The sequence below is a fragment of the Nelumbo lutea genome, chromosome 6 (assembly GCF_056320005.1).
Source record: "Nelumbo lutea isolate HS-2025 chromosome 6, American lotus-T2T, whole genome shotgun sequence".
NCBI classification, from domain to species: domain Eukaryota; kingdom Viridiplantae; phylum Streptophyta; class Magnoliopsida; order Proteales; family Nelumbonaceae; genus Nelumbo; species Nelumbo lutea.
This window is the reverse complement of record NC_142689.1, coordinates 56,984,751-57,056,839: the sequence shown is the minus strand read 5'-3', so window position 1 is coordinate 57,056,839 and position 72,089 is coordinate 56,984,751. Positions and strand designations below refer to the sequence as shown.

Sequence of the window (72,089 nt, the reverse complement as noted above, 5' to 3'; positions counted from 1 at the left end):
CCCCTCATGAACCTTCTAGAGTGCTCCCTCCTTCTCTTCAAGAAACTCCTAGAAGTTGCCGCCCCTAGCTCCCTTTGGGCTGCTATTTGGGCTACAACTTAGCTTGCTTTTGAGCTCATGTGGGCTACACTCTAGGCTGTTATTTGGGCTAAAAATGGGCCTTCCTTGCTGGGCCGAATTCTCCTCATAGCTAGGCTTCTTCCCTTGGATTTTCCAAAGAGTTTCACTTGCTCTTCTTGGGCCGAATGAAATTCTCTTGCTCTCATGGCTGGGCCGGGCTGAACTTGATAAATTTTTGGGTTTTCTTTTCTTGCTTTTGCCTTCTTTTTGTTGATTTGGCTCCCCCTGAAATCTTTCTTGCAATCAAGCTAAAATACGGCAAAAATTTAATTAAACCATTATAAAATTTCATGCAAAAACCTCATAAAATATAGATAAATTGTAAGTTCATCAAATACCCCCACACTTAAGCTTTTGCTTGTCCTCAAGCAAAGACATCAGCCATAAACTTAACATTCCCCCCTTCTGTTCTCACCATTTACCTGGTGAACTTTTTAAGATAGAAATGCATTGAGTAGTCGGGGAACTTTTGTAAGTGCTTAACTCTTATTCTTGTAAATTACCATTTAAGATATGTATCAGATCCGAGGAAAGGAGAATATGAATTTCATCATAGTCTAGCCTTTACTCCTAATTCATATATAAATCAGCTCTTTAATTGTCAAGGTTAATAATCAAATTTCACTGAGTTTCACATCTGTAACTAAATCTCAATGAGAGTTCAACTTTAGAGTGCCCCTTTGAACCTCGATTGTCACCACAATTACTTATTTCTAAGGGTGAGTGCATTTTATGCTCCATCTCACCTTCTTTTTTTTTTTTTTTTTCTTTTTTTTTCTTTTCGGTGTGAGTGCATTTTATGCTCCATCTCACACTTTTCTCTCTTTTTTTTTTTTTTTTTTTTTTTTTTTTTTTTTTTTTGGTGTGAGTGCATCTTATGCTCCATCTCACACTGGTCACTTGTTTGAGGTAGGTAAATAGGACTCATGTTCTAAGCTGCTAGTTTTACTATTCAGCTCAGAATAGCGGAGTCAATTTGGGCTTTTGTCCTTCTTTGCAATTATTGAACCTCAAGAATTAGCACTTCAGATGTGCACTAGCTCTCTTGACCATTAACAATGAAATCAAGGGCTTCCATACACATGAAGGAAGTTAGGGCTAGTCATGCTGAAAGGCATATTCAGCTCCCCTTTTCTCCTGCATAAATCAAATTGGGTCATTTACAAGAATAAAAACTTAACAAGTACATCAGTCTCCCTCAACTCATTGAATTCCTTCTTAAAAAAAATCATCAAATAAATAGTAATGAACTTGAGGGGTTCTAGTCTTTTTTTTTTTTTTTTTTTTTTTTTTTTTTTTTTTTTGTGATGTCATTGCTTGCATATGTGTGTTGGGGTGCATGAGGTGCATGGTTTCAACCCCCATACCCTAGCCTCGGGCTCACTCCCCCACACTTGAGATGAACATTGTCCTCAATGTTCGTAGTGTTAGGGAGTCACACTTGCTAGAGCAAACTGAAGAAAAGAAAATGATGAACTGAGTCCTTAAAGAATTGGAATTTTGAGAAAAAGATCTTTATTTTACTAACTAATATTCTAAAAAGATAAATGACAAAAAGATTCCTTAACTTGTTCATGAGCAAGCATAAGAGATTATTGGTTATCTAGATAAACAGTGGATGGAGGGGGTACAGTACTGCCCATTAAATATGGTTTCAGGCGCTGACCATTTACTTTAAACGTGCCCTGAACTGGGTGGGTGAGTTCTATAGCCCCATGGGGAAAAACCTGTGAAATGGTAAAGGGTCCAGACCACCTGGATCTCAGCTTACCTGGAAACAAGCGGAGACGGGAATTATATAACAATACCTGTTGGCCCACATAAAAGTCCCGTCTCAGCAAGTTCTTATCATGCCAGTTTTTTATTCTTTCTTTATAAACTTTGGCATTCTCATAGGTGGTAAGTCTGAATTCATCCAATTCATTCAATTGCAACCGCCTTTTAGCCCCTGTGGCCTGAATGTCAAAATTTAAGAATTTAAGAGCCCAATAGGCCTTGTGTTCCAATTCAACTGGTAAATGGCATGCTTTACCAAAGACCAATCTGTAGGGGGACATGCCAATAGGTGTCTTAAATGCAGTTCTGTATGCCCATAATGCATCATCTAATTTGATGGACCAATCTTTTCTGGTGGATGCTACAGTCTTTTCCAGAATTCTTTTGAGTTCCCTGTTAGCCAACTCCACTTGGCCACTGGTTTGAGGGTGATAAGGGGTAGCTAATTTATGTGTAATTCCATATTTCTGCATTAACCTCTCAAATTGGCTATTGCAGAAGTGAGTTCCCCTATCACTAATTATAGCTCGCGGAGTGCCAAATCGGGAGAATAGCTTCTTTAGGAAGTGTACTACCCTTCTTGAGTCATTTGTGGGTAAAGCCATGGCTTCTACCCATTTGGATACATAGTCAACTGCAACGAGGATGTACTTATTCCCAAAAGAATTCGGGAAAGGTCCCATGAAATCTATACCCCAAACATCAAAGATTTCACAGATTAAAATATTGGAAAGGGGCATTTCATTCCGTCGGGAAATGTTTCCCGATCTTTGGCATTTGTCACATGTGGACACATACCGATGGGCATCTTTGAAGAGTGTGGGCCAATAAAAACCTGATTGCAAAACCTTGGCTGCCGTGCGACTAGCTCCAAAATGACCTCCTGCTTCTTTATCATGGCAAAATTGGAGTACCGACTCCATCTCCTCCTCGGGGACACATCTCCTTATGATCTGATCTGCACACAATTTATACAAAAAGGGTTCCTCCCACAGATAGTATTTTACATCAGAAAAGAATTTCTTTTTCTGTTGATATGAAAGGTTAGGAGGAAGGACTTGTGCAGCTAGATAATTAGCAAAATCAGCATACCAAGGATATGAGTATTTCTGTATTGAGTACAACTGCTCATCCGGAAATTCTTCTCGAATGTTGCTGGTTATCTCCTCTTTTGAGCTTACCGTGTCCAACCGGGAGAGATGGTCAGCAGCCAGGTTTGCAGCACCCTTCAGGTCTCTAATCTCAATGTCAAACTCTTGCAATAAAAGGATCCACCTGATCAGTCTTGGTTTTGAGTTTTGCTTGGTAAGCAAGTGCCTTAATGCCGAGTGATCTGTGTGGACAACAACCTTGGATAATATCAGATATGAACGAAACTTATCAAGTGCAAATATTACTGCTAACAGCTCCTTTTCTGTGGTGGTGTAATTGAGTTGGGGTCCAGTCAAGGTTCTGCTAGCATAGTAAATTGGCTGAAAATGTTTGTTCATTCTTTGTCCTAAAACAGCTCCTATAGCAAAATCACTCGCATCACACATCAATTCAAATGGGAGGGTCCAATCTGGTGCTATCATGATAGGTGCATGGATCAATTTGTCTTTCAAGATGTTGAAAGCATGAAGACATTCAGTTGAAAATTCAAAAGGCACTTCTTTCTGAAGCAAGGTAGATAATGGCTTGGAAATTTTTGAGAAATCTTTAATAAACCTTCTATAGAATCCGACATGTCCTAAGAAACTTCTCAAAGAACGAATAGATGTTGGGGTTGGTAATTTTTCAATTGCCTCCACCTTGGCCTTGTCGACTTCTATACCTCTTTGAGAGATCTTGTGTCCAAGCACTATGCCTTCTTGCACCATAAAATGACATTTCTCCCAATTCAACACAAGATGTGTTTCTTTACATCTAGTAAGCACCTGTTCCAGATTATTCAAACATGCATCAAATGAAGAGCCAAAAACTGAAAAATCATCCATGAAGATCTCAATAAATTTTTCAACCATATCAGAAAATATAGACATCATACATCGCTGAAAGGTTGCTGGGGCATTGCATAACCCAAAGGGCATCCTTCGGTATGCAAAGGTTCCATATGGGCAAGTAAAAGTGGTCTTTTCTTGATCTTCTGGTGCAATTGGTATCTGGTTATACCCTGAATATCCATCCAAGAAACAATAATACTCATGCCCGGCTAGCCTCTCCAACATTTGATCCATAAATGGGAGAGGGAAATGGTCCTTCCGGGTGGCTTCATTTAATTTTCTATAGTCAATACACACACGCCATCCGGTAATGGTTCTAGTAGGGATGAGTTCATTTTTCTCATTTGGAACAACAGTCGTACCCCCTTTTTTGGGCACAACTTGCACAGGGCTTACCCAAGAACTATCAGAAATAGGATAAATGATCCCAGCATCTAACAACTTAATTATTTCAGCCTTTACCACTTCTTTCATGTTGGGATTCAGGCGCCTTTGGGGCTGAACGGAAGGCTTGCTGTCCTCTTCCATCAAAATTCTGTGAGTGCAGATTGATGGATTAATGCCTTTGATATCTTCTACCTTCCAAGCTATAGCATTTTTGTGTTCCCGCAGCACTCTTAATAATTTTTCTCTTTGTAAGGGATTCAGTGCTGCGGAAATTATCACGGGGAGATCTGATGGTTCCTCAAGGAAAGCATACTCTAAATGGGATGGTAATTGCTTCAGTTCAAGGGTGGGGGGTTCTTGGGGTGATGGCTTACCTGATGGTCCGGGCAATTTGCCTAAGTTCTCTAATTTAAGAAACCCCTTTCCCTTGAATTGAGGCTTATCATTCAGGTATGCTATCATGAGGTTTATTTTTTTATTTTCTGTTTCTTCAAGTTCTCCCTGCTGGAGGCAGAGTTCAAGAGGATCAGTTATTCTACTTACCTGGAAGCATTCATCAATTGTCAATTCAATGGCATCAATCATAAAACAAGAATCATCACTAGAGGGTGCATGTTTCATAGCATCAGACATTTTAAAAATTATCTCCTCATCTTGTATCCTAAGGCTGAGTTGTCCTTGTTGGACATCAATCATTGCTTTCCCGGTAGCCAGGAAAGGTCTCCCTAGGATAAGCGGGACCTCCACATCTTCTTGCATGTCTAACACAATGAAATCAACTGGAAAAATGAATTTGTCAACTTTAACTAACACATCTTCTATGATCCCCCTAGGATGTCTAATGGATCTATCAGCCAATTGTAATGCCACTCTAGTGGGTTGGGGTTCATTCAACCCCAATTTCTTGAAGATAGAATATGGCATTAAATTGATGCTTGCTCCCAGGTCACATAAAGCTTTTTCAATTTTTAAACTGCCAATGGTACAAGGAATAGTGAAACTCCCTGGATCTTTGAGTTTCTGAGGCAGCTTGTTCAGAAGGATAGCAGAACATTCCTCATTTAATGCAACTGTAGCCACATCTCCCAGTTTCCTTTTGTTTGCCAATAATTCCTTCAAAAACCTTGCATAGTGTGGCATCTGGGCTAAAGCATCAGCAAAAGGAATATTAATATGTAAACTTTTAAATATTTCAAGAAACTTACCAAATTCCTTCTCCAATTTTTGTTGCTTCAGCCTGTTAGGGAATGGAACTTGTGGTTGTTGGTGCATCCCTTGTTGTGCTTCTGGTTGTTCCGTCTTCTGTTGTCTGGTTCCAAGGCTTGTTTCTGCCTTGGGTTCAGCCCAATTCTTCTTTTCTACCTCAGGCAACTCTTTTCCACTTCTTAAGGTAATAGCTTGCACCTGCTCTCGTGGATTCACTTCAGTGTTGCTTGGAAGAGTTCCCGGTAGTCTGGAAGAGATTAATTGTGCCAATTGCCCCACTTGGTTTTCCAGGTTTTTGATTAAGGCTTCCTGGTTCTGGAACCTAGTTTCTGCACCTGCTATAAATTTTGTCATCAGTTCCTCCAAATTGGATTTCGGTTCAGGCTGATGATAAGTCTGGTGGAACGGCTTGGAAATATGCTGATTTGGCCAGGACTGGTTTGAATGTCCCCTCCATCCTGGATGAAAAGTATGGTGACTCTGGTAACCCTGCTGTCTTGACGAATTGCTGACATAGTCAACTTGTTCAGTAGATGGTCTGAACTGATTGCCAACTTGGCAGTCTGTACTGATGTGGCCTCCCCCACACAATTCACAATTAAGAGGCTGCACATGCATGGCAGCTATCTGCATTTCATCTATTTTTTTACTGAGTGCTCCTATTTGTGCAGCTAGTGCTGTATAAGTGTCAACATTATGCAAGCCTTGCTGCTTCCTAGTTTGAGTCCTTTCCGAATGCCATTGATAATTGTTGGCTGCCATTTCCTCAATAAGTGCATGGGCAACCTCAGGAGTTTTATTATTTATGGATCCTCCGGCTGCAGCATCTAATATGGTCTTATTTGAGTCAGTAAGACCATTATAGAAAGTCTGCACTTGCAGCCAAATGGGGAGGCCATGGTGAGGAACTCTCCTTAACAGCTCCTTGTATCATTCCCATGACTCATATAAAGATTCCCCCTCTTGCTGGAAAAAAGTAGTGATGTCATTCCTCATTTTAGCAGTTTTAGAAGGGGGAAAATATTTAGAGAGAAAACGGCTGGCCATTTCGTCCCATGTGGCTATAGATCCTGCCGGTAATGAGTTCAACCAAGCTTTGGCTTTATCCTTCAAAGAAAATGGGAATAACCTCAGCCGGATGGCATCATCACTTACCCCATTGTGTTTGAAGGTGTCACAGATTTCCAAGAAGTTAGCAATATGGGCATTCGGATCCTCATGGGCCATACCACAAAACTGAACCGTATTTTGTATCATTTGGATTATGGCCGGTTTAATTTCGAAGTTATTGGCAGCAATAGTTGGCCTGATAATGCTGGAGACAGTCCCGGTGAGGGTAGGCTTGGCATAATCCATCATAGTTCTTTGTTCAGCCATTTCTTGTGCTTCTTGTCTGACTTGCTTAGCAACTCTCAAACGGACACGGAGAGTCCGTTCAATCTCTGGGTCGTAAAGGATCTCTTCCAGTTCAGGTCTGCTTGTCATAAACTGTTAAAGTCAAAGCAATAAAAATGCCAATATTCACAAAAGAAAATAAATAACTAATCCTATCACACTGAAAATGTAAAGTGAAGTATTGGAATACAAAACCTACATCCTATCATGAATAAATGAAGCCGATTATACTAAAAGCAGATTTAAACCAATCATCTTATTCAAGGTTCCTTTATCTACATCCATCGATTGCAACATCTGAATTCAGACCCAATTTAGATCTGAGTTCAGATCTACAAGTCTTTGGTATTGTTAGTCTAGAGAAATTAATAAATAATAATTCAGATCTGAGCTGGATATCTCATACACACTCATTGGTATACACTACAATATACATCCATTAAGGTTGGAATCAATTCTGTGATGCTTTAGGGCTGAAATCAGATCTGATCTAAAAAAAAAAAAAAAAAAAAATTTAAAAGGATCTGAAATAAACTAAAACCAGTCCTGAGTTAGGCTTGGGTTAAAAACTCTACAATTGAAGCTCAAACCTGTATAGCTGATGCATATCAAACACTTGCTAAGACCTGAAAATTGGGTCTGCAATGTTTGGTATTGCAAGCTATTCGGCCCATACAACTTTTGTAGAAATCTGAAATCAGGTCTGCTAACTGTTGCACTATAGCAGCCCTGCTACAGATCTGAATGCTAAAAGAAATACTTGGAAAGTGCTAATTTTTCTTAAATATCTGAGGCATAACAATTATTCAATCCAAACATACACCTCCTTAGCTAATGTAGCTCGGTTACAAGTGGGTAAAGCCAAGAATTCAGTCCACCCAGAATTCATAGTATGCTCTGTATCAGTTCAGTCCTCACATCATATCAACTGAATTTCAGATTTGAATTTCTCTCATTCCTTGCTATCCATTCACCCTTGAGGCAGGTTGGATGTATCCTAGGGTGGATTGGGGTAGTGATGGCACCCAATTCACCTCAAACTTGCATCGGTTCAGATCTGAGTTCAGAGGAATTCAGATCTGAACTGAGCAGATCTGTAACAGCAGAATTCAGATCTGAACTCAAGTCTGAGTTTGGATCTGAATTCTCAATTGCCTTACCTTCAGTTATTGCTACCAAATTGTTTTTGGGGAATAGCAGAAGTGCCCTAGGGTGAATTGGGGTGGTGATGACACCCAATTCCCCTCAAAATTTCATCAGTTTAGGTCTGAGTTCAGAGGAACTCAGATCTGAACTGTTGCAGATCTGCTGTAGCAGAATTCAGATCTGAACTCAGATCTGAGTTCTGATCCGAATTCTCAATTGCTCCTCTTATTGTTCAAAAGATCTCCCCTTTGTTTTTTTTTAATTTGTTTTTTTCTTTTTGTAATGAAAGAAAGAAAAAAAAAAATAAATAAAGTCTGAAACACAAGCAACTCTTTTCGGCTGAGTGCTGCAGATCTGAAATCTGCTGATCTGAGTGCCGAATGCAACTCAGATCTGCAACACTCATGTTTTTTGTGAAATTTTTTTTTCTTTTTTTTTTTTTTTATTTTTGAAGGGAACAACATCAAGATTGAATAGAAATCAAATATGCCTTTATTAAAATGAAATTGAAACCAGAAAAAGAGAGTAATCTATTTAAGAAAGAAGAAACATAACTACATGAGTACAGCAGTTGCAGTCCAAGCTGAAATGAAAAAGTTAGCAAATTAACCCAACTATGAATGCAATGCTGAATGAGATCAGATTAAGAATGCTCAATGTTTCCTAATATTGCTTCTCTAAATCCCCGGCAACGGCGCCAAAAACTTGATGTGTGGCTCATTGTGACACTAGCAAGTGCACTAGCCGTTCAAGTAATAAAGTAGTGAGTGAAGTATCGTTCCCACGAGGATTTAGGAAACAATTACCAATACTAAATTGAACATTTCTTATCTGATCAACAAATAAATCAAAACTCTAATGAAAGCTAAGAAATCCTAAATTAAAATCTATCTAAATCATTGGTCCAATTGCCTTCAATTCAGGTTAGAAGAGTAAGCAGTAAATGTCAATCTCAGAATTCAGCAATCTATCAATTTGGATCATTCGAATGAATCATGATTGAGCCTTGGTTTGATGAAACCCCAAGGTCATGAACAGCCTCTCTCAAGCGCATGTTCATCCTATGCATGAGTGACGGTTCTTCTATCTCTAGCAAGAATCTAATCCCCATGCATGCATTTCTTCAAACACTTCTAAGGCATCAATTCAAATCTGAATTGATCACCAACTGAATTGTGCAAGTTATCTCTAACCTTGCACTCAATTCAGTTCTTGAATAGTAGATCTGAATTCCTAGAGTCTCTCTCAAGCACTCTAGGAATTCCAAGCTGTAGATTAATTCGCCCAATCTGAAATTTGCAGATCTGAATTCTCTTTCAAGCAATTCAGATCTTGCAATCTCAGATCTGAGAATTCAGATCTGAGTTTTGAAGATTAGTTGGCCGAATTGATCTGCAATCACACCCTTATTCAAGAAACTTCAAGTACAATGCATGATCATTTGAATGAATCAAAAAGAATTAGATTGCTGAACTGAAATTTTACAAGCTGAAATACATCAAGGAAGAATGGAAACAAGGAGAAAGAAGAAAGAACATATAACTAAGAAACTGAATTCAAATCAAAAGAGAATGAAACTACAAATGATTTATTACAAAAAATCTTTGAATCACAATCCCTCAATTCGAACTCACCTTCTTCTTCTAGCTTGCTTGTCTTGAACTTCCTTCAGCCCTTCTTCTTCTTCTTCCTTGCGCCTAGCCTTCTTCTCTTCTCTTCTCTCAAGGTGGCTGAACCTCTAAGAGTGGGAGAGCCTTTCTCTCAAGCAATTGAACAACTTTCTCCCCTCCTAGAGGCCTCCTTATATAGTTTTTCAAGGGGGCTCTTGCCCCTTCTTGAAGCCTCTAGAATGGGGTGTATTACACCCCTCATGAACCTTCTAGAGTGCTCCCTCCTTCTCTTCAAGAAACTCCTAGAAGTTGCCGCCCCTAGCTCCCTTTGGGCTGCTATTTGGGCTACAACTTAGCTTGCTTTTGAGCTCATGTGGGCTACACTCTAGGCTGTTATTTGGGCTAAAAATGGGCCTTCCTTGCTGGGCCGAATTCTCCTCATAGCTAGGCTTCTTCCCTTGGATTTTCCAAAGAGTTTCACTTGCTCTTCTTGGGCCGAATGAAATTCTCTTGCTCTCATGGCTGGGCCGGGCTGAACTTGATAAATTTTTGGGTTTTCTTTTCTTGCTTTTGCCTTCTTTTTGTTGATTTGGCTCCCCCTGAAATCTTTCTTGCAATCAAGCTAAAATACGGCAAAAATTTAATTAAACCATTATAAAATTTCATGCAAAAACCTCATAAAATATAGATAAATTGTAAGTTCATCAGTGGGAAAGGGCCACCCCTTAGGATTATAGACCACAAAGTAGTCCTGCTTCCAGGCGGGAATCTTATTCGGCAGCTCGTATAAGAACTTATAGCCACGACGGGGGGAAAGGTAATAAAAGCGCCTCTCTGGGGAACCCCAGGAGCAGCATTCTTTATAGAAAGGATAGAAGCAAAAATATCAAGATCTAAAGGAAGACAGTACTCGTAACACAAAGATATAGTCCCAACCATGTTTCGAATGGTGCTGAGATGAAGTTGGTCAATGGTGACATTAAAATGATTTAGCGCCTCCACTATCAAGGAGTGCAGGGGGAGACGCAAGCCAGCCTCGAGCTGTTCCTGAAAGATTACTATGTCATTGGAACCATGCTCCCAAGGGAAGTTGCTAGTAGGGAGGCTATAAACCAGGTCCCCAGGGAGACGAAAGTGGCGAATCAGAGACCTGAGTCTCTCCATTATCATTAAGGAAGGGCCAAAGGTATCAGGCTCCCTTCCCCTAGAAGTAGATGCCATATCGCCAGAGGCTTCCCGAGCCTTCGGGATACGCTCCCAGGCTCCCCCCGATCTCAAGGGAGCATCATCATCCTGGCTATCGCCCTTGTGATAGGCATGACGTGGGTACCCAGACATGGCTGACAGCGATTGGGACTCACCAGAGTAAGATGGAACGGAGTAGACTGTGGAACTCGAGTAAGCTAGGTGAAGTATGCGACTTCAGAATCCAATGGATGGCGTGGAAGAAGGTAGGGCCTGAGGGGGGACCCTATTTATAGCCCCCGCCCTTTCAAATTGACAGCCCGGATCAAAGCAGATCCAACGGTCCACAGATTTCCAAACTGCACGCCTTCTGAAAACCAAAGGCGATTAGCGGCACATCTTCCACGATTGAGGTAGACACAGCCACATGACGTTCAGAATCAAAGGCCACCTTAGCATGTTTTCAGAATCTGAAAAGTCAGGGAAGATAAAAGATCTCTTGATTCCCGCGAATGCATTTAATGAGGGTAGTTAATCAAGTTTGAATTTCGGTCAAATCAGCCCATCGCGCTTCAAAAACTCCCCGCGCTAAGGTGATGCCCTTAGCCCGAGGAGTGGGGGCAATTGATGAAGGTGATTTGACCCGATCTATGAAACGGCAACACGTGGACACTGACCTAACGTAAGCGACAGCTCAGCATTGTGGCCCGGTACAGCTAAGTAATGGGTCCCTAAAGCAGCTCACCATGACGTAAGCTCCAGGTTCCCCGAGCTACCCCCAAATAGATATTCCAAGGCAACTTCAGCTCACAAGCTAAGAAAACCAGCTCACCCGAACTCCCAAGCAGACAAGTCATCCCGAGGACTAATTTTACTTAGGGTACTCTTGAAGTATTCCGAGCTCGTTACAAAGTAGCTCGCGAGTGGGTCGCATGAGCATTCCACAGGAAGCTTCTACCTAACAGGCCGTACCAATCAGACTGCACCATATCCCCTACTGATGGCACAATCTCTGTCCTTTCGGCAGTCTGCGCTCACATCTCTCAGTAGGTGGCGGTGTGCCTGTCACTTTGGAGACATGTCACTCGCCCAGGTAAGGAGTACATCACAACGGCCACCTACGCAGCCCTAGCAGGTAACGGCTGTAGTAGGGGGCCCAGTATGAGGCTCAGGAATCCGCCATGTCGGCCTACCTAGCCAAGGTAAGGGAACTCCTACCCAGCTTCTAGTCTTGGTACCTCCAACAAATTTTGAGATCGAAAAACACCAAGGGCAATGCTCTCTCTAGGTTAGCTAGTGCAATTGACTCGCCGATGAGGACGGTCTACATAAAAGACTTACCCAGCTCATCCATAGAAAGGGCAGTGGAAGAGGTTATCCGAGTGATGACAGTAGAACCGAGCTGGATAGACCCGCTCGTTGACTACCTACGAAAGGGATATTGCCAAAGGAGCGCAACGCAGCTCAAGGAATAGAGCGATAGGCAGCTCACTACATGATCGTGGGCGAGTAGCTTTATAGAAGATCTTTTACACTACCCTACTGTGCTGCTCGTGCTTAGTTGAAGCAGACTAGGTACTATGTGAAATTCATGAAGTACTTTGTGGAGGACACTTGGGGGGAAGAGCCCTTGCTCAAAAGGCTTTATGACAAGGATACTACTGGCCTACAATGATGGTAAACGCAATCGAGCTGGTAAAGAAGTGCGACAACTGCTAGTGACATGCCAACATTTTACACCAACTAGCAGCCAACCTGAAATACTTAACCAACCCGTGTCCATTTGCACAGTGGGGGGTCAACATATTAGAACCCTTTTAGCCAGCAACCAAACAAAGGAGACTTTTAGTGGTAGTAGTCAAGTACTTCGCGAAACGGGTAGAGGTCGCGCCAGTAGTGACGATCATAGCTCAGAACGTGCAAAATTTCTTTTCGAAGAGCATCATTTGTAAATTTGGGTTACCTAGGATCTTGATCTCAGACAATAGAAAACAATTTAAGGACATTAAGTTTTAGAACTAGTGCATAGAAATGCGCATAAGGTAAAACTTCACCTCGATCGCCCATCTCCAGTCTAATGGTGAGGCCGCTAACAAAGCAATCCTCCGTGGCCTTAAAGCTCGACTTTCCTGAGCTAAAGGTTTGTGGGTGGACGAGCTGCCCAGTTTGTTATGAGCCTACCGAACAACCATTAAAACGATGATAGGTGAAACACCTTTCAACCTGACGTACGAGCAAAGGCTGTGATACCGATAGAGATAGAAGTGCCAACCTCGAGGTCCGAGACATTCGACAACGAAGCTAACGAGAAAGATCTATGAAATAACCTTGACCAAGTATAAGATGTTAGAGATCTGGCCTACATTTGGACCCTGGCATACCAACACCGAGTGGCTCAGTACTATAACGCCTGAGTCAAGAAATGCCAATTCAGAATTGGCGACTTTGTACTCAGAAAAGTTATGGTACCTGAGTTCAGTGTGGAAAAGAAAGGGTCAAACTGGGAAGGCCCTTACAAAGTCTCCAAGGTGGTAGGTGGAAATGTGTATGAACTTGAAACACTGGAGGGGAAGGTGGTACCCTGTGCGTGGAACATAGACAACTTGAAAAGGTACTACCTTTGAAAAAAAGTGTTCTAAGCCACATTCGTGAACTTGTGAAATTTTGCTAAGGCATCTAGGCCGACCTCTCAACAACTCGGCCAAGAGAAGAAAAAAGATAAGTTCCAAGCTACAACTACAAATTTATGAAAATTATCCAAGGCATTTGGGCCAACCTCTCCATAACCCAGCCAAAAGGAAATCTAAAAGGAAGGTTTTCGCATTAAGGCATCTAACTAACTTAGTGATAATTTGACCGGTCTAAGAAACGGATAAGCAGAAAGAAGCTTCACTCAGACAGCGACCGAGGTACATGTAAAAAGAAAACAACTTAGCATCAATGAGTTCAAATATTTAGGGCACCTAGGCCTAAGAAATCAACTTATAGAAGCACACAAGATCCCGAAGACACTAGAAGAAGAGAAATCATCAGACAAGTTGTCCTACTTCTCATTGCCACCCTACACCATTTGCCTCTTCACCCTCCTCGGGAGTCAAGGGCTCCCTATCGACTTGCACGGCGAGTTCATCAGGCACGTCGTTCACAGAGAGGGTGCCAAAGTTGAAGTTGGGGTGCAACATCTTCAAATAGCGGTGGCAGAGCTTAAAGCCCTTCTTCATCGAAGGGATAGCATTCTCCACCTTTTCTTTTACGTACTAAAGAGATTCACGGAAATGACTAACGATTGCCACCTCAACTCAATGAATGTCCTTGACATATTTGGTCCGCCTCTCTTCCAGTTGGAGCTCCTGGGCGGCGATAGTCTCTCAGGCCTCATCTAGCTCACTCTACATCTTCTCACTCAGCTCACAGGACCGCTGACAGTCCTCCTTGATGCTGAGCTAGATCCCACACATCTAGGACTACAGTGTGTCGATACTAGCCTACTGCTCGCCCCTCTCCTAGCCCGTGGTGACTTGATCCAACAAGACCTGCCCTATGGTGTTCACTTACCAAAAGGAAGAAAGGCATGATCAGAAGTGAATCACAAAAGAAAAAGATAGGAACTTTGGAAGAAAACAAACCAGAATAATGCAGTGAGTCAACCGAGCTCTGGCATCAAATGGTTCAAATTGCGGTGATACCATGTCCTCAGGAAGCAACATGCCCCTCGCCATCCAAAGAGCTATGTAGGGATCAGTCACACGATCAAGCATAGAGACGTCAACATGAGGAATGAAATGAGGAATATCCGAGGTGTACGGACCAGCCTCACATTCCCTTTAGCCGACCTGAGGTTGAGAGATGACAGGACCCATAGAGTATTGATCGGTACTCATGGGGTCGCCACCTACCTCAAGGTTGATGACAAGAGGAGCATATGACTGTGACCTTACCTCGGCATTAGTCGAGGTCCCCTCCAATGATGAGCGGCGATCAGCCCTTCACTTCTTCCTCAAAGCCTTCTTCTTGGAAGCTGCCAAAATCGACTCCATGCTCGCCATGTCTAAAAAGGAGAAAGAAAGGTTAGTCGAGCTAAAAATCAATAGAACAAAAAGCAAGAAACTTGGAGATTGATCTACCTATGTGACTCAAGCCGGCCTGTATAAGCGTGGGCTTGGCCAAAATGGTTTTTACTTTAACCTTCTAGTGGACAAAATCCTGAACCGTAGCATGCATCTCATCGATGAACCCTTCACTAAAATCCCGACAATCACTATGCCAAGCAGTACTCATGCCCCAGCCACCGCTGTTAGAGAGGAAGAAATACCTGCTCTTCTAGTCTTTAATTTTATTCGGAAACTTGTTTAACACCTTGTATTCGCCATGAAAGGGGAGATAAAAATAGAAAGGGATGTGGGGGACTTTCTTCATGGTACACAAACAAAAGAAGATATCCAGATTTAAAGGGAAATTGTGGTGGTGACATAAACAAATCAGCCCTACCATGGTTCGAACTGCATTAGGGTGAAGCTGACCTAAAGAGATGCCATAATACCTCAACACCAAGAGAATGAAAGTTTGTAGGGCAAATTGGAGACCGGCGACCAGCGCCTCCTTAATGACATAGATAGCATATCGGCCATGACTATAGGGGTATTTGTGAGGGCCAAGCTAGATACAATCATATTTAGTAGGGATTTGGTAAATGTTTTACAACTCTACAATGTGCTCCCCATAAAGCGTAGTTGGAACAAAAATAGACTCTACTAGTTGGACTTCTTCCCTCATCCCTACCAGATATTCAGAATAGAACTCCCCCTGAGAATCCTCTCCAGAGGAACTCCCCTCCTTGTCCCACCCATGGTCGGGTGACCTACTTCCTAAGGGATTGGAAGACGGAAAAAGAACAGAGAAGACTGGGATCCACCGACTGACAGTACTTCAATAGACAAACTGAGAATAGCACTTCGACTGCAACCTCCTTAGATTGGACACCACCCAAAAAATCCAAAAACAATGTAAGTGGGGACCCATATTTATAATTCACTAGGCAAAAGAACGAACGACAGAGATACATCGACAGTGGGTCAATAGTTGGAACAAAGGTACTATGTGCAGACAATTTTGAATTCAAAATTTTGCACACCCACTAAGTGCGCACTCTTGCCGAATTTGAAATTTGAGTGTGCTCCGCCTTGATCCCGCCCAATCTCTGACCATATCAATAGAGCGAACTAGTCAGACCAATTACCTTACCAAGAGCTACTCCCTTCACTGAGCTGACGTAGGCTTGGTAGTGGGGGGCAATTGATGAGGGGTAATTTGGTCCTTTGAAATCACATCATGACATGTGGCCTACAAGCGACTCCTCAGTGTTGAGTAAGCAAACTAGCTCGGCAAGTTAGCCTATAGCACCTAGCCTAGGCCGACCTCCACCTCGGTCAGGCCAAGCTGACAGGTCTCCCGGTTTATAGCGGCCTACCTCAAAGATAGGCCAAACTGTAAGAACCTATGGCGATCTGCGAGGTTAGCCCGCTAACTTGTCCCGATGATACATTACCAGCCTGAGATCTCCACAACATTAATGCCTCAACCGTTTGGTTGGCCTACCACACCACATGCCACTGAGTTACTTGGGCAGATCGTAACCCCTACATAGATGTTTTAAAAGAATAATTCCAAGTTTTTTTTGGAAATATATGGTAGATATGGGCAGGATGGTTCAACCTCTACATGCTTCGCCCAATCTGGACTATTCATTTGACCAACATCCACACAACCCAACCCGAATCCGAACCTACCCGATTTAGTTACATTTGCCTGGTTCGAGTCAGCCGGTATGGTCCTGAACCCGTGCACAAACCTTATATGGTCCCCTCCAAGTCAATCCAGCAATGACTAAAACAGTCCGTCCGGTTCAACTAGACTGATCCAGATCTAAACAATTCAACCACCCTTGAACCTAAGTGGTTTAAGTTGGTCTGACCGGTTTGAATCCAAGTGGTTAGGTCAAATCCGAAATTTGAACATAGTCAAATGGATTCACTGCTTGTGTAAAAGTAACAAGCATGTAATGTGATTTGAACCTTCACCACTTATGTAAATAGTAACTATAATAACCACCAAACTACAACTAACTTATTTGTTAAGAGAGAGAGAGTGTTTTTTAAGTCCATAAATATAAGACTAATGGGTTTGGGCGGGTTGGATTGGGTTAAAGCGGGTTTGGGTTGAACCCAACCCATTTAATTTTATATAATTGGGCTATTAATGGGTTGACGGGTTAGATGGGTTGGATTGAAACTCAACCCAACCCAACCCACCCAATTGCCACCCCTACTGTGAAGTGCAGGAGACCCATGTGGTGGTGTTTGTGTATAGACTGGCTACAACCGGATCCCATGGTGATGGGACTTTACGAGATTTGGGCCGGGCAACAGTATCATTGTGCTATAATCTACAAGATAAGAAGCTGCAAATCCAACCATAGGTGAACAATGGCAATAATTAAAAAGAAAATACAGATTTAGATCTAATAACAAATGGAAATGGAAGATTTGCTATTGAATGGTATTTCCAATTTCCGTGGGGAGAAATTCTCCTTGCTCATATACAGAATGTAAATTTACAATGTTGGAATGTCAACAATATACTTTGAAAAAATAGGGAGACTGATTTTAATCTCAATCCCCCTCCTCAACTTCAATTGCAACGTCTTTCGTTTCACCAAAAGCTACAAAATTGGAGAGTTTGGATTTAATGCTGGCCCATCCCCCATTAGTTTTGATTGAAGAATCTTTCTATTGGATCCGAAGCTGCATAGCCCTTTGATCTTATGGGCAGGCTCGTGGCTCGTGGGCTTGTGGCATAGAATGACAACCGAAGGAGCTTCTATGCATTGATTCATTTTTCCATGGCTAACCTTTCTGAAGATGTTGTGTTACTCTTCTAACAAGGCATTCAAAAGATGGATGAAAGTGTCTTCCTTGCAAGGAATCGTTAGCCCACCCATTGGATGATCAAACCCGAATTCTTCCTCGGCCTGACCTAACAATTCTTGGAATGAGGGATGATTCAAGTAGGATACTGGAATAACAAACCTCCTCTTTTCTGCTTCTCCTACATAAACTGCCAAATGACCCTTGGGAACATTGGCTGTTGACCAAAGCGGTTGGTTCCTCCCTCCTGAAAGAGAGCGGCGAAGAATCTCCTTTGTGTGAAACAAACCAGGCAAGCGGAAACCCATGATTTTCAAGGTTACTTGTTGAAAGAAGGATTCACAAGATATTGATCTCGGAAAGAAAGATGCACTTTCCCTTAGCTTGTGTATACTTATATATAGAGAGAAAGGTAGACCAAGGAAATGGTGTGGGCAAGTAGGAGAGCCCACATTATTCATATTAGGCCTTTCTAAGGGACATGCTACATGTGAAATCACATGATTTTGCCTTTTTAACTCGTTTCCAGAGATTTGTTGAGAGTGAAAACACTGGAATTCATGGTTTCTTGCATTAATTGAGAGCAAACCACCCGCGGTTTTTGGCACACAATAGAAAGGCGGAGGCCAAAAAGCTTGTTTGTGTTCCATTCACTCCCATCTCTTCACATGCGCTGCTCCTGCTTATGAGTCTCAAATACAATAAATTGATACTGATACTGATACAATATATAGACAGACATATAGTCTTCATGATGATATCACAGCAGGCGCCCCACATGTACATCTGAACGTGCATTGGGAACATCTCTCATATTTATCATGAAAAATGATCAAAACTAGAAAAAGGGATCATATATCCATATAAATCGTAGAAAGAGCTCATAGTTGTACATAGAAAGAAGTTTGGCCTACAAAGATAAGACAGCACGACCAGCCCACGGTTGCTGATAATTGACTGGGGCGGCAAAGCCATGTGAAACCATAACGTCATGAGCCTTGTCCCTCCTTGTGTCCCATCCCAATGTAATTACTCTGTTTTCAATCTTCACACTTATCATCATCTTTTATTCACAAAGTTATTGTCCATATATATATGTAGAGGCCACACTCAACATCTATCGATCTCATCATTCCACATTTACACAAATCACAATCTCCAATATTCTCAGAATTCTCCTTCTCTCAATCCTTTTGTTGTTTGATTTCTTATTCTTGCAATATAATTGTGCATATAAGCCATGGCTATACGCTTGCCTGGATTTGTTCATGCCAAGATGATTCTTCGACGTTCTTTTCTTACTGCAATTCAATCAACTTCTGCAGCAACAGACGTCCCCAAAGGCCACCTGGCTGTTTATATTGGAGAGACGACCCAGAAGAAACGGTTCGTGGTTCCCATATCCTTTTTGAACCACCCTTCATTCCAATCCTTGCTTACTCGCGCTGAAGAAGAGTTCGGATTTGATCATCCAATGGGTGCTCTGACAATCCCTTGCCAAGAAGAAGCCTTCATTCGTCTCACATCCTGTTTGAACGGTTCTTGAGAACTATTTAAGGATCAAGGAAGACAGCTAAAACTGAAGTCCGGCCAAGAAATGGCCAATTACATGTAAATATATATATATATATTTTTCTTCTTGTAAAAGAGAGTTGAGGAAGAAAAAAAAGGAGATTTCTTCCTCTATATATATGAACAATTTTCAATACAAAATTTTCTTCTCATCAATGATTTGAATTCTACAGGAATAATCTAATTCTAATTTCTCTTACTTCTTTTCTTCTTTTCAATGGTTTAATTAATTCCAGTTTTACATTTTTTAAATTTGATTTGCGGGATCTCACTTCACAATTCCAACTAATGTGATTCATTTCACTCATAATAATCACATCAAGAGAAGATGTACAAAGTAGAATGTATACTAAAAAAAGAGGAAAATGGAGAAAACATCTTCTAAAGCGAAATAAGGATATTACCATATACAGGGGTTGTGAAGAGTGTCTCAGTGTAGTAAACTAGTTATATAACTCCAGCCAGGTTAATCCTCTATGTTGATTCAAGATCCAAAGCTATTAATTAAGCTTAGTAGTTAGTATGAATGATAAGCATCATTAATTGCTATTAAATTTTTATTATAGTTTGATTAGGGTGAGTTCACTCTCTCTCTAGTTCACATCAGTGCCCCACAGGGGTAGGCTCCAGCCAAGCTGAATTAAATATCTAGCTATTAGATTTTTCAATTTGATAGAAAAATACGAGTTTTGAGTTTAGGCTTCAGTTCGATTCGAGCTAGAAATATAAGTTTGAATTCAGTTTGACTCAAATGCTTAGATGTCCAATATTGGCTCAGCTTGATCTTGTATATATATAAGCTCCGTTAAACTCTCAAGCTTCACAAGCCATGTTTTATTGAGCTCGTGTTCGGTTCAATTAATAAATATTGGGTTTGAGCTTAATTTAAAACATGGATTGGCTAGATTTGACCTTGCTTTTTTTGTTTGTGCAAAGTAAATTAAGATGTAAAGTGGTATGTGTCCTACCTTATACACAAGACTAACAAGAGAATGAAGATAAAGGGTTATTTATTTTGGTAACAAGAGAATGAAGATAAAGGGTTATTTGTTTTGGAGTGCAGTAACACTTCGAGGAGTCTTGATTGACTAATCAGCAAATTGCAGAATTATCGGAGTAGATTTTAACTTGCTGATTTTGAACCTGTCATAAATAGATGGAAGCAGATTTATACTGGCCCCAAGATCCAATAGGGCCCACTCGAAGGTGATTCCAGAGATGACACATTTTATGAGAGGAGCATCCAGGTCTTTCAGCTTCTAAGGAAGTTGCACTAACATTTGCCGAGAGCATCACTTTTTGTGGGGCCGATCGTGGCTCCATCATTTGAGTACATAGCTCTTTTAAGAACTTGGCATAGGTTGGGATATGTTGGATCGCGTCAAGGAGAGGGAAGTTAATATGGACTTCCTTGCTCTCCTCGTTGCGAGTCTCCTTGTTCTTTCGCACCGGCTCGACTGTGAGTGCAGTTGGAAAGGGAACTATGGGTTGATTCACTATAGGCTCTAGATTTTCCTTTCCTTTTTCTTTTCCCTCCCCCCTCAACTTATGGTTTTCTTGCTCATTTTCTTCTTCATTAATTATTTTTTCCTCACATGGGTCCTCTAAAATCCTCCCACTTCTTAAGGTTACAATAGCCTTGGTATTTTCAAGATCAGGATTCCTAGGAGGTGGTTCAATCTGCTATAGAGGAAAATCCGATGGCTGATTTCTTGGGTTCGCAACCGGTTGACTCGATAGTTTCCCTACTTCTCTCCTTGCCTTGGCTTTTTCCAGCTATCCTATTTGGCTCTCTAGTCTATTGATGGACTGTTACTGATTTAGGATCAACTGCTGAACCTACATGAATTGTTGATTGATTCCTAGGGTACTCTATTGGAATTGATTTTCTTTTTTTCTTTTTTATGTTTTTTATTTGAAATTTGAAATGTAAATTTTTAAAATTTAAATTCAAATTTGGATTTTGAAACTTAAATTTCTAAAATTTAAATTCAAATTTGAATTTTTAAAATTTTATTATATATTTATTTTTTATTATTTTTGAAATTTGAAATTTAAATTCAAATTCAGATTTTCAAATTTAAATTTTAAATTAAAAAAAAAATGCAACCAAATCAACCACATGACCTAGGGGCTGACCTAGGGTTTTCTAAACTAATGGTTCAACCAATGCGAGTCCTCTTAGGTTCACTTGGAATTACACCACTTCCTTTGGATAGCCAGGTGAGAGGTGGGGATGTGGATGGCTCCCCTTGCTCTCACAATGACCTAATTAAGTAACCACAAATCCGCTTAGGTGTAGCTATTTAACCTCTTTCCTTAGACACCAACCGTCGGTTAAGGAAAGTAATTACAAGCTTTCCTAAAATTGAGCACACCTTTGAATCAAGTGTGAGGCTTCCCTAAAGGATCTTGCTATCCAAATTTTAAATTAGGGTTAGTGTGAACCACACGTGAAGGGTGGTGATTTTTTGGGCCAAGGAAGGGCGATGAAATACCCAACTTATCTTATTTAGGTTGGATGCCCTTAAATGAATTAACGGAAAGACAAAATAAACACAACAAAATGCAACTAACTACAATGCATGAACAATTATTTCTAATATGCATTTTAGCAATTAAACCTAAAAGAATAAAGCAAACAACTAAGCAAAAGGAACAATTAAAATATTAAAAATAACACCTAACACATTCACAACTAACAATAATAATTTAAGCAATTAAATAAACCTATATGATGCATGCTCTAGAATATCATACCCTAAATATTGGAATAAAAATGCAAGAAAAATATTAACCAATTTTTTTTTATATTTCTTTTTATTTTTTATTTTTTTAATTAAAAATTTAAATTTTTGGGAGTTTAAACAATAATAATTTAAGCAATTAAATAAACCTATATGATTCATGCTCTAGAGTATCATACCCTAAATATTGGAATGAAAATGCAAGAAAAATATTAACCAATTTTTTTTATATTTCTTTTTATTTTTTATTTTTTTAATTAAAAATTTAAATTTTTGGGAGTTTAAATTCAAATTCAGATTTTAAAATTTAAATTCCTAAATTTTAAAATTGATTTTTTTATTTTTAATTTCTTTTTCAATTTTTTAAATTCAAAAATTTAAAATTTAAATTTCAAAATTTGAAATTCAAATTCAAATTCAAATTTATATTCGAATTAAAATTAAAATTAAAATTCAGATTTTAAATTTAAACTCAAATTCGAAAATTTCAACAATTTCTTATTTAGCAATTAATTATTCAATTAAACAAATAAAAGAAAAGAAATTAAATAAAGCTACAAATAATAATTGCAAATAGAAAATAAAAAAAACAATTAATTGTGCTAAATAGAATTAACAACTACCAAAAATAAATTCTAAAAAACTAATTGCTAACCTAAAAATTAAATTGAAAATAAAATGATCAAAAAGAAAATTATGCAAGAAATAGATAAAATAAAAGAAAAAAATAAACCGAAAATAAAATAAACAGAAGAAAAAAATATGCTGAATTATTTATTTATATTTTTTTCGTTTTTTTATATAAAAGAAAAACAGAAGTCTAAAAATTAATACGAAAATAAAATTAACAAAAGAAAAATACGCTGCAAAAATAAATAAAAGAGAATAAACGAATTTTTTTTATTTTATCTTTTTGTTTTCTATTGCTTTTTTATCTAAAATAAAAGAAAAAAACAAATCTGAATTTAAACCGGAAATAAAATAAAATAAAATAAACAAAAGAAAATTATGCTGCAAGAAAGAAAATAAAATAAAATAAATGAACAATTTTTTTTTTAATCTGAAATAAAAGAAAAACACAAACCTAATAAAGCAAAAAAAAAATCGAACAAGAAATTAAAATAAAGAAAGAATAATAGATCTAGAAACAAAATGAAAGCAAAATAATACTAAAAAAATAAATCAGATCTAAAAAAAAATTAATTAAAAATTCAAAAATAGCTATTCTATCACTAAAAGAGTTTGAAAATAAAAATAAGAAAAAAAAATGGAATGACTACACCTAAAATGCAATCCAATTTTTCTTATCTTCTCTTCCATCCCGCAGTGCCGCAATGCTCTGGTACCCCACCTTTCCCTATTCCGTCCTGTAGAATCAAAGAGAAACAAAAATTAAACTGAGATAACAGATCGAGTAATCAAACGAAAAAGAAAAATTAATGAAATAGATCCGGAAAAAGTAAATAAAAATTTTTCTCCATGCTTCCCCGGCAACGGCGCCAAAAACTTGGTGTGTTCGGAAGCGTGTCGTTAAACACTCTGGAACACCCATTTAAACACTTATAATTTTTACCGTTTCTCAAACAACTACTAACATAGTAAATGGGTGAGAATGGGTTGTATCCACAGGGAAGCAAGTGAAAATTTAATATATACTTAGATTCGGACAAGAGAATGCATTCGGGAATGGCAGAAAATACGAAAATAAAATCTATTATTACTGAAAGTAAATGTTTCAAATTTAAACAAGACAAAAAATAAAAATCAGAATTTAATAAAGTATGAGAATCAACAAGGGGGATAAAAGAAATAAATAAAAAAAAATGATCCAGAATCCGGATCCGATGGCGGTAGCTACAGATCGGCCAAACAACTTGCAAAAACCCCTCCTGACAAGAACCGGGCGTCTGTCTTTTCTACAACCCTCGAACCCCTCGAGGCACCTTAGCCATAAACCAAACGAATTCAAATATGCAAAATAGAGAAATGAAAAAGAATTAAATATAAAAGATTGTAGAAAAAAATAATAGAAAAGAAAATAAAGAAAAGAAAAAAATGGTTGATCAGATCCAGTGGCGGTAGTTGTAGATTAGTTGAACAGCTTGCAGGAACCCCTCTTGACAAGATTTGGGCATCCTCCCCCTCTACAACCCTGAACTCCTCAAGAAACCTTAGCCTTGTTAACTGGGTGAACTGACCAACCCCTTCTACAAGGCCCCTGATACCCTTTTTATAGAGAATGGTGGACACAACTAGAAATAGGGAGAAAGATGGGGCCAGTAGTTGGGATTTAGCAAAGTTAGGGACTTCCTAGGGTTTCTATTGGATGGCTAAGATGGTTTTGGGGTGATCCTAGGTCTGAAATTGGAAGGAGAGGGCACCCAATATTATGTATGGCTGAGATTTGGGTGCCAACAAATGGAGGGTGGAGATTAGAACATCTAAGGTTGAAGGGTTTAGATTAAAAGAATAGGTGGTGCCCTATATTGAATGGTTGGGATATAAGATGGAGGGAGTGGCTAAGATTTGGAGGTGAGGGGCTGAATTGTGAGGATTAGCAGAATAGGTGGTGCCTTAGGGTTTAAAAGCTATAAAGGAGAGCCCTAAAATGAGTGGTTGAGATTAAAAGAGGTGGAGGGTGGAGATTAAACATGTAGGGGCAGCTAGGGTTTGCTAAGAGTGAAAAAATTATGTTAAAAAGGCTCCCTAGGGTTTGCAAAGGAGAGGGGAGCATGGTGATACGATAGGATGGGCTTCAACTGGGTTTAGTAGATAGGAGGCGCCATCCTGTTCTCAGTTCTTTACAAAAACACTCCCTCTCTCAGCTGGTCTTCACACTAACTTTCCAAAAACTACACTTCAGCCTAGAAACTACATTATTTGCAGAAAGACTCTTAGATGTCACATAATTGATTTTAACTAAGAAAATGGTACACTTTGACTATTCTAAGGCCAAAAATATCCCTGAATTGATGCCCTTAAGGCATCAAAATGCAGGGTAATCACCAACCTAAAAAAAATCCAAGCAATACTAGATATGCGACCCCCTAGCTCGGTTAAAGAAGTCCAAAAGTTAACTGGACGAATAGCCACCCTGAATTGATTTTTGTCTAAGTTGGCTAGGAAGTGTTTACCTTTTTTCAAAGCAATAAAAAAGAGCCAAGACTTTGAGTGGACCGAAGATTGCCATCTCACCTTTAACGAGCTGAAAAGATACCTAAGTTCACCTCGGTCCTAATTAGAGAAGTAGGGAAAGTACAACGACCTGTGTATTATAAGCAAAGTGTTGCATGCTACCAAGACGAGGTACCCTAACATAGAAAAATTAGCCTTTTCTCTAGTATTAGCAGCCCGAAAGCTAAGACCCAACTTCCAGGCTCACACTATCATAGTCTTGACCGGTCACCCTCTGAGGTAAATCCTTTAGAAACCCGACGTCTCGGAGAGACTTACGAAATGGGCAATCGAGCTCAATAAATATGATATCCGATACGAGCTGCAACCAACTGATATGGGCCCATATCCATTGTGGTCCAACAATATCAATGCTCTATAAGCTATAAGACAAGAAGCTGCAAATCGAGACAAAGGTGAACAAAAGCCAATAATTAAAATGGTATTTTCAATTTCCGTTGGGAGAAATTCTCCCTGTAAATTTCCAATGTTTGAATGTCAACAATATACTTTGGAAAAATAGGGAGACTGGTTTCCCCCCCTCCTCAACTTCAAATGGAATGTCTTCCGTTTCACCAGAAGCTACAAAATTGGAGATTTGGATTTAATGCTGGTCCATCCTCCATTAACTTTGATCGAAAAGTGAAAAGTCTTTCTTTTGGATCCAAAGCTGCAGCAGCCCTTTGAGCTTATGGGCTCCCTCGTGGGCTTGTGGCATAGAATGACAATAAGAGGAACCTCTATGCATTGCTTCATTTTCAAAGGTTGGCCTTTCTGAAGCTCTTGTGTTACTCCTCTAACAATCCATTCAAAAGGTGGATGAAATTGTCTTCTTTGCAAGGAATCGTTAGGGCACCCATTGGATGATCAAATCCAAACTCTTTCTCGGCCTGACCTAACAATCCTTGGAATGAAGGATGATTCAAGGAGGATACTGGAATAATAAACCTCCTCTTTTCTGCTTCTCCTACATAAACCGCCAAATGACCCTTGGGAACATTGGCTGTTGTTGACCAAAGCGATTGGTTCCTTCCTCCTGAAAGAGAGTGGCGAAGAATCTCCTTTGTGAAGCAAACCAGGAAAGCGGAAACCCATGGTTTTCAAGGTTACTTGGAAAAAGAAAGATTCACAAGATATTGATCTCGGAAGTTGGTACTAGAAAACACAGAGAGCGTCAACACTGATAGATCCATTCGAAGTAGAAAATGAAAGATGCACTTTCCCTTAGCATGTGTATATATATAGAGAGAGAAAGAAGAGCATTCGCAAAAGAGTGGCTAGCAGGAGAGCCCACATTTATTCATATTAGGCCTTGTAAGGGACATCTTACATGTGAAATCACATGATTTTGCCTTTTAACCCATTTCCCAAAATTTGTTGAGAGTGAATACACTGTGGCATTAAGGTACCAATATTACATCGTTTCATGTACCACTGAACCAACTGATCGATTGTATATCGCCTATATATCCATTCCATGCGTGTACGTTTTCTCTTGCTTAGGAGTCAAATACAATGAGCTGACACATATAACAGTCTTCATGATAACCAAATTGCTTTGACTGGGACCGAAAAGCCATGTGCAACCATAACGCCATGAGACATGTCCCTCCTCATCGTGGCCCATGTAACTCTGTTTTAAGTCTTCAGTCACGCTTATTGTCATCATCTCTCATCAGTTATTGACAAATCACAAATCACAATCTCCAATGTTCTTAGAATTCTCTTCCTTTCTCTATCGATCCTTGTTCTTTGATTTTTTATTCTTGCTATATAAGTGTGCATAGAAACCATGGGAATCCGCTTGCCTAGATTGGTTCATGCCAAAATGATTCTTCGACGTTCTTTTCATACCACAAATCAATCAACTTCATCAGCAGCATGTCCCCAAAAGCCATTTGGCTGTTTATGTTGGAGAGACCCAGAAGAAGAGGTTTGTTGTTCCAATATCATATTTGAACCATCCTTTCTCCAAGGTTTGTTAAGTCAATCTAAAGAAGAATTTGGCTTCAATCATCCAATCACTACAAGAAAAAGGGTCAAAGCCAGTGGATGTAGGACCTCCGGCTTAGCCCTTTAGACCGCGGCGTCAGATCTAAGGCAGCGGTCACAAGTCCGCCCCCTAAACCACAACCGGCATAGGTCAGGACCGTTGGTTTAGACAGAAAAAACTGTCATCTTTAAGGACCAATCTGACGCGGTTCAGTCATTCCTAAACTGGCAGTATGTCAGAACTGCCAACTTAGAGTTAATAAAGGTGGCGATTAGGACTGCCGACTTAGATCTCTTTGGACCGCCGCCATAGGTATGTCGAAATATTGCTTCGTTTTTAGGAGGCAGTCAGGACCGCCCGATTAGATCTCTTTGGACTACCAGTTTAGGTCCATTTTTTGGTGACGGTTCGGATCTCTTTTTATGTCTATTGTATGACTGCCGACTTTGTTTTTTTAATTTTTTTATTATTTATATCAATTTGGTTTCAACATTTTTTGGTACTTGTTTAATACAAAATCAATTTAAATAAAAAATGCAAATTAAAAATTAAAAAAATTTAATTTAATTATTAATTATTATAATATCCAAAACAAATTGCTTAAATATAATATCCAAATAACACAAAAAAAGTACAAGGCATTTAAAAAAAAATCTCTTGCATGCGCTTTTCATATGACAGGCATTGCATCTCCTTCATCTTTAGCATGGATTGAAGATGCTTTACATATTCATCCTTCAGATGCAAAGCTTCATCCAGTGAGTCATACTCAATTTCAGGGCTAATTGAACAAATTAGTGTGCTATGGTAGAAGCAAGTTCAGCATTCAGCCTTGCATTCTCTACCTCCATCTTGCTTGTTCCAGCAATTTCTACTGAGTCATAGCCTACAAGTAACTCCACAGAATCAAATTTCTAAGAGAGTTCCCCAGAAGAGTCTTCTACCTCAGCCAATTGGAAACTATCATTTGACATTGAAATTGACCCTTTTGATGTTCCCTGTTTCTCACCTTTAAAAGAATATGTACCAAATATTCAGGTGCGTAACGATCAATAACAGCAATATCAACCTCCAACAATTTAGAGTCAAAAGGAGCAATATTTACATCGCACTGACTGGGAGTATCAAATGACCCCATGGATGCAAATACATCCCGAGGTAAGAAAGCACTCTGTGCTTTCAAGAACTACTCCCGTCTTCTGACCTCAACATCCCTCTTTCTGCCAGATGTCCTGACATGCCCATGTACAACTTCATAGAAGCCTTCCTTCTCACCACTTCTGCAAGGCATGTAGGACCGATTCGACGTACGGATTTCAGATCTGCAAACAGATCATCTTGGCGCACCATTGCCTCTTTGAAAACTGGAAATTTTAGCCGAACATCTGTAATGAGGAATTGAACATATGCAACCTTTTGCATGCAAATATGGACAAAATGGTTCATCTCATTCTTCTTATCCTTACAGACATCCAGTAGCTTGGAAATGGGATCGATTACAAGATATCATCTTGGGTAAGTGATGTTTGTCATGACTCTCATACATAGGGCTCAGGGATGAAACTGCATCATGATTCATGAGGACAGAGCGATGCAGATAATTGGCAGCTCAAACAATCATCCACCAGCTTCTTTACAGTGATGACATCCTTGCTACGTAAAAATACAAGAATAAATTTTTGGATGGTAGTGAAGACAAAACTATAAGTATTTTCAAATACATGGATTGGATTATGACACAAGGCACATAATAAAACATGCAAGGGCTACTAGTGATTAAACTTTACAATGATATGATCATACAACATTGGAAACACAATTCTGCTTATTGATCAAAATAAAAAGAAAAATAGTGCTACTTAGGTGGTAAATACATACAAGTTAAATACTGTGAAGTCAAAACATTTCTACATTGTTTGGGAACATTTGTACTAGTTAAATCTTTCAAACACCAAAACCATTTAAGGTTCTGATGTAGCTATTCTCCAAAAGAGAGCATGGAGAAAAGAAATACAACACACATGGTTTTATGCCGCCAAGAAGCAAGCAGAGAAAGACTCTTCAATCAATGCAATATCTCTATAAGAATTAAAAAATTAAAAATAATAAAAACATTTCTAAAACTTACCTAGTTTTAATTAAGGCAAAACTGATCCATATTACTTGTTAAGGCAAAACAAAAACTGCTGGGGCAGTTTCTTGTAAGCTCCCTTTGTACGGCTGCTTGTTGAACAGGGATTTTTTTGTTGATTAAAGAAGTTCTACTTCACCTTTTCTCAAAAAAAAAAAAAAGAAAGAAAGAAAGAAAGAAAATATGTATTGATCTACTTGCACCAATCAAATATAGAAGAGCGAAAAGGCATTTCAGCAAGTGAATATTTCATAAACACTTGAATTATTAGAAAGTTGTAGAGATAAAAGTTTAGTTCACTTCAATGGTGAAGAAGATATAGGAGAATCCTCATATTAAAGCCAACTTGAACTTTAAGAGTAATTAAACAAAGGCTAATAAGGAAAAACAATAGACAAGAGAAGCATTTGGAAGTTAACAAAAACAATAGAAAAAAAGGCAAATTTTGCACATCCCAACCTAGAATGCTAGTCAGTTCCCTAACCAATGTAATAAAAATAGAACCAACAGCCCAAGTTCTTACAAGGTTTGTAAAAGCATTTCACTAAAACAATACCATAATATTAAGTCTGGTCTATATATTGATGCTGTTTGAATATGAAAAATCCATGGTCAAAAAAGAAATAAAAAAATCAGAATATCAGATAATGAGCTTCTATGAACAAATGGCACCCATAAGAAAATTCATCCTGTACAACTATCCTTGTTTTTCTGTATCACATGGTTGGTATTAGTAATCTTAGGTAAGCATTATTGGTCTCCAAAAGGAGATTGCATAAACAAGAGATGGTAAAGGAAATGCTTGCATTTGGACAATGCCATGTTGAGGTATACCAACTTCAACACAGCATAATTCATGGAAAACCAATGCAATTCAACCTATTTTCTGGTCAGCTTCAAATTGAGCCCAACTCAAATTGTGAGAATGTGCGATGTGTATCCAAGATCCTATAGGCATATTTTTGGATTAGTGATTTCAGATACCAACTGACCTTCTCACGCTTCCCAGTGCATATTTGTGGTGGGATGGGGTACCTCTCTGCATGGCGAACAGGATCATACCTTGAAGGAAAGTAATTGACCTGAAACAACATTCTCATTAGGGAATAACCCAGCAGATAACAATGTGTCATCCAAACTAGCCTTAGCTACAGAAAAAGGGACAATCAGTAACAGGATATTAGTCTCACACAGAACAGAATTTGTGTCACCTGTAGCATTCTTGAACAATATACACAGAATTAGATCAAATAATGCACATAGAATAGAAACAAAACCCAAATAACTACGATTTCCATCATGCAAATCAATAGGATTACTTCTCTTTTGTTCTAGCTCCATCCCAGAACCTAAAGTTTCCGGTTTCTGAGAATGTCAAATGGTTTAAGTGTAAGCATTAAAACAAAAAAAGAGTATCACAGAAAATGAGAATGATTTTAATTCCCATATAGCCCCCTGAAGTAGTAAAGCATAAAGGAAAGGAAACACAGTCACACACAGTTCCTTGTTGATAATATAAAGCAGCTTATTACACAACATCTAGAAATACCTTGGTTGTATTCACCGGAGATGTAGCTTTAGCACCCTCTGACTCACTGCCAGAAGAACTGGCTGAATCCAAATCTAGAAAATGAAAAAAGTAAAAAGCTAAGAACCAGAACAAAAGTACATGCATAGTGAAAACTAACCAGATAAATTGGAAACTGAAGAGCAAAAGTCTATAATAGAATAATGATAATCTAGATATAAATAAACTACCAGAAGAAACTGTACCTCAAGGTACAATTCTAAAACATCTCAAAAAAACATTTCAACATTCGACATACTTTCAAAAGAACACCTTAATAAAATTTTAGAGAATTATTTACTGGGAAAGAAAAATCCAGCTATAAGGAATAGACTTTGTAGAAAATAAGCTTGTACACTATTCAAGTGGTTGATCGTAGTTCACAAAATAAATGAAGCCTGAAAACTACAATTACCTTATAATAGTATTACTAGTTCACTTAAAGCAGGTATTTATAAAGAGTACTAATGGTTGGATACTCTGAAAGAGTACCTACGAGCTTCAAGACTACTCGTAGAATTGGAAGTAGAGTGCAATAAAGCCGGAGCTTCAAGACCTGCCATTTCCAACTGCTATCAACTTCGGGAAACATGTTAAAAATTCAAAAAATGAATGGTTGGATTCTCTGAAATCCAAGTCTACAGATTTACCTCTTCTTGGCTACTCTGAAATCCATATTCAAGTCTAATTGCTGCCATGAGCTGTGGAAGAACTGATCCTAGGGTGCTTTCCTCTTTCGCTGGCCAAGTCTTAAGCGAATTTCTAGTTTTTCTTGGCACCACTAGGCTTGTCATCCTTTCCCCAAGCTCTATAGAGAATGACCTTGCTGGACTCCTGAGAGACTAATACAGCACCTGTCGCTCACTGCAAAAAAAGGAACAACTTGACCGTTATGTTTTGGAACTTTTAGCTTGGTATTTTCTGGTTTTGGTAGTTTTTCTACCATGGAGGTTTGGTTTATTTTGTACCTACCATAACTAGGTGCTCACATTTAGTTCTTCAAAGTGTCATAAGAGCTAATGCTTTTAAACCTCTGAAAAAAAAAAAAAAAACTTTGCTAAAGTGCTAGTAGGCCAAGCTTAATGCAAAATTTTGAGTTTTAGCCAACAAACATTGCAATACTCAAGAGAAGATAAAAAATTAAAGGAATAGATCTCAAGAGAAATGGGGGCTCCTCCAATTGAAGCTCAAGTATATATATTTTGACCGTAACTTATCCTCCCAACTAAAGTTAGGTTTATATCAAGAATCTTTAATACTGTACTTGACAAAAAATTGCTGATTAATTAATCTAGTGTTCCATTTTTTGCAATCTCTAAAATCAAGTCATTGACTTCAATCAAGCTTGGCTTAGTAGGTCTTAGTCCATAAGTGCTAGACACTCAACTAAGCTTGAAGCCAATCAGGGGATGGGGCAGAGTAGGGTGCATGTGATTCCTACTAGCCATAACATGGACAACCGTTTTGTGGGTTTTCTGCCACACCTCCTACTTGCAGGGGTACTAAATGACCATCTCAACAACTTGGAGGGGGTTTTATCATTTAAAGTAGTTGAAAAATCCACGATTATGCTGTTTTATCATTTAAAGTAGTTGAAAAATCCACAATTATGCTACACTGGACATGTAGATAATAAACTTTTCTATGGATAAACAAAAATTTAGAAAACGAACCAGCCTAAAAATTCAACAAAGATTGCAGAACCTTCACAAGAGATTTGAATATACCAAATCTTATAAAACCTAAACTACAATTGAACATCCAGCAAAACCCAAAAGGGAAAATATTTATTCAGAGAAAAAAGCTAAAGCTCTACATCTAAAATTCCTACCAATGAAGACACTTTAAATAACATCACAAGATATCTTTCACTTTCTTTCATCAAGTTCAACAAAAGAAATGAAACACTTTACCATTAATAACTATCTACCATTATTACCTTAAAAGTTACAAAAAATTATCTAACCATCAAAGCTACTCAGTAATCAGATCGTTATGAGAATCCAATTTATAATGGCACACTTAGTCAGGTGAACCACTATGAAATTGGTAATAAAGAAGATGGGACCATTTCATGGATTTAGCAAAATGTTCATTATATGTGTGTGTATATGTTTATTATCTCTTTTATTCATGAATTGCTTTAGCAAATTAAGAAATTGTTATCTTTTTATTGTTATATGATTTCCTCTTATGTGATGAGGTTGATGATGAGTGGTTTAAGATAAACTTCTATTTTCTCGGAGAAGCTTTTATGATACTTTTTTCAATTAAGCATTCAAAAACTCCTCAGGCCATCATCAACATCCCAAGAAACTCATTTTACGATGTATGGGCATCTTTCGTGGTACATGTCTACAAATAAATTCAAAAAAATTACACCATCCAATAGATCCTGGTTTGGCCTTATCAAAAGAAATAACCACCACATTTTTTTTTCTTTAAATGTCCAGGAATTCTCTCGTCATGCTTACATAATTTATCTAAACAAAATCTTTACAAAAAAAAACGAGACAAAAAGAAGAAAATTACTCACCTTGAAATCTTGCATCTCTCTTTGATGTTTCTTCAAACACTTACCTTGCATGTATCTTCAATAACCATTTACAGGGTATCACCCAATAAGTGAAGAATCCATAAATCAATTTGTGTTTAACCTGAACTTGAAATCATCTACATGAACTCCTCTTCCCAATTCCAAGTCCCTAACTTTTATACAACTTGTCAAACTAAATTTATGTTTTGTTGCTTCATATTTAATCTTCTCCTTAAAATTTCCACATAAAATCCACTTATCAAATATCCAACAATGCTTGAGTTATAAAGGGACAATTTTCAATTAATCTATTACTAATTCTTTTAAGTGAAAAGGGATTCACTTCTTGGTTCAAATATTTTGAATCAAGATTTATGTTAGTTCTAAAAATGTATAATATATGTACAATAAAGAAATCAGCATAGAAACCGTGAGTTCTAGAATATGCCTTCTATGACTTCTTTGGCTAGGATTAAGTGGGAAAGCATGAAAATATTATAGGCTAATAACTCAGCTTCTACATGTCAAAATAGTACAGAAAAAATGATTTCATACCTTTATTGCCTAAAAACATTATGCCTCACAAGTCCTGTGTGAGAGAGAGAGAAAGAGATGAAAGAGTGACAAAAAACAAATTATTAAAAAGATAAAGCCAACCAAATACACTAGGATGGCAAGTGAATAGAAACCACTAATATAGTTATATTGGGGAGTTTGGGTAGATAAATGTAAATGACTGAAAATTGGGTTAGGCAGTTATTCTAGACTAAAACATGTAAGCACATCTCTTACTATGTACTTTATTGCATTATTTTTAAATATATTAAAAACATTGCACATGTACAATCAAGAGAGAGAGGACATCAAAAGAAACAAATATATGGACAGCTACAAGTTACTCTACATCCCTATCTCAAGAACCATTGACCAATTTGGATGTTATGGCATAGCCCTATATAAGATGATACAATCTCCTAAGATTATCTCTCAACACAAAAACCAACTGATGAGGGGTAATTTGGTCCTTTGAATTAGTTAGTTTAAAGCATCTCGCCAAGGCCGACCTCCACCTCAGTCGAGCCAAGTTGATAGGCCTCCCAAGCGACCTATCTCAGAGACCAACTGAGCTGTAGGAACCTATGGCATCTGCAAGGCGAGCCCACTGACTTATCCCAAAGATACATTACCAACCTGAGACCTCTGGAACATTAATGCCTCGACCGTTTGATCGGCCTACTGCACCACATGCCTCAAATTTACCCGGGCAGATCATAAATCCCGCTCAGATCTCGTAACCAATGTAATAACTCACCTGACTAAACGAAAACGGTTCCGTGAGAAGATGAGACACATTGCAAGAGGGATAAGACCATTGATGCCTATTTAAGGCACTCATTTCTACCTGTGAAGTATGCACGATTACAAGCTCTCAAATTCTCAAGCTTTTTCATTCTATAAAGACTCTTAAAACACTTTCTAACTTAAGCATTAGAGTGCCCACCCTAGGAAAAGACAACCTAGGCACTCTAACTCCTCTTGCAAAATAGAACTAGCTCAGCCATCTCCAGCTCGGCTTAGAACAACTCGGCTTGACAACGTATCATCCAAATCAGAGTTTGAGTCATCTGACATGCAAGAAGAGAAAAATCATGCGACATCAATTGGCACCGTTTGTGGGAATTTCTGATACAAAAAGATAAGTACTCAACCTTCATTTTTTTGAAACTAAAAACTAATGGCTTCACCAAGCAACCAACCCACCAACAACAATCAAGTACCTACTATAACCATCGAACAGATAAATGTCTCTCTAAACTTAACCATCATCTGATTACTTGATCTATAATCTTATTTTAATTCTTATTTCTCTTTGATTTTGTAGGACGTAATAGCAAACGGTGGGGTACCAGAGCGTTGCCGGACTACTGAAGAAAAGAGAAGAGAAGAGAAATTGGGATTACAATTCAGGTGTAGTCGTCCCAATTTATTCTTGTTTTTTTTTGTTTTTATTTTTGAATTCTTTTTGGTAAAATAGGGTTTTCAAATTCTTAGTTAATTATTGTTTTTGATAGATTCGATTCATTTTTTTAGTATTATTTTTCGTTTTGATCTTAGATCTATTTCTTTTCTTTGTTTTAATATCTTGAGCAAAATAGATTTTTGTTTAGGAACATTAGGTTCTATTTTTTTATTTTCAGATTAGAAACTCACTTCGTTTTTTTTTTATTTTATTTTTTATTTATTGTTGCATATTCTTTTTTGTTATTTTCTATTTAATCCTTAGAGTAGAGATTTCCCTTGTTAGTATTTATTTTTGTAGTTGTTAATTCATTTTTCTTAGCATAATTAATCCTTTTATTTTCAGTTTGTTGTAATTATTTGTTGATTTATTTAATTGCCCCTTTAATTTATTAGTTATTTAATTGATTAATTAATTATTGATTAGAAGATTATTCAAAATTTCGAATTTGAGTTTAAATTTCAAATTTGAATTAAATTTCAAAAAATTTTAAAAAAATTAATTTTTTTTGCATTTGCTTTCCAACATTTAGGGTTTTATATGTTCTAGAGCATGCATCATATAGGGTTATTTAATTGCTGAAATTATTTTCTTAGTTGTGAATGTGTTAAGGTTTTCATTTTTTTAATTGCTCTTTTAGTTGATTTGTTTTATTATTTTATGTTAAATTGCTGAATTGCATATTAGAGATAACTATTCATGCATTATAATTAGTTGCATTTATTTTGTTTATTGTGTTTTTTCGTTAATTCATTTAAGGGCAATCCAATTTAAATAAGATAAGGTGGGGATTTCATCACCCTTCTTTGGCCCAAAAGCCACCACCCTTTCATGTACGGTTCACCCTAAACCTTAATTTAAAATTTGGACAGCAAGATCCTTTATGGGGCCCCACACATTTGGTTCACAAGTGTGCTTAATTTTAGGGAAGCTTGTGATTACTTTCCATAACCAGCGGTTGATATCTAAGGAAAGAAGTTAACTAACTAAGCCAAAGCGAGTTTTGTGGCTACTTAATTAGGTCCTTGTGAAAGGAAGGGGAGCCTCCGACATCCCCACCTCTTACCTGGCTAACCAAAGGAAGTGGTGTAATTCCAACTGAACCTATGAGTATTCACATTGGTTGAACCACTAGTTTAGGAAACCTTAGGTCAGCCCGTAGGTCGTGTGTCTGAATTGCTTGCATTTTTTTTAAATTTAAGGAATTTAAATTTGAAAATCTAAATTTGAATTTAAATTTCAAAAAAAGAGAATCAAAAAAAATAAAAATAAAATAAAATAAAATGAATTCAATGGCCGGAGTTTGTGGAATGAGAAACTACTTCCAACCTAAGCCACAAATAGATTGGAACCACGTGTCTCAACAACTGGATAAGATTAATGGGATGGCCCGAAAACTTGATCAAGTGTTTGCATTTCGTCAAGAAATTGGCCCATGCCCATGCCCAACCTTGTCATCCTACCAAACATGTTCCATCTGTGTAAGCCCGACCCATCATGTTAGCAAGTGCCCTATGGAGGGCCCATGTCAATCAATCATTCTAGAGCAAGTACATGCAACTAATGGATTTTTCCAACCTAATGCTAACCCATTCTTTCGCCCATATAACCCTAGGTGGAAAAAACAGCCCAACTTCGCTTATTGGGCCCAAGCCCAAGAAACCACCCTGCCAAATGTGCATTCTCAATGGTCTAAAGCCCAGACTCACTATGAGTATAATGATTACCCTGGAACTCAATTGGCTCAGCCATGTCAAACCTACCCTCAGCCTTATCAAACCGATTTGCCTGATGACATGTTTCTACAACTCCAACAACTGATCTTAGCTTAGCAACAATCAATCCTAAGATTAGAGAGCCAAGTAATTCAGCTCATGAAAGCTAACCTGTAGTGGGAGAATGATTCAATGCTTAGTCAGCTGGTTGTCAACCCTAGAACTTAACCCTTAGGTCTTCCCCAACACCTTATGACTTCTAATGTCCAACACTTAGAAAATGCTAGAGAATTTTTGGCTCTTCAAAGTGGAGAAAAGTTTAAAGAATGGTATGAGTCTGGAAGTCCTTCTGCCTACCCAGACCAGAATTGTTGTACAATAAATGTAAATAGAAACCCCAGATAAACCGGTCCGATCACAGCAGATGACCCGACGAAGGAAGCTAACGTTTAACAAAGTCTCCACACCCATTATAGTCTTGGCCTACTATTGAAGAGAAACTAATTGATGTCTTAACAAGAAGAGAAACTAATTGATGTCTTAACAATAGTTATAGTACCGATTTAGCCCCTATACAAGAAGAGAAACTAATTGATGTCTTAAAAGAGTATAGGGGTGCCATTGGCTGGTCGGTGGCTAACCTGAAAGGGATTAGTCCATCCATTTGTATGCACCATATTTATACGGAGGAGGGTGCCAAACCGAGTAGGGAATTGCAAAGGCGGTTGGATGCAGGTATTATCTACCCAATTTCAGATAATAGTTAGGTAAGTCCTACAGAAGTGATGCCTAAGAAGAGTGAACTCACTGTGATCACCAGTGATCATGGTGAAGTGATCCCCACCCGACTTACCATAGGATGGCGAGTATGCATCGACTTCAGGAAAATCAATATAGTCACGAAAAAAGATCACTTTCCTCTGCCCTTTATTGACCAAATACTGGAAAAACTTACAGGGCATAAATATTTCTACTTCTTAGATGGGTATTCTAAGTATAACCAAGTAGCCATTTACCCTGAAGACCAAGAGAAAACTACTTTCACCTATCCATATGGCACATTTTCCTTTCGAAGAATGTCGTTTGGATTATGTAATGCACCAACAACCTTCCAGAGGTGTATGATGGTAATTTTCTCAGAAATGGTAGGTGACTTTCTAGAAATATTTATGGATGATTTCTCTGTCTTCGGGGATTCCTTTGAAACTTGTCTCGAACACTTATGAAAAGTTCTTCAACGATGCGTTGAGACAAACTTGGTACTCAGTTGGGAGAAGAGTCACTTCATGGTCCAAGAAGGTATTGCCTTAGGCCACATAGTTTCTAATCGAGGGATTGAGGTAGATAAGGCAAAAGTTAACCTAATCTCCAAACTCCCACCTCCCACTTCTGTCAAGCAAATCCGCTCATTTCTTGGACACGTTGGTTTCTATCGTAGGTTCATTAAGGACTTTTCCAAGATCTCTAGGCCTCTGTGCAATCTTTTGGCAAAGGATGTCCCGTTTAATTTTGATGAGGCTTGTCTTAAGGCTTTCAATTATCTGAAAGAGGCACTGACCAAAGCCCTAATTCTTCAACCTCCCGACTGGTCATTGCCCTTTGAAATAATGCGTGATGCCTCTAACTACACCATCGGAGCAGTTTTGGGACAAAAGGTGAATAAATGCCAGGTGGTAGTATATTATGCTAGTCGCACCCTATCTGAGGCTCAGTTGAATTACACCACCACCGAGAAAGAATTGTTAGCTATAGTATTTACTCTAAAAAAGTTTCACATGTACCTATTGGGCACCAAAGTTGTATATTCTGATCACTCAACCATAAGACATTTATTGTCTAAGAAAGAGGCCAAACCTAGGCTCATCAGATGGATCCTCCTTTTGCAAGAATTTGACCTTGAGATTTAGGATAAAAAGGGGTCTAAAAATGTAGTAGCTGATCATCTGTCCAAAATTCAAATTGAAAAGAGCGAGCCGGTGCATGACTATTCCTTTCCAGATGAACACCTCTTGGTTGTTTCCCATAGTACACCCCCGTGGTTCACTCATATTGTCAACTATTTAGCAGTGGGTAAAATTCCTGAGGGGTGGTCCAAGAATGAGAATGACAGATTCTTCTCACAACTCAAATATTATTTTTGGTAAGACCCTAACCTATTCCATATCTGTTCGGATCAAGTACTCTGAAGATGCATCCTCCAGTCTGAACACCAAAGTATCCTTAATTTTTGTCACACTCTTGCTTGTTGGGGGCCCTTTTTGGGGAAGAAAGCGGTGGCCAAAGTATTCCAAAGTGGCTTTTATTGGCCAAGTATATTTAAGGATGCCCATGATTTTAGTCAAAATTGTCTAAGATACCAAGCGGTCGGGAATATGTCCCGTAGAGACATGATGCGACTTAATCGCATTCTAACTTTAGAAATCTTCAATGTTTGGGGTATTGATTTTATGGGACTGTTTCTGCCATCGTCTGGTCACGATTACATCCTGGTGGTCATTAATTATGTGTCGAAATGGATTGAGGCGGTAGCAACTCGGACCAATGACCACAAAGTTGTAATGAAATTTATTCAAATGAGCATTTTCTCTAGGTTTGGGTGTCCACGAGCAATCATTAGTGATGGGGGGGGTCATATTTTACTAATGCGCAATTCCGTGCTTTGCTCTGCAAATACAGAATCACTCATAAGATAGCAACCCCTTACCATCCCCAAACGAATGGTCAAGTGGAAGTTTTCAATCGGGAAGTTAAGAGTATTCTACAAAAATCTATTAGACCTGATCGAAAAGATTGGCTCGACAAATTTGATGATGCACTTTGGGATTATCAGACGGCATATAAAACTCCCATTGGAATGTCTCCTTATAGGATAGTCTTCGGTAAAGCTTGTCATCTTCCTGTAGAGTTAGAGCATCGGACTTATTGGGCCATCAAAAAGTTTAATTATGATCTAACCCAAGCTGGATCCCACCGGGCTCTGCAATTAAGTGACCTGGAAGAACTTTACAATGAAGCTTATGAAAGCTCTCTTATCTATAAAGCCAAAATGAAAGCCTTCCATGATAAAAAAATTTCAAGAAAAACATTTAAACTTGATCAAAAAGTTTGGCTCTTTAATTCTAGGCTACGGTTGTTTTCGAGAAAATTAAAGTCCAGATGGGATGGGCCGTTTGTTTTTGATAAAGTGTTCAAACATGGTGCAGTTAGAAAAGTTGATCCTAAGAATGGAACCATGTTCAAGTTTAATGGTCAAAGGCTTAAACCATATATAGAAGGAGTATCTGAGAGTAGAGGAGTTGAGAACTATAGTCTAAGTGATCCAATTGCGTTTGGCTGAAGATGTTAAACTTAGCGCTGGTTGGGTGGCAATCCAACGTAGTTTAGTTGCTTTTTCTATTAGGATTAGAGTTTTTGTTTTCTTGATTCGAGACCAGTTGGCAGACCTTGAACCCCTCAGAAAAAAACCTCTTGATTATTCCTTTTGGCCCAAATTCCTTTGCAGCATTCTAGCATGCCATTGGGGAAAATGGCATTTAAGTTAGGGAAACCGAAAAAGATTAAAATCTTTATTTCATTAATAGAGATTCCCAAATAGAAAAAGTTGAGAAAAATGATAAAAGAATATTGAATTTTGTAAAAATTGGTAGCAAGTGATAGGAGTCAAAATTTGTCTTATGTGAATATTGTCGAAATCATTTAGAAATTGGAAAATACTCCCAAGTTGCCCTTGTTAAGATAAGAAGAGAAAGATTGAGAAATTAGATAAGAATTCTTCAAATTCCTAGAGACAGTAGGCTACCCTGAACAGTGTTTCAAAAAAAAGAGAAAAAAGAAGGTTAATGGACACCCTAGACTTAGTAACCAGGTCTCTTCACCTAAGTTAAGTATCGAGATTTGCATCAATTGGGAAAAGAAAGGCTAGAGACACTTACCTAACACTTAGTAATCAGGTTTTTTCACCTAAGTCAAGTGTCGAGATTCACGTCAAATGGTGGAAAGTAGCAATAAAAATGTGTGTGCATATCTAGTTTAGGGGTAAAAATCCACTGTGCGAAATGATAGAAGAATACCCTCCTGATTTTAAAAATTAATCTAAGTTTATCTAGATAGTCTACAAATGGAATGGTATATAAGATTTTTAAGCCAAATTTCTATAATGTTCAAAGTAGGATGATTTTACCCCTTAAACCCCATATTGATTTATACAAAGTTTGAGAATTCTATAATCAGGATACTTGGCTGATTTTGCAATGGAATCGATCTTTTTACTCAGTGTAATTTTAAAGCTTCATTGCTAAGGGACTAGCAATGATCAAGTTGGGGGTGTGATAACTCTGTATTTTGATGCCTTAACAAGCATCATTTTAGGGCTACCTAAGCCTTAGAATAGTCAAAATGTGTCATTTTTCTAGTTAAATTCAATATTGTGACCTCTGAGGTCCCTGTGCAAATCTTAGGAAAACTAGGGAAGTTTCAGGGCTAAAATGCAGTTTTTGGGAAGCTAGTGCAAATTCTGACTGGAAGAGCGGTTGTTTCTGTAAAAAATTGAGCACAAGAAGGTGCCTCCTATCTACTAAACCGAGAATGACACCCCTCCTACTGTACTGGCATACTCCCCTCTCATTAGCAAACCATAGGGCACCTCCACACTCATTCTTTTCACCTCTAACAAACCCTAGCTGTCCCTAATTACTAAATCCTCACCTTCCATTCTTCTTAATCTTCACCCTCCATTCTAGGGCACCCGCTCTTTAGCATTCTAACCCTAGGGCACCACTTAACTTCTAATCACCACCATTCAGCCTTTAGCCACAAGATCCCAGCCCTCTATCTCACTCACTATCTTAGCCATTCACTATAGGATGCCACCCACTCCTTTTAATCTCCACCTTTCAGCCCTAGGTGCCTTAATCTCCACCATCCAATCTTAGGAACCCAAATCTCAGCCATACATAATATTGGGCACCCTTTCATTCTCTTCTCAGCCTTAGGTTCACCTTAGAACAATCCAAACCCTCTATTTTCAATCCTAGGGCACCCATATTTCTGTAAAAACTCAGTTGCCACCCCCCCTCTTTCTCTCTAATCCCAGTTATGAGCACCCATCTCTATAAAAAGGACCCCAAGGACCCTGGAGAAGGGGTTGGTCAATTCACCCAATTCACAAGGCTAAGGCTTCTTGAGGAGTTCAAGGGTTGTAGAAAGGAAAGATGCTCAGATCTTGTCAGGAGGGGTTTCTGCAAATAATCCAGCCAATCTGCAACTACCACCACTGGATTTGATCAGCCATCCTTTTCATTTTCTTTATTTTATTTTATGTTATTTTTATTTCAGCAATCTTTTAGATTTAATTTTTGTTTGTTTGTGTGTTTTGTAGATCTAAATTCATCTGGTTCAAGACTAAGGTGTCTCGAGGGGTTCAAGGGCTGGAGGGAGGGAAAAAGCTTGTATTTCATCTTCCTGGACAGCTACCGCCACTGGATCCGAATTTGGATCACTTTTATGGGGTCGCCACCTCCCTCAAGGTTGATGACAGGAGGAGCATATGACTTTGACCTTACCTCGGCATTAGTGAGGTCCCCTCCAAAGATGAGCAGCGACCAGCCCTTCACTTCTTCCTCGAAGCCTTCTTCTTGGAAGCCGCCAAAATCGACTCCATGCTCGCCATATCTGAAAAAGGAGAAAGAAAGGTTAGTCAAGCTAAAAATCAATAGAACCAAAAGCAAGAAACTCGGAGATTGATCTACCTATATGACTCAGGCCAGCCAGTATAAGCATGGGCTTGGTCAAAATGGTTTTCACTTTAACCTTCTAGTGAACAAAATCCTGAACCGTAGCATGAATCTCTTCGATGAACCCTTCACTAAAATCCCGACAATCACTATGTTAAGCAGTGCTCAGGCCCTAGCCACCGCTCTTAGAGAGGAAGAAATACCTTCTTTTCTAGTCTTTAATTTTATTGGGAAACTTGTCTAACACCTTGTATTTGCCATGAAGGGAGATAAAAAAGAAAGGGACGTTGGGGACTTTCTTCATGGTACACAAACCAAAGAAGATATCCAGATTTAAAGGGAAATTGTGGTGGTGATATAAACAAATCAGCCCTACCAAGGTCCGAACTGCATTAGGGTGAAGCTGATCTAAATAGATGCCATAATACCTCAACACCAAGAGAATGAAAGTTTGTAGGAGAAATTGGAGACCGGCGACCAGCGCCTCCATAAAGATAGATAGCATCTCGGCCATGACTATAGGGGTATTCGTGAGGGCCAGGCTAGATATAATCATATTTAGTAGGGATTTGGTAAATGTTTTACAACTCTACAATGTGTTCCCCATAAAGCGTAGTTGGAACAAAAATAGACTCTGCTAGTTGGACTTCTTCCCTCATCCCTACTAGAGATTCAGAATAGAACTCCCCCTGAGAATCCTCTCCTGAGGAACTCCCCTCCTTGTCCCACCCATGGTCAGGTGACCTACTTCCTAAGGGATTGGAAGACTTTGGTAAAGGTAGACTACTCAATGGAAAAAGAACAGAGAAGACTGGGATCCACCGACTGACAATACTTTGATAGACAAACTGAGAATAGCACTTCGACTGCAACCTCCTCAGATCGGACACCACACCAAAAAACTCCAAAAACAATGTTAGTGGGGACCCATATTTATAATTCACTAGGCAAAAGAACGAACGACAGAGATACATCGACAGCGGGTCAATAGTTGGAACAAAGGTACTGCGCGCAGACAATTTCGAATTCGAAATTTTGCACGCCCACTAAGTGCGCGCTTTTGCCGAATTTAATATTTGAGTGTGTTTCTTACGAATTTGAAATTTGAAATCCACCTTGATCCCGCCCAACCTCTGACCAGATCAATAGAGCGAACTAGTCAGACCAATTACCTTACCAAGAGCTACTCCCTTCACTGAGCTGACGTAGGCTTGGGAGTGGGGGGCAATTGATGAGGGGTAATTTGGTCCTTTGAAATAACATCGTGACATGTGGCCTACAAGCGACACCTCAGTGCTGAGTAAGAAAACTAGCTTGGCAAGTTAGCCTATAGCACCTCACCCAGGCCGACCTCCACCTCGGTCAGGCCGAGCTGATAGGTCTCCCGGTTTATAGCGGCCTATCTCAAAGACAGGCCAAACTGTAAGAACCTATGGCAACCTACGAGGTGAGCCCGCTAACTTGTCCCGATGATACATTACCAGACTGAGATCTCCAAAACATTAATGTCCCAACCGTTTGGCCAGCCTACCACACCACATGCCTCAGAGTTACTTGGGTAGATCGTAACCCCTACACAGATGTTTTAAAAGAATAACTCCAAGTTTTTTTTTTGGAAATATATGGTAGATATTGTAAATGAAGAATCCATGCCCTTTAGGAGCAGAGCTGTTTTAGAAACCACATGGGAATTTTCTATTAACACATGCAGGTTCAATATTCTCATAACTAAGTGTCTCTTGGAAGCATTACAGCTTGCCTTCTCCCAAGGTTAATTTGACTCTTAGGGGGCGTCCTTTTTTCAGATTTTGAGAAGGGGCAAAGTTGGTCAATGGGATTTTGGTTCCCATTAACCAAGAATCCCATGTTCTTTTTTCAAATTTATGTGGGGACCATGGAAAGTTTATTTTCATGGGTACCTCCTAGGTGGGTTCCTACCTAGGGGGAAGTTGCCAACACTAGAGTGGGACAAAAATGCCCCTTTTGATAATAAATTTGTATGGCTAAAATGGTCATTGTTTTATTTACATGAAAAATAAAAGAACATGGGAAAATGCACTTACCCCGGTAAGTGTTTCCTAGGAAAAACTTACCCAGGTAATTGTGTTTACCCGAATAAATAACTTACCGAAAAGCGGCCTAAGGGTTTTCTCGTTTTTTGGGTTTTGAGAGGGGGAAAGTTGATCAATGCGATTTAGGTTCCCATTGACCGAGTGATACCTATATCCTAGGTGAGTAAATAACTTCCAATTTGGGGAAAAGATGCCAATACTTGGATGGGACAAAAATCACACTTTAATAATAAATTTTATGGCTAAAATGGTCATTGTCTAATTTATCTGGGAAAAAAATAACATGGGAAAGTAACTTTCTAAAAAGCGAAAAGGGCCTCAAGGTTAACAATTGCATGTATAGGGGATCGTAACACCTTGTTAGAAAAGCAAAGGTTTTGGAATCTCGTTAGACATATCTTCGATAACCCTACGACTTCATGACTCACAAAAGGTGTTGCTTCCTAAGCTCTTTCGGTTAGGGGTGACAATTTTTAACCCAACCTGCTGAACCCACCCAACCAACTCAGTATCTAACCCACCCAGCCTGCCCATTTACTTGGAGGGTTGTGTGATAAACCCATCACCCAACCCATGATAACCATTGAGTTAACCATTATAGATATAAGTATTAATTCCTTAGGATTTTTTTAATTTTCTTCATTTAAATTAAATAATTTATAATTAATGTAATAATTTTCTATTAATTATTGACTAAACTTAGTTTTGTCTTGAATCAATACACTTCACCCAACATAAATCCAAATTAATTTGACTCGAGTTCGAACCAATTCAACGCTGTCTGACCCGATCCAATATATACTAATCCGGGTCGACCTGAATCCAAAATATACCCAGGTGAGATGGTTCGGGGCCACTTGCTCTATCCTATTTGGGGCGTCCGGTCCAACCAATATTCACACATTTCGACTCGAATCAGTACAAGTCGATCCAGGTCGACCCATATCCGAAAAGATTTTGGGCAGGATGATTCAACCTCTACATGCTTCGCCCGATCTGGACTATCCATTTGACCAACATCCACACAACCCGACCCAAATCCGAACCAACCCGATTTTGTTATATTGGCACGGTTCGGGTCAGCCGGTATGGTCCCGAACCCGTGCACAAACCTTATATGGTCCCCTCCAAGTCAATCCACCAATGACTAAACCAGTCCGTTCGGTTCGACTAGACTGATCCAGATCTAAACAATTCAACCACCCTTGAACCTAAGTGGTTTAAGTTGGTCTGACCGGTTTGAATCCAAGTGGTTAGGTCAAATCCGAAATTTGAACATCGTCAAATGGATTCGCTGCTTGTGTAAAAATAACAAGCATGTAATGTGATTTGAACCTTCACCACTTATGTAAATAGTAACTATAATAACCACCAAACTACAACTAACTTATTTGTTAAGAGAGAGAGAGTTTGTTTTTTAAGTCCATAAATATAAGATTAATGGGTTTGGGCGGGTTGGATTGGGTTAAAGCGGGTTTGGGTTGAACCCAACCCATTTAATTTTATATAATTGGGTCATTAATGGATTGGGTTAAAGCGTCCGGTCCAACCAATATTCACACATTTCGACTCGAATCAGTACAAGTCGATCCAGGTCGACCCATATCCGAAAAGATTTTGGGCAGGATGATTCAACCTCTACATGCTTCGCCCGATCTGGACTATCCATTTGACCAACATCCACACAACCCGACCCAAATCCGAACCAACCCGATTTTGTTACATTGGCCCGGTTCGGGTCAGCCGGTATGGTCCCGAACCCGTGCACAAACCTTATATGGTCCCCTCCAAGTCAATCCACCAATCACTAAACCAGTCCGTTCGGTTCGACTAGACTGATCCAGATCTAAACAATTCAACCACCCTTGAACCTAAGTGGTTTAAGTTGGTCTGACCGGTTTGAATCCAAGTGGTTAGGTCAAATCCGAAATTTGAACATTGTCAAATGGATTCGCTGCTTGTGTAAAAATAACAAGCATGTAATGTGATTTGAACCTTCACCACTTATGTAAATAGTGACTATAATAACCACCAAACTACAACTAACTTATTTGTTAAGAGAGAGAGAGTTTGTTTTCTAAGTCCATAAATATAAGATTAATGGGTTTGGGCGGGTTGGATTGGGTTAAAGCGGGTTTGGGTTGAACCCAACCCATTTAATTTTATATAATTGGGTCATTAATGGATTGGGTTAAAGCGTCCGGTCCAACCAATATTCACACATTTCGACTCGAATCAGTACAAGTCGATCCAGGTCGACCCATATCCGAAAAGATTTTGGGCAGGATGATTCAACCTCTACATGCTTCGCCCGTTCTGGACTATCAATTTGACCAACATCCACACAACCCGACCCAAATCCGAACCAACCCGATTTTGTTACATTGGCCCGGTTCGGGTCAGCCGGTATGGTCCCGAACCCGTGCACAAACCTTATATGGTCCCCTCCAAGTCAATCCACCAATCACTAAACCAGTGAGTTTGGATTTAATGCTGGCCCATCCCCCATTAGTTTTGATTGAAGAATCTTTCTATTGGATCCGAAGCTGCATAGCCCTTTGATCTTATGGGCATGCTCGTGGCTCGTGGGCTTGTGGCATAGAATGACAACCGAAGGAGCTTCTATGCATTGATTCATTTTTCCATGGCTAACCTTTCTGAAGATGTTGTGTTACTCTTCTAACAAGGCATTCAAAAGATGGATGAAAGTGTCTTCCTTGCAAGGAATCGTTAGCCCACCCATTGGATGATCAAACCCGAATTCTTCCTCGGCCTGACCTAACAATTCTTGGAATGAGGAATGATTCAAGTAGGATACTGGAATAACAAACCTCCTCTTTTCTGCTTCTCCTACATAAACTGCCAAATGACCCTTGGGAACATTGGCCGTTGTTGACCAAAGCGATTGGTTCCTCCCTCCTGAAAGAGAGCGGCGAAGAATCTCCTTTGTGTGAAGCAAACCAGGCAATCGGAAACCCATGATTTTCAAGGTTACTTGTTGAAAGAAGGATTCACAAGATATTGATCTCGGAAGTTGTTATATGAAACACAAGATGTTGATCTCGGAAAGAAAGATGCACTTTCCCTTTGCTTGTGTATACTTATATATAGAGAGAAAGGTAGACCAAGGAAATGGTGTGGGCAAGTAGGAGAGCCCACATTATTCATATTAGGGCTTTCTGAGGGACATGCTACATGTGAAACCACATGATTTTGCCTTTTAACTCGTTTCCAGAGATTTGTTGAGAGTGAATACACTGTGGCTTTAACTTACCAATACATCATTTCATGCCCCCACTGAACCCACTTGAGTAGACAACTGATTGTATATCTTCAATCAGTTGTATTTCCAAATAGTGCATTCATGGTTTCTTGCATTCATATAAGTTGATAGCAAACCACCTGCTCCTGCTTATGACTCTCAAATACAATGAACTGATACATATAGACATATAGTCTTCATGATGACATCACATTAGTGTCCCACATGCACATTTCAGTGTGTATTGGGAACATCTTTCATATTTATCATGGAAAATGTTTGTGGGGTGCTGATGTGAATTCCTCCATGATAACCAAATTGCAGCTGATCAAAATTAAAAAAGGGATTATATATCCATATAAAAATCTTTGAAGTACGGATACACATCATGCAGAATTCTGAATTCCAGCACCCCCCCCTACAACTAGCCCTCTTCCTCTTATAAACCACATTCTGTCCGTAAATTTGTCATCAATTTACGGTCAGGATGCATTACCCCTGTATTTTGGGCCTAGAAAATTTTGATATGGGCTGATTAGTACTTCTCCCTATAAAAATTAGAGAGAATAAGGGTTCTACCCAGGGTCAGAATTTATAAACTCAAAGTACTATAGAGTAGGTGCTAACTCGAAAATGATACTAATTCACGGGCGAGCATTGATACATGAAATATATACATTGTGACCTTTTGAATATGTATAGCTCTGCGATAAAATAGAAAGAGATAATAGTCGTACATACAAAGACTTGCCTCGAAGTTTGACCGACAAATAGCTCGTCAGGGCCCAAAGAAAGGATAAGACAGCACGACCAGCCCACGGTTGCTGATAATTGACTGGGGCGGCAAAGCCATGTGAAACCATAACGTCATGAGCCTTGTCCCTCCTTGTGTCCCATCCCAATGTAATTACTCTGTTTTCAATCTTCACACTTATCATCATCTTTTATTCACAAAGTTATTGTCCATATATATATGTAGAGGCCACACTCAACATCTATCGATCTCATCATTCCACATTTACACAAATCACAATCTCCAATATTCTCAGAATTCTCCTTCTCTCAATCCTTTTGTTGTTTGATTTCTTATTCTTGCAATATAATTGTGCATATAAGCCATGGCTATACGCTTGCCTGGATTTGTTCATGCCAAGATGATTCTTCGACGTTCTTTTCTTACTGCAATTCAATCAACTTCTGCAGCAACAGACGTCCCCAAAGGCCACCTGGCTGTTTATATTGGAGAGACGACCCAGAAGAAACGGTTCGTGGTTCCCATATCCTTTTTGAACCACCCTTCATTCCAATCCTTGCTTACTCGCGCTGAAGAAGAGTTCGGATTTGATCATCCAATGGGTGCTCTGACAATCCCTTGCCAAGAAGAAGCCTTCATTCGTCTCACATCCTGTTTGAACGGTTCTTGAGAACTATTTAAGGATCAAGGAAGACAGCTAAAACTGAAGTCCGGCCAAGAAATGGCCAATTACATGTAAATATATATATATATTTTTCTTCTTGTAAAAGAGAGTTGAGGAAGAAAAAAAAGGAGATTTCTTCCTCTATATATATGAACAATTTTCAATACAAAATTTTCTTCTCATCAATGATTTGAATTCTACAGGAATAATCTAATTCTAATTTCTCTTACTTCTTTTCTTCTTTTCAATGGTTTAATTAATTCCAATTTTACATTTTTTAAATTTGATTTGCGGGATCCCACTTCACAATTCCAACTAATGTGATTTATATCACTCATAATAATCACTTCAAGAGAAGATGTACCAAGTAAAATGTATATAAAAAAAAATGAGGAAAATGGTGAAAACATCCTCTGAAGCGAAACAAGGATATTACGTACCATCGATATACAGGGGTTGTGAAGAGAGTCTCAGTAGTTAACTAGTTATGTAACTCCAGCCAGGTTAATCCTCTATGTTGATTTCAGATTCAAATTAAGCTATTAATTGCTTAATTGCTATTAAATGCTATTAAATGTTGATTCCAGGTTAATCTTTTACAGGGGTTGTGAATGATAAGTGATGAAGGATGATTTGACCCGATCTATGAAATGGCGACACGTGGACACTAATCCGATCTAAGCGACAGTTCAGCATTGTGGCTCGGTACAGCTAAATAACGGGTCCCTAAAGTAGCTCGCCACGACGTAAGCTCCGGGTTTCCCGAGCTGCGCCCAAAGGGATATTCTGAGGCAACTTCAGCTCGCAAGCTAAGAAAACCAGGTCACCCGAACTCTCAAGCAGACAAGTCGTCCCGAGGACTAATTCTACTAAGGGTACTCTTGAAGTATTCCGAGCTCGGTACAAAGTAGCTCACGAGTGGGTCGCACAAGCATTCCATAGGAAGCTTCTATCTGATAGGCCGTACCAATCAGACTGCGCCATATCCCCTACTGACGGTGCAGTCCCTGTCCTTTCGGCAGCCTGCGCCTACGTCTCTCAGTAGGTGGAGGCATGCCTGTCACTTTGGAGACGTGTCACTCGCCCGGGTAAGGAGTATGTCACAACAGCCACCTGCGCCTACGTCTCTCAGTAGGTGGAGGCATGCCTGTCACTTTGGAGACGTGTCACTCGCCCGGGTAAGGAGTATGTCACAACAGCCTGAAGGGTTGAGAGATCCATCACATGGACGCCCAAAGATTGCGGAATAAGGGGCGAATTTCAAAAATTTTTCTCTCCCTTCAACTGGGAATCACATTCCCTATTTAGAAAATCGCATTTTCAAGGATAAATCTTGAACCTTAAACTGAACCAGATCTGAACCAAAAGGAATGGGAGAGAATGATACCTGATACGGAGAAGCAATATCTCCCAACGAAGGTGTTCACGCCCAAGGAAGGATCCAAAGACTGCTCCCACTGAAAATGGCACAGTGCAGGATGGAGCAGAATCAGCAGTGTTCTTCCCCAAGAACTCTGTCCTTCGCAAGAAACAGCAGGATGGAACGTGAGCACAGCTTCCTTTTCAATCCTTTCTCCAAGAATTGATGTCAAGATCCAATATTGACTTCTCCCACAGTTGGAGATCGAACTGAGAAACAGGGCGGCAAGAGCAGGGAGGCGGCAAGAGAGTATTCGCAGGGTGCAGAATTCTCTCTTCTTGATTTCAGCACTAAAGAGGATCTGATGTGTTTCGTGTTCTCTCTCTCAAGGCTGCCGCCCCCTCCTTCCTTTTGTTAACTTGAAAAGATCAGCTCCTAATCCCATTAGGAGGTGCTTATCCAAATCATATTTGGATCAGCCTTCTCTTCTAATGATAAGGATAAACCCTTATCTTATCTACAGACTAGATTAGATTTATCCTAATCTTATTAGGAGGTTTCTAGATCTGAATCACATTCAGATCTGGACTCTCTGAGTGGATAGGATCAAGACCCTATCCTAACTGCTAATCCATCTCAGAATTCGCCCCTTTAATTAACTAAATTAATAGCCCAGTTCGAAATGGGCTTTAGGCCCATTAAGCTTATGTGCTCACTTAACCTTCCTAACTGCTGCCCAGTTGGGCTTCCTTGTATGGCGTGGGACCCAAGCATTGATCTACACATCAGCCACATGGGTTTGGCCCAGCCTTTGTTACAAGGCCTGGTCGAATACACAGTTAAGACAGTGCACACCCTGAAACCCATCGAATGGGCTCTATGGGCCCAACACTTACCCTAAGTGGTCCCTGGGCCAAGCCACCTTGTAACACCCAGGGACTGTGGGCAGATGCAAGATTAGCCCATCAGGTATTATCCTCAATGGTCTTACACTTAACCTCTCAGCCCATAATGATCATACACTGCCCGACAAGAGAGGACCTCTCCCTCGGCTGCAAGGAACAGTGTTGCACTCTCCACTTATATGGATCCCGGGAATTAAAACTCTTTTGCAAACATTTTAGAAACCATAATATATATACTTTTATATCTCATATAAAATATATTTTGCAAAACAAATTTCAACGGTTGAAATCGGCTGCCGACAGTCTTGGTTTCCAACAGTGAGAGTGCATCCCCGATCATTACCTTTGTCCGACAAAGGGGCTGATCCTGTCACTATGATCACCCACTCAGATGAATTCTCGGATTGTCCCAACATACCCAGGTTTTGACCCCCGCTAAGGATCTCACTGATTGGTACATCAAAGACAGCCCGATCCAACACCTAGTGCAGTATCATAATCGAGTCTAGGGGTCGGGTGTAACTTTCCAGTTTTGCCCATCAATCTCCAAGGTCCAGGGCAATACTGGAAATCTGGTCCAGTTCAAAGATTCAATTAATCCCACACTGTATGTGCCTAGGGTCTCACCCCGGTAGCTGAGACAATCCACCCCAACCGACTTGGTGGCACCACAGTGTCAGCCTTGTCAAGATAGGTCTCCCCAGACCGACCCACTGGCTGTGAACATTCTAAACTAACACGAGTCTCAATAAGTGTCCAGTTTAAGGGTATTACACAGAAACATACCAAGGGAACATGAATCAAATATGTACTTTTATTAATTTACAATAAACTCATAAAGTACATCAATTTTGATTGAAGCTAAGGGCATACAAAACTGTCTAACAGCTCCCACTTGCACTTAGGTCCAATCAGGTACTAGCCGGAGTCCCATGCTTTCCACGTGTTACTCAAACACTTTCTGTGATAGTGGCTTTGTCAATTGGTCTGCTACATTATCCGCTGATGCTACCTTCTGAATCAGGACGTCCCCTCTACCAACAATCTCCCGCAGTACGTGGTACTTCCTCTCGATGTGCTTCGACTTCGAGTGGGCTCGTGGCTCCTTAGCCTGAGCAATGGCTCCATTGTTGTCACACAACAATGGGATGGGTGATGTGTCGGACGGAACTACTCCCAACTCATGAATGAACTTCTTCATCCATATGGCTTCTTTGGCAGCCTCACTTGCAGCAATGTACTCGGCCTCGGTCGTGGAGTCTGCAGTGGACCCCTGTTTGCTGCTTTTCCAGCAAACAGCACACGATCCTATCGTGAAAACATATCCAGATGTAGACTTTCTATCATCTGGGTCTGACTGGAAATCGGCATCTGTATACCCTTGGATCTGTAGTGAGCTACCATCGAATACTAGACAAAACTCTTTTGTCCTTCGAAGGTACTTAAGTATGTTTTTCACAGCAGTACAATGCTCTTGCCCTGGGTTGGCCTGAAATCTGCTTACTACACTCACTGCCTGAGCTATGTCAGGACGAGTGCACAGCATGGCATACATGATGCTCCCTACGGCAGAGGCATAGGGAATGTCTTTCATGCCATCAATCTCCTCAGATGTCTTGGGAGACATCTTCTTGGAGAGAGTGACTCCGTGCCTGAAAGGAACATTTCCTTTCTTGGAGTTTTCCATGTTGTATCTCTTGACTATTTTGTCAATGTAGGCAAATTGGGATAATCCTATTATCCGCTTTGATCTATCTCTATAGAGTCGAAGACCTAGTATATAGGAGGCTTCTCCAAGATCTTTCATGGAAAATTGCTATGATAACCATACTTTCACCGTAGTTAACATACCTACATCATTCCCAATGAATAGAATGTCATCTACATACAGAATCAAGAAGGTAACCTTATCTCCACTGTACTTCCTGTAGACATAGGGTTCATCCGGATTCTGCTCGAAGTCAAATGATTTGACGGCAGAGTCAAAACAGATGTTCCAACTTCTAGAAGCTTGCTTAAGTCCATAAATGGATCTATTAAGTTTACATACCATGTTTTCCTGACCTGCAGCAATGAAGCCTTGCGGCTGCTGCATATAGATATTTTCAGTAAGATCTCCATTCAGGAATGCAGTTTTGACATCCATTTGCCAAATCTCATAATCTTGGTATGCTACTATAGCTAGCAGGATCCTAATGGATTTAAGCATGGCCACAGGCGAAAAGGTTTCCTCATAATCGATGCCCTCTTTTTGAGTGTACCCTTTCACCACCAAATGAGCCTTGAAGGTCTCAACCTTACCATCGGGGCCCTTCTTCCTCTTGTAAATCCATTTGCAACTGATTGCTTTTACCCCGGAGGGCTGATCTACTAGAGTCCAGACTCCATTGGTCTCCATTGAGTCCATCTCTGCTCTCATGGCCTCCACCCACTTCTGGGAATCTATGTCCAACATAGCTTCCGTGTAAGTCACGGGATCCTCCTCACTAGTCAAGGTTTCCACCAGGTAACTATCCTGGTCATAACCATAACGGACTGGTGGCCTGGATACCCGAGTGGATCTTCTAGGTTGGTCACTACCTGGAACTTGTGGGACATCTCCCACTGCTCCTGAGTTCTCCTCATCAAGAACAACTTCCTGACGATGGGTGTCCAGGATATAGTCGGTTTCCAAGAATTGCGCATTACGACTACAAAACACTTTCTGCTCACTTGGGTCATAGAATAGGTAACCTACAGAGCCTTTTGGGTAGCCTACAAATAGGCAACGGCTGGTCTTGGATTCCAACTTGTCTGCACTCGTTCTCTTTACGTGTGCTGGACAACCCCAAATCTTCAAGTGTCTGACACTTGGTTTCTTTCCGGTCCAAAGTTCATATGGAGTATTTGGAACCGATTTGGTTGGAACCCGATTCAGCACATAAATCGCAGTCTCTAATGTGTAACCCCAAAAGGATGTGGGTAACTCTGAGTGTATGAGAAGCGACCGGACCATATCCAATAAGGTCCTATTCCTCCTCTCCGAAACACCGTTAAGTTGTGGTGTAGCAGGAGGAGCTAATTGTGATACTATCCCATTGTCCTTTAAGTAGTCCCTGAATTCGTCAGAGAGATACTCGCCACCTCGATCTGATCGTAGGGCCTTAATTTCTCTCCCTAACTGTTTCTCGACCTCTTGTCTAAACTCTTTGAACTTTTCAAAGGATTCAGACTTGTGTCTCATTAGGTACACGTAACCGTATCGTGAAAAATCATCTGTGAAGGTGATGAAATACACGTGTTGATTTCGTGTCCTAACACTCAGGGGACCACATACATCAGTATGTATTAGGTCAAATGTGCCCGTACATCTTTCAGGCTTACCGTTAAATGGCCGTTTCATCATCTTGCCTTGTAGGCAAGGCTCACAAGTGGGAAGATCTTCTACAGTTAGAAAATCCAAAGGACCATCCTTTACCAACCTTGTGATTCGGTCAACATCGATGTGGCCAAGTCGATAATGCCACAGACACGTGGGATTAACTGTATCACGAGCTCTCTTCTTAGGGATTTCAGCCGACGTAGTTTCGGTTATGTTAGTTTCTAGAGAAGGATGTAGAACATAGAGACCGTTCTCCAGTTCCCCGTATGCGATGAATCTGTTGTTTCTTTTAACAGTAATCGTATTACTAAAGAAGACAGAATAACCATCTGCACACAGTTTTGAGACAGAAATCAAATTTCTCCTTAAATTTTGTACATAAAGACAGTCTTTCAGTACAATTGTTCCTTCTCTAAAAATTAATTCCACGGTTCCTATGGCCGCGGCTGCAATAGTTGCAGTAGTCCCCAAGAAGAGTGTGACTTCTCCTTCACTCAACCTTCTGCTTACCTTGAACCCCTGCAGTGAGTTACAAGCATGAGTTAAAGCCCCATAGTCAATACACCAGGAAGCAGAAGCTACCAACAAATTGGTTTCTATAACACAAGTTTCGAAGTTACCTTTCTTGGATTCCAGGTAGGCAGGACAATTCCTTTTCCAGTGGCCGGTCTTCTTGCAGAAGTGACAGGCATCCGATGCTTTGTCTTTCTTCTGCTTCTTGCTCTTGGTGGCTTTCTTCTGAGGCTTCTTTGCCTTCCTCTTTCTCTTGCTTGTCTTGCCAGCTTCAACAAGCATGGCTACAGGCTCATCCTTTCTAATCAGTTCCTCAGCTCTTTGCAACATATTGCTGAGCTCTTGTAAGCTGACATTCAGCTTGTTCATGTTATAGTTCATGATGAACAGATTAAAGGAAGGAGGCAAAGAGTTAAGGATAGCATCTATCTAGGTAGCAAGGTCCAGCCCGGATCCAAGAGCCTCCAGTTCGTTGATGTAACCCATCATCCGAAGACAATGGTCGTGAACTTGTTGACCCTTGGACATTTCCTTTTGTCGAGTAGAACGATTCTGCTCTTCATACATTGTCCTGAGACTATCCAATATGTCTTTAGCAAGTTCGATCTGATCGAACTGCCTCTGTATCGGTTTTTCTAAGGAGGCAATGATGTAACACCGGGCAAGGGAGTTTTTCTCCTCCCATTCTTGATAGTCTCTCCTTCGGGCCTCAGAAGCCCTATCACCCGGACGCTCCGGGGCAGGATTCTTTGCCACTTTCTCTAGCTTTTCAGAAGCTAGGACCAGCATAAGGTTCCTGTACCAATCAGCATAGTTTGGGCCCTTCAACTTGTTGTCATCAAGCAGTTTTGCAAAAGATCCGTTTGCCATTTTCTGATAAAAGAGCAAACGTCAGTCCACAACCTAATTTGATTCATGTTCATTTCATAGATATGGATTTTAATCTACGATCCATTTCCATTTATTCATCTCTGAGATTTCCCTCCTTTCTCAGTGACGGAGACTACGGATTGTCTCTGGAAATGTGGGAAATCACATAGGGTGCATGGAGCCAACTGTTTCAGCTGCATAACCCCACCACCTTTCTGTGAAGGATCACATCCACTCATCATATGAGTTTTCCCTTTGGCCTCTGTCAGACAAGGTTCAGAGCCGTTTTCAGGTAAACCTTTCTGTCCAGTGAGTGTTTACCCATCATATTCGTGAACGCCAAGGTACCGTGAGAGAGTTCCCATTTTCTGGTGAAGCCCCTCCCACATCGGTCTATGACGCCCCTATCATCTTATGAAACACTCAGACAAGCCAACAGCAAATGGATAGCCCATTTTCTGGTGCGTTTCCTCATTACTGAAGGACCCATCCTCATGCTAATGATGGAAGGCCTTTAGAGAGTTCATCATATGAATCTCCCTATCACATGCACTCATATTAGCTGGAGGGAACAAAATTACGCCCTAGTTTGATTTAGGTCAAACCAAAGTGGCTCCCACTGACTTTCATAAAGCCAGATTTCGGTGGGCTTTAAATCGGCTAGGGTTCCGCACGCAACCTCTTGATGAGGTGTGGGGCCCACCACTAAGGGAAGTCATCCAATGACCAAAAGGATCACCATGGCAATGAAGTGCATTCAGCCATGGTGTGCGCAAGAGCCACTGTCGAATGAGCATGGGCCATGTACTTATGGCCCATGTACGCAGCACATCACACATCCATACATCACATGCAGGGATAAATTGATCCAATCAATTAATTATCTGTAAGGCCCGTTAAAATTCCATAATATTAACCATTAATATTATCTAGGTATATGGGCTGAATTAGGGTTACCCAGTTCAGCCCATATAGCTTTATCCTTTAAAATGGGCTTTTGTAGTTTTAACTATTTAAAACTAGGCCTTTACAGGCTGGGCCGAATTAACCATTTAATTAAATATCAATCCTTAGGCCCATTAGTGGGAAATTAGGGCTGACTTTTAGCCTTGATTAAACCCTAGAATTGGTTCAAACAGTTTTGAACCAATCTTGGTTCGAATGGGTCTAGTGTTTGATTTTTAATTAAATCCTTAATTCAAGAAAATAATCTAAAATTAAATACTGATAAAAAGAAAACAAGAATTAGTCCAACAGGGTTGTTTGCACAATCCTTCCTGCAAAACAGAGGTTAGATCACAGAATGCAGTTTCACAAACTGCAAATCGCAGATAGCATTTCTCTTATCTCCAAAATCTCCTTCTCTGCGCCGCCATCTTCGATCCAAAATAAAAATAAATAGAAATCCTATTTCTATTAATAATTACATCAGATCGAATACCTATACATTGAGTCTAGGAAATAAAAAAAAAATTACAGACCCAAAATAAATCAAGAACTGCAAAATCGCAGGTTCCCTGCGCAAACCAAGAATTTGATCTCCTCTTGTACGAACAACCCATAAATCAAGAAAATTATAAAGAACAATTCTAAATAATAATCAGATTTATTTAAATTTAATTTCAGATTATTTGCCCAACTGTTTTGGGAACAAATTTCCCAAAACCAAATCTGCGCAAATTTGGTAGAACGCCTTCTCCCTAATTGCGCAGCTTCAGATCTGAAACAGAATGGTTCAAGATTTGAACCTGAGGCTCTGATACCACTGAAGGGTTGAGAGATCCATCACATGGATGCCCAAAGATTGCGGAATAAGGGGCGAATTTCAAAAATTTTTCTCTCCCTTCAACTGGGAATCACATTCCCTATTTAGAAAATCACATTTTCAAAGATAAATCTTGAACCTTAAATTGAATCAGATCTGAACCAAAAGGAATGGGAGAGAATGATACCTGATACGGAGAAGAAATATCTCCCAACGAAGGTGTTCACGCCCAAGGAAGGATCCAAAGACTACTCCCACTGAATATGGCACAGTGTAGGATGGAGCAGAATCAATAGTGTTTTTTCCCAAGAACTCTGTCCTTCGCAAGAAACAGTAGGATGGAATGTGAACACAGCTTCCTTTTCAATCCTTTCTCAAAGAATTGATGTCAAGATCCAATCTTGATGATGAACCTACAATTTATCTATATTTTATGAGGTTTTTGAATGAAATTTTATGATGGTTTAATTAAATTTTGCCCTATTTTAGCTTGATTGCAAGAAAGATTTCAGGGGGAGCCAAATCAATAAAAAGAAGGCAAAAGCAAGAAAAGAAAACCCAAAATTTACCAATTTCAGTCTGGCCCAGCCATGAGAGCAAGAGAATTTCATTCGGCCCAAGAAGAGCAAGTGAAACTCTTTGGAAAATCCAAGGGAAGAAGCCTAGCAAGAAGGAAATTTCGGCCCAGCCCATTTTTAGCCCAAATAACAGCCTAGAGTGTAGCCCACATGAGCTCAAAAGCAAGCTAAGTTGTAGCCCAAATAGCAGCCCAAAGGGAGCTAGGGGTGGCAACTTCTAGGAGTTTCTTGAAGAGAAGGAGGGAGCACTCTAGAAGGTTCATGAGGGGTGTAATACACCCCATTCTAGAGGCTTCAAGAAGGGGCAAGAGCCCCCTTGAAAAACTATATAAGGAGGCCTCTAGGAGGGGAGAAAGTTGTTCAATTGCTTGAGAGGAAGGCTCTCCCACTCTTAGAGGTTCGGCCACCTTGAGAGAAGAGAAGAGAAGAAGGCTAGGCGCAAGGAAGAAGAAGAAGAAGGGCTGAAGGAAGTTCAAGACAAGCAAGCTAGAAGAAGAAGGTGAGTTCGAATTGAGAGTTTGTGATTCAAAGATCTTCTGTAATAAATCATTTGTAGTTTCATTCTCTTTTGATTTGAATTCAGTTTCTTAGTTATATGTTCTTTCTTCTTTCTCCTTGTTTCCATTCTTCCTTGATGTATTTCAGCTTGTAAAATTTCAGTTCAGCAATCTAATTCTTTTTGATTCATTCAAATGGTCATGCATTGTATTTGAAGTTTCTTGAATAAGGGTGTGATTGTAGATTAATTCGGCCAACTAACCTTCAAAACTCATATCTGAATTCTCAAATCTGAGATTGCAAGATCTGAATTGCTTGAAAGAGAATTCAGATCTGCAATTTTCAGATTGGGCGAATTAATCTATAGCTTGGAATTCCTAGAGTGCTTGAGAGAGACTCTAGGAATTCAGATCTACTATTCAAGAACTGAATTGAGTGCAAGGTTAGAGATAACTTGCACAATTCAGTTGGTGATCAATTCAGATTTGAATTGATGCCTTAGAAGTGTTTGAAGAAATGCATGCATGGGAATTAGATTCTTGCTAGAGATAGAAGAACCGTCACTCATGCATAGGATGAACATGCACTTGAGAGAGGCTGTTCATGACCTTGGGGTTTCACCAAACCAAGGCTCAATCATGATTCATTCGAATGATCCAAATTGATAGATTGCTGAATTCTGAGATTGACATTTACTACTTACTCTTCTAACCTGAATTGAAGGCAATTGGGCCAATGATTTAGATAGATTTTAATTTAGGATTTCTTAGCTTTCATTAGAGTTTTGATTTATTTGTTGATCAGATAAGAAATGTTCAATTTAGTATTGGTAATTGTTTCCTAAATCCTCGTGGGAACGATACTTCACTCACTACTTTATTACTTGAACGGCTAGTGCACTTGCTAGTGTCACAATGAGCCGCACATCAAGTTTTTGGCGCCGTTGCCGGGGATTTAGAGAAGCAATATTAGGAAACATTGAGCATTCTTAATCTGATCTCATTCAGCATTGCATTCATAGTTGGGTTAATTTGCTAACTTTTTCATTTCAGCTTGGACTGCAACTGCTGTACTACTGTAGTTATGTTTCTTCCTTCTTAAGTAGATTACTTTCATTTTTTTTGTTTCAGTTTCATTTTAATAAAGGCATGTTTGATTTCTATTCAATCTTGGTATTGTTCCCTTCAAAAAGAAAAAAAAAAAAAGAAAAAAATTCACATAAACATGAGTGTTGCAGATCTGAGTTGCATTCGGCACTCAGATCAACAGATTTCAGATCTGCAGCACTCAGCCGAAAAGAGTTGCTTGTGTTTCAGACTTTATTTTTTTTCTTTCTTTCATTACAAAAAGAAAAAAAACAAATTAAAAAAAAAAGGGGAGATCTTTTGAACAACAAGATGAGCAATTGAGAATTCGGATCAGAACTCAAATCTGAGTTCAAATCTGAATTCTGCTACAGCAGATCTGCAACAGTTCAGATCTGAGTTCCTCTGAACTCAGACCTGAACTGATGCAATTTTGAGGGGAATTGGGTGTCATCACCACCCCAATTCACCCTAGGGCACTTCTGCTATTCCCCAAAAACAATTTGGTAGCAATAACTGAAGGTAAGGCAATTGAGAATTCAGATCCAAACTCAGACTTGAGTTCAGATCTGAATTCTGCTGTTACAGATCTGCTCAGTTCAGATCTGAATTCTGCTGTTACAGATCTGCTCAGTTCAGATCTGAATTCCTCTGAACTCAGATCTGAACCGATGCAAGTTTGAGGTGAATTGGGTGCCATCACTACCCCAATCCACCCTATGATACATCCAACCTGCCTCAAGGGTGAATGGATAGCAAGGAATGAGAGAAATTCAAATCTGAAATGCAGTTGATATGATGTGAGGACTGAACTGATACAGAGCATACTATGAATTCTGGGTGGACTGAATTCTTGGCTTTACCCACTTGTAACCGAGCTACATTAGCTAAGGAGGTGTATGTTTGGATTGAATAATTGTTATGCCTCAGATACTTAAGAAAAATTAACACTTTCCAAGTATTTCTATTAGCATTCAGATCTATAGCAGGGCTGCTATAGTGCAACAGTTAGCAGACCTGATTTCAGATTTCTACAAAAGTTGTATGGACCGAATAGCTTGCAATACCAAACATTGCAGACCCAATTTTTAGGTCTTAGCAAGTGTTTGATATGCATCAGCTATACAGGTTTGAGCTTCAATTGTAGAGTTTAAAATCTTTAACCCAAGCCTAACTCAGGACTGGTTTTAGTTTATTTCAGATCCTTTTAAATTATTTTTTTTTTTTCAGATCAGATCTGATTTCAGCCCTAAAGCATCACAAAATTGATTCCAACCTTAATGGATGTATATTGTAGTGTATACCAATGTGTGTGTATGAGATATCCAGCTCAGATCTGAATTATTATTTATTAATTTCTCTGAATTCAGATCTAAATTGGGTCTGAATTCAGATGTTGCAATCGATGGATGTAGATAAAGGAACCTTGAATAAGATGATTGGTTTAAATCTGCTTTTAGTATAATCGGCTTCATTTATTCATGATAGGATGTAGGTTTTGTATTCCAATACTTCACTTTACAGTGTGATAGGATTAGTTATTTATTTTCTTTTGTGAATATTGGCATTTTTATTGCTTTGACTTTAACAGTTTATGACAAGCAGACCTGAACTGGAAGAGATCCTTTACGACCCGGAGATTGAACGGACTCTCCGTGTCCGTTTGAGAGCTGCTAAGCAAGTCAGACAAGAAGCACAAGAAATGGCTGAACAAAGAACTATGATGGATTATGCCAAGCCCACCCTCACCGGGACTGTCTCCAGCATTATCAGGCCAACTATTGCTGCCAATAACTTCGAAATTAAACCGGCCATAATCCAAATGATACAAAATACGATTCAGTTTTGTGGTATGGCCCATGAGGATCCGAATGCCCATATTGCTAACTTCTTGGAAATCTGTGACACCTTCAAACACAATGGGGTAAGTGATGATGCCATTCAGCTGAGGTTATTCCCATTTTCTTTGAAGGATAAAGCCAAAGCTTGGTTGAACTCATTACCGGCAGGATCTATAGCCACATGGGACGAAATGGTCAGCCGTTTTCTCTCTAAATATTTTCCCCCTTCTAAAACTGCTAAAATGAGGAATGACATCACTACTTTTTTCCAACAAGAGGGGGAATCTTTATATGAATCATGGGAACGATACAAGGAGCTGTTAAGGAGAGTTCCTCACCATGGCCTCCCCATTTGGCTGCAAGTGCAGACTTTCTATAATGGTCTTACTGACTCAAATAAGACCATATTAGATGCTGCAGCCGGAGGATCCATAAATAATAAAACTCCTGAGGTTGCCCATGCACTTATTGAGGAAATGGCAGCCAACAATTATCAATGGCATTCGGAAAGGACTCAAACTAGGAAGCAGCAAGGCTTGCATAATGTTGACACTTATACAGCACTAGCTGCACAAATAGGAGCACTCAGTAAAAAAATAGATGAAATGCAGATAGCTTCCATGCATGTGCAGCCTCTTAATTGTGAATTGTGTGGGGGAGGCCACATCAGTACAGACTGCCAAGTTGGCAATCAGTTCAGACCATCTACTGAACAAGTTGACTATGTCAGCAATTCGTCAAGACAGCAGGGTTACCAGAGTCACCATACTTTTCATCCAGGATGGAGGGGACATTCAAACCAGTCCTGGCCAAATCAGCATATTTCCAAGCCGTTCCACCAGACTTATCATCAGCCTGAACCGAAATCCAATTTGGAGGAACTGATGACAAAATTTATAGCAGGTGCAGAAACTAGGTTCCAGAACCAAGAAGCCTCAATCAAAAACCTGGAAAACCAAGTGGGGCAATTGGCACAATTAATCTCTTCCAGACTGCCGGGAACTCTTCCAAGCAACACTGAAGTGAATCCACGAGAGCAAGTGCAAGCTATTACCTTAAGAAGTGGAAAAGAGTTGCCTGAGGTAGAAAAGAAGAATTGGGCTGAACCCAAGGCAGAAACAAGCCTTGGAACCAGACAACAGAAGACGGAACAACCAGAAGCACAACAAGGGATGCACCAACAACCGCAAGTTCCATTCCCTCACAGGCTGAAGCAACAAAAATTGGAGAAGGAATTTGGTAAGTTTCTTGAAATATTTAAAAGTTTACATATTAATATTCCTTTTGCTGATGCTTTAGCCCAGATGCCACACTATGCAAGGTTTTTGAAGGAATTATTGGCAAACAAAAGGAAACTGGGAGATGTGGCTACAGTTGCATTAAATGAGGAATGTTCTGCTATCCTTTTGAACAAGCTGCCTCAGAAACTCAAAGATCCAGGGAGTTTCACTATTCCTTGTACCATTGGCAGTTTAAAAATTGAAAAAGCTTTATGTGACCTGGGAGCTAGCATCAATTTAATGCCATATTCTATCTTCAAGAAATTGGGGTTGAATGAACCCCAACCCACTAGAGTGGCATTACAATTGGCTGATAGATCCATTAGACATCCTAGGGGGATCATAGAAGATGTGTTAGTTAAAGTTGACAAATTCATTTTTCCAGTTGATTTCATTGTGTTAGACATGCAAGAAGATGTGGAGGTCCCGCTTATCCTAGGGAGACCTTTCCTGGCTACCGGGAAAGCAATGATTGATGTCCAACAAGGACAACTCAGCCTTAGGATACAAGATGAGGAGATAATTTTTAAAATGTCTGATGCTATGAAACATGCACCCTCTAGTGATGATTCTTGTTTTATGATTGATGCCATTGAATTGACAATTGATGAATGCTTCCAGGTAAGTAGAATAACTGATCCTCTTGAACTCTGCCTCCAGCAGGGAGAACTTGAAGAAGCAGAAAATGAAAAAATAAACCTCATGATAGCATACCTGAACGATAAGCCTCAATTCAAGGGAAAGGGGTTTCTTAAATTAGAGAACTTAGGCAAATTGCCCGGACCATCAGGTAAGCCATCACCCCAAGAACCCCCCACCCTTGAACTGAAGCAATTACCATCCCATTTAGAGTATGCTTTCCTTGAGGAACCATCAGATCTCCCCGTGATAATTTCCGCAGCACTGAATCCCTTACAAAGAGAAAAATTATTAAGAGTGCTGCGGGAACACAAAAATGCTATAGCTTGGAAGGTAGAAGATATCAAAGGCATTAATCCATCAATCTGCACTCACAGAATTTTGATGGAAGAGGACAGCAAGCCTTCCGTTCAGCCCCAAAGGCGCCTGAACCCCAACATGAAAGAAGTGGTAAAGGCTGAAATAATTAAGTTGTTAGATGCTGGGATCATTTATCCTATTTCTGATAGTTCTTGGGTAAGCCCTGTGCAAGTTGTGCCCAAAAAAGGGGGTACGACTGTTGTTCCAAATGAGAAAAATGAACTCATCCCTACTAGAACCGTTACCGGATAGCGTGTGTGTATTGACTACAGAAAATTAAATGAAGCCACCCGGAAGGACCATTTCCCTCTCCCATTTATGGATCAAATGTTGGAGAGGCTAGCCGGGCATGAGTATTATTGTTTCTTGGATGGATATTCAGGGTATAACCAGATACCAATTGCACCAGAAGATCAAGAAAAGACCACTTTTACTTGCCCATATGGAACCTTTGCATACCGAAGGATGCCCTTTGGGTTATGCAATGCCCCAGCAACCTTTCAGCGATGTATGATGTCTATATTTTCTAATATGGTTGAAAAATTTATTGAGATCTTCATGGATGATTTTTCAGTTTTTGGCTCTTCGTTTGATGCATGTTTGAATAATCTGGAACAGGTGCTTACTAGATGTAAAGAAACACATCTTGTGTTGAATTGGGAGAAATGTCATTTTATGGTGCAAGAAGGCATAGTGCTTGGACACAAGATCTCTCAAAGAGGTATAGAAGTCGACAAGGCCAAGGTGGAGGCAATTGAAAAATTACCAACCCCAACATCTGTTCGTTCTTTGAGAAGTTTCTTAGGACATGTCGGATTCTATAGAAGGTTTATTAAAGATTTCTCAAAAATTTCCAAGCCATTATCTACCTTGCTTCAGAAAGAAGTGCCTTTTGAATTTTCAACTGAATGTCTTCATGCTTTCAACATCTTGAAAGACAAATTGATCCATGCACCTATCATGGTAGCACCAGATTGGACCCTCCCATTTGAATTGATGTGTGATGCGAGTGATTTTGCTATAGGAGCTGTTTTAGGACAAAGAATGAACAAACATTTTCAGCCAATTTACTATGCTAGCAGAACCTTGACTGGACCCCAACTCAATTACACTACCACAGAAAAGGAGCTGTTAGCAGTAATATTTGCACTTGATAAGTTTCGTTCATATCTGATATTATCCAAGGTTGTTGTCCACACAGATCACTCGGCATTAAGGCACTTGCTTACCAAGCAAAACTCAAAACCAAGACTGATCAGGTGGATCCTTTTATTGCAAGAGTTTGACATTGAGATTAGAGACCTGAAGGGTGCTGCAAACCTGGCTGCTGACCATCTCTCCCGGTTGGACACGGTAAGCTCAAAAGAGGAGGTAACCAGCAACATTCGAGAAGAATTTCCGGATGAGCAGTTGTACTCAATACAGAAATACTCATATCCTTGGTATGCTGATTTTGCTAATTATCTAGCTGCACAAGTCCTTCCTCCTAACCTTTCATATCAATAGAAAAAGAAATTCTTTTCTGATGTAAAATACTATCTGTGGGAGGAACCCTTTTTGTATAAATTGTGTGCAGATCAGATCATAAGGAGATGTGTCCCCGAGGAGGAGATGAAGTCGGTACTCCAATTTTGCCATGATAAAGAAGCAGGAGGTCATTTTGGAGCTAGTCGCACTGCAGCCAAGGTTTTGCAATCAGGTTTTTATTGGCCCACACTCTTCAAAGATGCCCATCGGTATGTGTCCACATGTGACAAATGCCAAAGATCGGGAAACATTTCCCGACGGAATGAAATGCCCCTTTCCAATATTTTAATCTGTGAAATCTTTGATGTTTGGGGTATAGATTTCATGGGACCTTTCCCGAATTCTTTTGGGAATAAGTACATCCTCGTTGCAGTTGACTATGTATCCAAATGGGTAGAAGCCATGGCTTTACTCACAAATGACTCATGAAGGGTGGTACACTTCCTAAAGAAGCTATTCTCCCGATTTGGCACTCCGCGAGCTATAATTAGTGATAGGGGAACTCACTTCTGTAATAGCCAATTTGAGAGGTTAATGCAGAAATATGGAATTACACATAAATTAGCTACCCCTTATCACCCTCAAACCAGTGGCCAAGTGGAGTTGGCTAACAGGGAACTCAAAAGAATTCTGAAAAAGACCGTAGCATCCACCAGAAAAGATTGGTCCATCAAATTAGATGATGCATTATGGGCATACAGAACTGCATTTAAGACACCCATTGGCATGCCCCCCTATAGATTGGTCTTTGGTAAAGCATGCCATTTACCAGTTGAATTGGAACACAAGACCTATTGGGCTCTTAAATTCTTAAATTTTGACATTCAGGCCACAAGGGCTAAAAGGCAGTTGCAATTGAATGAATTGGATGAATTCAGACTTACCACCTATGAGAATGCCAAAGTTTATAAAGAAAGAATAAAAAACTGGCATGATAAGAACTTGCTGAGATGGGACTTTTATGTAGGCCAACAGGTATTGTTATATAATTCCCGTCTCCGCTTGTTTCCAGGTAAGCTGAGATCCAGGTGGTCTGGACCCTTTACCATTTCACAGGTTTTTCCCCATGGGGCTATAGAACTCACCCACCCGGTTCAGGGCACGTTTAAAGTAAATGGTCAGCGCCTGAAACCATATTTAATGGGCAGTACTGTACCCCCTCCATCCACTGTTTATCTAGATAACCAATAATCTCTTATGCTTGCTCATGAACAAGTTAAGGAATCTTTTTGTCATTTATCTTTTTAGAATATTAGTTAGTAAAATAAAGATCTTTTTCTCAAAATTCCAATTCTTTAAGGACTCAGTTCATCATTTTCTTTTCTTCAGTTTGCTCTAGCAAGTATGACTCCCTAACACTACGAACATTGAGGACAATGTTCATCTCAAGTGTGGGGGAGTGAGCCCGAGGCTAGGGTATGGGGGTTGAAACCATGCACCTCATGCACCCCAACACACATATGTAGGCAATGACATCACAAAAGAAAAAAAAAAAAGACTGGAACCCCTCAAGTTCATTACTATTTATTTGATGATTTTTTTTAAGAAGGAATTCAATGAGTTAAGGGAGACTGATGTACTTGTTAAGTTTTTATTCTTGTGAATGACCCAATTTGATATATGTAGGAGAAAAGGGGAGCTGAATATGCCTTTCAGCATGACTAGCCCTAACTTCCTTCATGTGTATGGAAGCCCTTGATTTCATTGTTAATGGTCAAGAAAACTAGTGCACATCTGAAATGTTGATTCTTGAGGTTCAATAATTGCAAAAGAAGGACAAAAGTCCAAATTGACTCCGCTATTCTGAGCTGAATAGTAAAACTAGCAGCTTAGAACATGAGCCCTATTTACCTACCTCAAGCAAGTGACCAGTGTGAGATGGAGCATAAGATGCACTCACACCAAAAAAAAAAAAAAAGAGAGAAAAGTGTGAGATGGAGCATAAAATGCACTTACACCGAAAAGAAAAAAAAGGTGAGATGGAGCATAAAATGCACTCACCCTTAGAAATAAGTAATTGTGGTGACAACCGAGGTTCAAAGGGGCACTCTAAAGTTGAACTCTCATTAAGATTTAGTTACAGATGTGAAACTTAGTGAAATTTGATCATTAACCTTGACAATTAAGGAGTTGATTTATATATGAATTAGGAGTGAAGGCTAAACTATGATGAAATTCATATTCTTCTTTCCTTGGATCTGATACATATCTTAAATGGTAATTTACAAGAATAAAAGTTGAGCACTTACAAAAGTTCCCCGACTACTTTTTTTTCTATCTTAAAAAGTTCACCAGGTAAATGGTGAGAATAGAAGGGGGGAATGTTAAGTTTATGGCTGATGTCTTTGCTTGAGGACAAGCAAAAGCTTAAGTGTGGGGGTATTTGATGAACCTACAATTTATCTATATTTTATGAGGTTTTTGCATGAAATTTTATGATGGTTTAATTAAATTTTTCCCTATTTTAGCTTGATTGCAAGAAAGATTTCAGGGGGAGCCAAATCAATAAAAAGAAGGCAAAAGCAAGAAAAGAAAACCCAAAATTTACCAATTTCAGTCCGGCCCAGCCATGAGAGCAAGAGAATTTCATTCGGCCCAAGAAGAGCAAGTGAAACTCTTTGGAAAATCCAAGGGAAGAAGCCTAACAAGAAAGAAATTTTGGCCCAGCCCATTTTTATCCCAAATAACAGCCTAGAGTGTAGCCCACATGAGCTCAAAAGCAAGCTAAGTTGTAGCCCAAATAGCAGCCCAAAGGGAGCTAGGGGCGGCAACTTCTAGGAGTTTCTTGAAGAGAAGGAGGGAGCACTCTAGAAGGTTCATGAGGGGTGTAATACACCCCATTCTAGAGGCTTCAAGAAGGGGCAAGAGCCCCCTTGAAAAACTATATAAGGAGGCCTCTAGAAGGGGAGAAAGTTGTTCAATTGCTTGAGAGGAAGGCTCTCCCACTCTTAGAGGTTCGGCCACCTTGAGAGAAGAGAAGAGAAGAAGGCTAGGCGCAAGGAAGAAGAAGAAGAAGGGCTGAAGGAAGTTCAAGACAAGCAAGCTAGAAGAAGAAGGTGAGTTCGAATTGAGAGTTTGTGATTCAAAGATCTTCTGTAATAAATCATTTGTAGTTTCATTCTCTTTTGATTTGAATTCAGTTTCTTAGTTATATGTTCTTTCTTCTTTCTCCTTGTTTCCATTCTTCCTTGATGTATTTCAGCTTGTAAAATTTCAGTTCAGCAATCTAATTCTTTTTGATTCATTCAAATGGTCATGCATTGTATTTGAAGTTTCTTGAATAAGGGTGTGATTGTAGATTAATTCGGCCAACTAACCTTCAAAACTCATATCTGAATTCTCAGATCTGAGATTGCAAGATCTGAATTGCTTGAAAGAGAATTCAGATCTGCAATTTTCAGATTGGGCGAATTAATCTACAGCTTGGAATTCCTAGAGTGCTTGAGAGAGACTCTAGGAATTCAGATCTACTATTCAAGAACTGAGTTGAGTGCAAGGTTAGAGATAACTTGCACAATTCAGTTGGTGATCAATTCAGATTTGAATTGATGCCTTAGAAGTGTTTGAAGAAATGCATGCATGGGGATTACATTCTTGCTAGAGATAGAAGAACCGTCACTCATGCATAGGATGAACATGCGCTTGAGAGAGGCTGTTCATGACCTTGGGGTTTCACCAAACCAAGGCTCAATCATGATTCATTCGAATGATCCAAATTGATAGATTGCTGAATTCTGAGATTGACATTTACTACTTACTCTTCTAACCTGAATTGAAGGCAATTGTTTCCTAAATCCTCGTGGGAACGATACTTCAGTCACTACTTTATTACTTGAACGGCTAGTGCACTTGCTAGTGTCACAATGAGCCGCACATCACTTGACTTCTCCCACAGTTGGAGATCGAACTGGGAAACTGGGCCGCAAGAGCAGGGAGGCGGCAAGAGAGTATTCACAGGGTGCAGAATTCTCTCTTCTTGATTTCAGCACTAAAGAGGATCTGATGTGTTTCTTGTTCTCTCTCTCAAGGCTGCCACCCCCTCCTTCCTTTTTGTTAACTTGAAAAGATCAGCTCCTAATCCCATTAGGAGGTGCTTATCCAAATCAAATTTGGATCAGCCTTCTCTTCTATTGATAAGGATAAACCCTTATCTTATCTGCAGACTAGATTAGCTTTATCCTAATCTTATTAGGAGGTTTCTAGATCTGAATCGCATTCAGATCTGGACTCTCTGAGTGGATAGGATCAAGACCCTATCCTAACTGCTAATCTATCTCAGAATTCACCATTTTAATTAACTAAATTAATAGCCCAGTTCGAAATGGGCTTTAGGCCCATTAAGCTTATGTGCTCACTTAACCTTCCTAACTGCTGCCCAGTTGGGCTTCCTTGTATGGCGTGGGACCCAAGCATTGATCTACACATCAGCCACATGGGTTCGGCCCAGCCTTTGTTACAAGGCCTGGTCGAATACACAGTTAAGACAGTGCACCCCCTGAAACCCATCGAATGGGCTCTATGGGCCCAACACTTACCCTAAGTGGTCCCTGGACCAAGCCACCTTGTAACACCCAGGGACTGTGGGCAGATGCAAGATTAGCCCATCAGGTATTATCTTCAATGGTCTTACACTTAACCTCTCAGCCCATAATGATCATACACTGCCCGACAAGAGAGGACCTCTCCCTCGGCTGCAAGGAACAGTGTTGCACTCTCCACTTATATGGATCCCGGGAATTAAAACTCTTTCGCAAACATTTTAGAAACCATAATATATATACTTTTATATCTCATATAAAATATATTTTGCAAAACAAATTTCAACGGTTGAAATCGGCTGCCGGCAGTCTTGGTTTCCAACAGTGAGAGTGCATCCCCGATCATTACCTTTGTCCGACAAAGGGGCTGATCCTGTCACTATGATCACCCACTCAGATGAATTCTCGGATTGTCCCAACATACCCAGGTTTTGACCCCAGCTAAGGATCTCACTGATTGGTACATCAAAGACAGCCCGATCCGACACCTAGTGCAGTATCATAATCGAGTCTAGAGGTCGGGTGTAACTTTCCAGTTTTGCCCATCAATCTCCAAGGTCCAGGGCAATACTGGAAATCTGGTCCAGTTCAAAGATTCAATTAATCCCACACTGTATGTGCCTAGGGTCTCACCCCGGTAGCTGAGACAAGCCACCCCAACCGACTTGGTGGCACCACAGTGTCAGCCTTGTCAGGATAGGTCTCCCCAGACCGACCCATTGGCTGTGAACATTCTAAACTAACACGAGTCTCAATAAGTGTCCAGTTTAAGGGTATTACACAGAAACATACCAAGGGAACATGAATCAAATATGTACTTTTATTCATTTATAATAAACTCATAAAGTACATCAATTTTGATTGAAGCTAAGGGCATACAAAACTGTCTAACACAGCCACCTGTGCAGTCCTGGTAGGTAACGACTATAGCAGGGGGCCCAGTGGCGGTTATGTCCGATCTCCCAAGGAGCGCCCCTATAAAAGCCCTCAGGACCGAGGAGAAACTTCTTCTAGAGAAACCAAAAAATCTCTTGTGTACAAGAAAACTACGCGACCTCCACTCCTAGCCTTCGTTTTTCCCTTTACTTCCCATACACAGTACTAACTTAAGCATTGGAGTATTCCCACCGGGTAAATCCCCAGGAATCCTTCCTTTCATCTTCTTAGGTCCCGCTCATTGCCAGCAAGGAGCCAGTTAGCGGTCGGCTAGGACTGTCTGGATCGCGCTACATCATTTGGCGCTGTCTGTGGGAATCGCTTCGAAAGGCCTTTCCCTCTAAACTCTTTCAGTTCCTTCTTC

The 72,089-nt window shown here is 39.8% G+C and overlaps 4 protein-coding genes and 2 non-coding genes across 12 annotated transcripts; 3 read left to right on the top strand and 3 right to left on the bottom strand.

The window, feature by feature from the left end:
- Nucleotides 1–6,363: 6,363 nt before the first annotated feature.
- Nucleotides 6,364–6,470, top strand: LOC148849013 (small nucleolar RNA R71). The gene has a single exon (XR_016101547.1). It is a non-coding gene; the product is annotated as a small nucleolar RNA R71 (small nucleolar RNA).
- A 10,878-nt stretch (nt 6,471–17,348) lies between these two features.
- On the bottom strand, nt 17,349–18,416 carry LOC148849012 (uncharacterized). Its single transcript, XM_088952231.1, has one exon. It carries the CDS (start codon nt 18,378–18,380, stop codon nt 17,733–17,735), a length of 648 nt encoding a protein of 215 aa, XP_088808357.1. The 5' UTR covers nt 18,381–18,416; the 3' UTR covers nt 17,349–17,732.
- Nucleotides 18,417–18,836: 420 nt separating this feature from the next.
- Nucleotides 18,837–19,458, top strand: LOC148849011 (auxin-induced protein X15-like). Its single transcript, XM_088952239.1, has one exon. It carries the CDS (start codon nt 18,971–18,973, stop codon nt 19,274–19,276), a length of 306 nt encoding a protein of 101 aa, XP_088808365.1. The 5' UTR covers nt 18,837–18,970; the 3' UTR covers nt 19,277–19,458.
- An 8,306-nt stretch (nt 19,459–27,764) lies between these two features.
- On the bottom strand, nt 27,765–31,958 carry LOC148849010 (uncharacterized). 7 transcript variants are annotated; one of them, XM_088952234.1, is made up of 6 exons: nt 31,887–31,958; nt 31,565–31,778; nt 31,407–31,470; nt 30,897–30,970; nt 30,340–30,429; nt 27,765–28,869 (listed from the first exon to the last, which is right to left on the bottom strand). In XM_088952234.1, exons 2-6 carry the CDS (start codon nt 31,706–31,708, stop codon nt 28,834–28,836), a joined length of 408 nt encoding a protein of 135 aa, XP_088808360.1. In that variant the 5' UTR covers nt 31,709–31,778; nt 31,887–31,958; the 3' UTR covers nt 27,765–28,833. The 7 variants fall into 7 exon arrangements, 5 of the variants coding, with proteins under 5 accessions (XP_088808360.1, XP_088808363.1, XP_088808358.1 ...); XM_088952232.1 differs by having other exon boundaries at nt 28,647–28,865; XR_016101366.1 differs by lacking the exon at nt 31,887–31,958 and having other exon boundaries at nt 31,411–31,470.
- A 17,231-nt stretch (nt 31,959–49,189) lies between these two features.
- On the top strand, nt 49,190–49,855 carry LOC148849009 (auxin-induced protein X15-like). The gene has a single exon (XM_088952238.1). The coding sequence runs from the start codon at nt 49,370–49,372 to the stop codon at nt 49,673–49,675; it is 306 nt and encodes a 101-aa protein (XP_088808364.1). The 5' UTR covers nt 49,190–49,369; the 3' UTR covers nt 49,676–49,855.
- Nucleotides 49,856–62,684: 12,829 nt separating this feature from the next.
- LOC148849008 (small nucleolar RNA R71) lies at nt 62,685–62,791 on the bottom strand. The gene has a single exon (XR_016101512.1). It is a non-coding gene; the product is annotated as a small nucleolar RNA R71 (small nucleolar RNA).
- Nucleotides 62,792–72,089: the final 9,298 nt, after the last annotated feature.

Excerpts from the sequence above, each read along its gene's own strand:
- LOC148849012 (XM_088952231.1), bottom strand. The coding sequence starts at position 18,380 with ATGGAACACAAACAAGCTTTTTGGCCTCCGCCTTTCTATTGTGTGCCA.
- LOC148849011 (XM_088952239.1), top strand. The coding sequence starts at position 18,971 with ATGGCTATACGCTTGCCTGGATTTGTTCATGCCAAGATGATTCTTCGA.
- LOC148849010 (XM_088952232.1), bottom strand. The coding sequence starts at position 31,708 with ATGACAAGCCTAGTGGTGCCAAGAAAAACTAGAAATTCGCTTAAGACT. Across the intron at positions 30,430-30,896 it reads CTCCGGTGAATACAACCAAG|GTCAATTACTTTCCTTCAAG; the intron begins GTATTTCTAGAT and ends ATGTTGTTTCAG. Across the intron at positions 28,866-30,339 it reads GCACTGGGAAGCGTGAGAAG|GATGTCATCACTGTAAAGAA; the intron begins GTCAGTTGGTAT and ends TTACGTAGCAAG.
- LOC148849009 (XM_088952238.1), top strand. The coding sequence starts at position 49,370 with ATGGCTATACGCTTGCCTGGATTTGTTCATGCCAAGATGATTCTTCGA.